Source organism: Phyllobates terribilis, unplaced genomic scaffold (assembly GCF_046119375.1).
Source record: "Phyllobates terribilis strain yellow unplaced genomic scaffold, ASM4611937v1 Scaffold_2__4_contigs__length_985480577, whole genome shotgun sequence".
NCBI classification, from domain to species: Eukaryota; Metazoa; Chordata; class Amphibia; order Anura; family Dendrobatidae; genus Phyllobates; species Phyllobates terribilis.
Genome location: NW_027362762.1, coordinates 431,427,121 through 431,499,209, shown reverse-complemented (window position 1 = coordinate 431,499,209; position 72,089 = coordinate 431,427,121). Strand labels below are relative to the sequence as shown.

Here is a 72,089-nt window from a genome sequence, read left to right as displayed (position 1 = left end):
GTATGCACAGCTGCAAACCTCTGAAGGACCCTGCATCTTGTTGTTCGGGGGACGTTGGAGGCACCAGCAGCTTCAAAAACTTGTCTGCTGCTATGACAAGGCTTTTTTGCCGCTGCTCTTTTAACCTGACGAAATTGCCTGTAGGAAAGAGTCCTCAATTTGCCCTTATCAGCACGCACACGTGTGTACTGTGAATCAGCTACATACTTCTTGATTGCCAAGACACTTCATCCTGATCATCGCACAATGTTGATTGTAGTCATGCCTTGACCTAAACACTCCACAATTTGTTGCTTCTCAGCAGCCGACACATCCTTTTTCTTTCCCATTTTGGCAGAAAATGTAGGCTGCTTAATAATGTGGGACAGCCTTTTTAAGTAGTCTTGCCTTTCATTGGACACACCTGCCAAACTAATTAGCACAGGTGTCTGCAATTGCTTACAGTGATATAAAGAGCCCTGACACACATCACCATCAATGAGTTTAACTGACAAACAAACAAATTCTTCCCTTATCACTCCTAAACACTTTTTGCATAATAATTTGGAACACAGTGTACATGTGCTTTTCCATAAAACACCAGTGGTTCACGTAGTGAATCTTACAGTTCTAACTTGCCAACCGTGGTCTGTATGGAGTTGTTCAATAAAGGGCCCAAAATTAAGATAACATAGATGGGAGAGGTCTCTATGAATAGGAATTCCTAAGTATTTGATACCCTGTGAGGGCCAGGCAAAGGGAAAGTTGGACTGGATGGAATCTTGTATGGATTTGGGGAGGGAGACATCGAGGGCTTCAGACTTCGCTGCATTGATTTTAAAATTTGACCATGTAACAAAGTGATCTATTTCAGCCATAACAGCAGGGATGGATATATGTGATTGAGTGATATATACTAGGACATCATCAGCAAATAGAGAGCACTTGTACTCGGTGCCTCCCACCTCAATACACCTAATATTGGGGTTATGGCGAATTGATGAGAGCAGGTGCTCTGTCACTAGGATGTATAAGAGAGGGGACAGAGGACATCCCTGCCTTGTCCCATTGGTGATTATGAAAGGCGATGAAAATGTTCTGACGCGCCCCCTGGGCCTTTGGACACCCGGAGCCGGACCCTTTTTGGTGGATGCTGGTGGTTGTAGTCTCCGTGGCGGCGACCCGGTTCCGTGGCTCAGGGCGGTCAAACCAGTGGCGGAACTATTTATGTGGTTTTGATGTTTAAATGTCCGACTACGCCACCCGTGGATTGTGGTCAGAGTGAACCGCCGCTGCAGGACAGACCGCTGAGGCTGGTGTTGTGGGTGCAGCAGAGCGTAGCATAACTCCCCACGGGAGGAGTATAGCCTCAGGGCAGTGTATGCGGAGGATGGGGGTGATGGTGCAGGGCAGCAGCAGTAACGACACGGAGTCAGTGATGCAGTCCAGGGCCTTTACTCACAGTTCTTATTATCCAGACCACGTCTGCAGGTAACGGCTGCCCACGTCGTACTGTGATCACCAGGTGAGGGGCTCAGACAACTCCCAGATAACTTTGGAGCGCTTCACAGGACCCCCTTTGTGTGTCCTTTGTCTGGCCTTTCTTACCAACCCTTCTGTCCGGCTGCCTCGGGCCTCCTCTTGGTAAACTTGGCGCCAGTTTCCCTGACCCTATGTGGTGCCTTCCTAGCGGGTGTAGTGAGGGGCTGCGCCACATAAAATGTCACAGCCTCCGGTTTCTAGCTGAGGGTCGTTTCCCGCCTCCAATAGTTTCGGGGACCGGTCTCCCCCTTTGGCCTGACCCCTACACGCAGGTGGATTCGGGCGTGCGGTGGCGACTCGCCCGTCCGCACCCCTGGGATCCCTTCGTTCCTCGTTCCTGGAGCCTTCTCCGCTCCTCTTCCTTCCTTCTCCCTCTTCCAGGCCTGGGCCTCTGTTACTAGGCCCGCCTCCGGAGCAGAGCTCATGCAGAGCCCCTGCTCCCTGTCACTTCTGCTCAGACTTCTCTGCACTGAACTAAGATGGTGCCCACCTTTTATACTCCCTTCTCAATGTACCCAGGAACTGCTTCCTCCCTGCTCCTGCACTACAGGGTTCCCCTTCCTCAGTGTTCCCTCCCCCCACTCCAGCCAGGGACAGGGACTGTCATGCCCATCTCAGGGGCATATTGGTCGCCCTGCCCCACGGCAATGTGGTGTAATGCATGCAGGTGTCGAGTCCTGATCCACACTCCATCCTTACCTGAGAGTGAGATATCACACCTCTGGGTGAGGTGCAATACCTCTGTAGCAACCGAGCCCTCAGAGTGCTACAGTTCCATTTATCTTCAGCTTAGGTGACGTATTGCGATACAGGGCCGTGATTTTGGCTATAAAAGGGTCCCCTAGACCCCTACCCCAAACTTTTTAAGAGAATAATATATGGCGTGCCAGGAGACTCTATGGAATGCTTTCTCAGCATCCAACGAGAGTATCTAATTACAAATTTTTAACTGCATCTAGCCCAGGAAATACTTTGTGCCTAGTAGCAGTGTCTGCTAGTCAGCGGATTATCCCGGCTGTTAAGCAAGCTACACCACCTGTAGTTTTGACACTTAATTTTATCAAAGGAAATGCTTCGGGACCACGGGATACTCAGTGAAGAGCATCAGGAGGCACCCCAAGGCATAGGGGCTGGGACTGGCAGTAGGATGCCTTGCGGTGGACAGCCGAGCTCGATCCTTATAAAAGCTTTTCAACTGCAGCAGCTTTAGTGGGCGCTACTGGAGCTGGAATTACGCGGCTGCTGGCATGAGACTTGCCCTCCAATAGATCCTTGTAAATGGATTTAAAGTGTATTCATTCAAATTAGAGAGACAATTTAAATTAAAAAGCTTAGAGCAGCCTCCACCACAGGGGGGCTCGCTCGACCCACCAGCGGACAGGCACCAGTATTGGGAGAGGGGGGCTGGCCGTCAGTGTTCACCGCGCCTCTGGCACAAACCCGGCGACACGGAGGTGGCACGGGCAGGAGCGGACTGGCCGTGTTGGCTTCTCACTTTTTGGATTTTAGAAGGGCATGACATGCCTATATCTGTGTCTCCCCCTCCTTTTACTCCTCCACCTCTTTTCTTTTCGCATGACTATATGTACTTGTCACTTTTCCATGTGTTAGTTATGTCTTCTGAGCAGTTTGTCAGCTTTTGGACACCTTTGAAGGTGTTTTCTATGTGTTTCTATGTGTTTTTGTTTGCCTGCCATTGGTTTTAACGGTGTTCGACGAACCGAACCGAACTCGAACACTGCGGGAGTGGCTCAACACTAGTTATTATACATTAGATGCAGTGTAGAACTAGTTACTTCACTCATATTTATTCGAAAGCTTCATGAAGGTATCATTATAAAAAAGCACTATAGCTAAAACCTTCATTAAGGCCCATGGGGCTACACCTGTATTTATGGAACTGAGGTGTTTAGATATTCTTTTCCTAAGCTCCTGAATGGTCTTTTCCACATACAATTTAGGACAGGGACATCTTGCCACATAAATTATTCCCTTGGATCTGCAATTAATCTGTTTTTTAACAAAATATTCCCGTCCGTCAAATGCATTGATGAAAATCGTAACCTGGGTCGTATGTTTGCAAAAGGAGCAGCCCCCACATGGGCCAGAACCACCAGTGTAGTCAATTTGTTGATCCATAGGTCGCGTCATACCATTCCCTCTAAACTAACTATCCCTCAAATTCTTCCCTCTACGAAAGGTAATCTCTGGATGTCCACCAACAATCTCTCTCAGATCAGGGTCGTCTAGAAGTATAGGCCAATATTTGCTCATGATATTAAATACTACACTAGTCTGATCATCGTAGGTTCCTATACATCAGACTCGATTGTTTGTAGGAGAGGGTCTCCTAGGACACAACAAAGAATCTCTGTCAGTTGTCTTAGCCCTATTAAAGGCTTTATGCAGGACCTGTTTGGGGTAACCCCTTGCTGTGAATCTTGAAAACAGGTTCCTGCTCTCTTGCACGCAAATACTGCCCCACCGGTATACCAGCTCATAGGGCCCTAGGATGCCAACTCTCCCAATGGAGGAGATGTAACATACCTGGCGGCGTCCTTGCATGGTGGTCCATCTCCCACTGTGCAAGAGGGCGCACTTGATCTCCTGTCCAGAATGTCTCTCTGGCTTCCCTCCATGCTGTCTGTTTGTGTCTGTTTCTGCTGCTTAAGGGCGGCGCCCGATCACTTCCTGCCTTTTGTACCTGCTGTGGGTCACACCCCTTGTGCGTCCTCAGCCTATTGCTGTCTGTCACTTGGTATATAGCTCAGCAGCTCCCTTCTATCCCTGCCTGTGCATAGTGTTTCCTTCAGTGTGTGCTTGCACTCTGAAGGTGCCAGGTCCCGTTCTTTGTTTCCTTGTCTGCCTTTCCTGGAGGCTGTATTTCCAGGCCTGTCTGAACTCGCTCTTAGCCTGTTTCTCCCGCCTTCTAGGGGCCGATTACCTAGACCCTCTCCTGTATCTTGTCTGTCCTGTCTGAACACGCTCCTAGCCTGTTCCTCCCGCCTTCTAGGGGCCGATTACCTAGACCCGCTCCTGTATCTTGTCTGTCCTGTCTGAACACGCTCCTTGCCTGTTCGTCCTGCCTCTCTGGGGGCAGTATTCCCAGACCCGCTCCTGTATCCCGCTGCAGTGTCGGTCTCCTCCGTACACTCAGTTCCAGTCTGAACTCTCTCCTATCCTTTACCTGTTTTGCCTCTATGTCCGTTCCCTTCCTTTTTCTGCAGAGTCTGAACTCGTACCTAACTCCTGCTTGTTGTCTCTGTACTCCCGTTTGTGAGTTTGTGGTCCCCTCGCTACTTCACTGCAAGTACCCTGTGGGTATCTGGCTCTGCCTTTCCCTTCCTGTCTGTTCCGTGTGAACAGAGTCCTGTCCGTTCTGCTCCGGCAGCCTTGCTCCGCTCCTGCCCTGCTTCTGCCCGCTGCTCCGGCAGTCCTGTCCTGCCCTGCTTCTGCCCGCTGCTCCGGCAGTCCTGTCCTGCCCTGCTTCTGCCCGCTGCTCCGGCAGTCCTGTCCTGCCCTGCTTCTGCCCGCTGCTCCGGCAGTCCTGTCCTGCCCTGCCTGTACCCCTCTGCCTGTAATGTTCCTGAGTCCCAGTGTGTACTGGGTCCTATCCCGCCTGTGTTCCTACCTGCTAGTGCCTCCCTGTCTGCACTCTAGCTGTGCTTGCCTGTACCCCCCTGCCTGCTTACCCGCCTGCCTACATACCAGTCGTGCCTGCCTATACCCACCAGTCTGTGTGCCAGCCTACCAGTCTGTTCCTGTATTCCCCTGTGTGGGTCAACAGCCGTGTCCGGGGTCTGTCCTGGAGTAGCACCTGGTCCCTCTGCTCGGTTCCTCCTTGGTGCACTGGCGTCGTATGCCGTCGTGCGACCCTGGTCGGATCGGGTGAATACCTAGTTACGCCCCTCCAGGCATTCACTCTCCGGCACGGTCCAGTGGAATCACTACCAATCACACGCACACGCCGCTTAGCCCGGGCGTGTGCATAACAGGAGATTGTTGGTGGAGGTGAGCTTCTGAAAAACCACCCAATGAATGTTACCTGTCCTATCAATCTGTATGGTTAGATCGAGAAAGTTAATTCTCTTGAAGCCAACCTCATCAGTGAAGAGCATGCCAACCTGGTTCTTATTCAATATGGACACAAAGTCCAAAAAAATATTGGTGTCACCGTCCCATAAAATTAGGACGTCGTCTATAAATCTCCCCCAGAAGAAAATATGACTAGTGAAAAATCTCAGATCCTCATTAAAAACATGTTGGTCCTCCCACCACCCCAAAAATAAGTTTGTGAAAGTGGGCGCACATGTAGTCCCCATTGCAGTCCCTTTCTTTTGATAATAAAATGTATCATCAAAAGTACAGAAATTATGCTTAAGTATGAACCTTAAGAGTGAAAAGACTAACAGATTGTGAGAGTCGAATTTCCTACTCTTTGTGTTCAAAAAATCCGCAATTGCCGCAATGCCCAGCTCATGATCTATATTGCTGTATAGGGCCTCCACGTCCAAACTCATCAGAATGGTTGTGTCCAAATAGTAATATCACTCAATTTAGAGACAAGATCTTTAGTGTCCCTTATAAATGAGGGCAATGCATAGACAAATGGTGCTAATATTTTATCAACATATTTACTCGCACCCTCTATTAAGTTGCTATTACCGGACACTATGGGGCGGCCTGGGATTGGAACAACTCTTTTGTGTACCTTGTTTTTTTTCTATGAGTCTCCACAGGTCTCGAACCCACAAGCTTAAAATTACCAGTTAGGCACTTATGCTACTGAGCCAAACACTTTGGTGATGTAATGGGGAGTATTTTGTATACTTCATCTGTATTGCAGGCTCTCAGATTATACTGATACATTGTACATGGCAGAGTATATATACAGTGCCTACAAGTAGTATTCAACCCCCTGCAGATTTAGCTGGTTTGATAAGATGCAAATAAGTTAGAGCCTTCAAACTGCAAACGAGAGTAGGTTTTATGAACAGAAGCATAAATCTTACAAACCAAAAAGTTATGTTGCTCAGTTAAATTTTATTAAATTTTAAACATAAAAGTGTGGGTCAATTATTATACAACCCCTATGTTTAATATTTTGTGGAATAACCCTTGTTTGCAATTACAGCTAATAATCGTCTTTTATAAGACCTGATCAGGCCGGCACAGGTCTGTGGAGTTATCTTGGCCCACTCCTCCATGCAGATCTTCTCCAAGTTATCTAGGTTCTTTGGGTGTCTCATGTGGACTTTATTCTTGAGCTCCTTCCACAAGTTTTCAATTGGGTTAAGGTCAGGAGACTGACTAGGCCACTCCAACACCTTGACTTTTTCCATATTGAACCAGGCCTTGGTTTTCTTGGCTGTGTGCTTTGGGTCGTTGTCTTGTTGGAAGATGAAATTACGACCCATCTTAAGATCCTTGATGGAGGAGCGGAGGTTCTTGGCCAAAATCTCCAGGTAGGCCGTGCTATCCATCTTCCCATGGATGCGGACCAGATGGCCAGGCCCCTTGGCAGAGAAACAGCCCCACAGCATGATGCTGCCACCACCATGCTTGACTGTAGGGATGGTATTCTTGGGGTCGTATGCAGTGCCATCCAGTCTCCAAACGTCACGTGTGTGGTTGGCACCAAAGATCTCGATCTTGGTCTCATCAGACCATAGAACCTTGAACCAGTCTGTCTCAGAGTCCTCCAAGTGATCATGAGCAAACTGTAGACGAGCCTTGACATGACGCTTTGAAAGTAAAGGTACCTTACGGGCTCGTCTGGAACGGAGACCATTGCGGTGGAGTACGTTACTTATGGTATTGACTGAAACCAATGTCCCCACTGCCATGAGATCTTCCCGGAGCTCCTTCCTTGTTGTCCTTGGGTTAGCCTTGACTCTTCGGACAAGCCTGGCCTCGGCACGGGAGGACACTTTCAAAGGCTGTCCTGGCCGTGGAAGGCTAACAGTAGTTCCATAAGCCTTCCACTTACGGATGATGCTCCCAACAGTGGAGACAGGTAGGCCCAACTCCTTGGAAAGGGTTTTGTACCCCTTGCCAGCCTTGTGACCCTCCACGATCTTGTCTCTGATGGCCTTGGAATGCTCCTTTGTCTTTCCCATGTTGACCATGTCTGAGTGCTGGTCACAAGTTTGGGGAGGGTCTTAAATAGTCAGAAAAGGCTGGCAAAAGAGATCTTTAATCCACACATGTGAAGCTCATTATTCTTGGTGCCTGAACTACTTCTTAATACTTTAGGGGGACCAAACAGAATTCTTGTGGTTTGAGGGGTTGAATAATAAATGACACTCTGAATTAACTTTTTACGTTTAAAAAAAAAAAAAAAAAAAAAAAATTTGCTGCAGTGCATTTCCCACTTCCAGGCTGATCTACAGTACAAATGTCACAATGCCAAGTTAATTCCGCATGTGTCAACCAGCTAAATCTGCAGGCGGTTGAATACTACTTGTAGGCACTGTATGTATTTTTATTCTAGAGGGAGAATAAGATTTTTTTCATGCTATAAAATTACTAAAAAATAATAATTAAAAACACTTGATAATGATAAAAATATTGAAATTTTTAATATGGTTTTTTTTTTAAATAATAAACATGACCAATCAGCAAATAACACGGACATATTTGGTGTCCCTGTAATCGTAACGACCCACACAGCACAGCGATCAGATTATTTATGGGGATCGGTAAATGATTTTAAAAAAATTGCATGATTGATATTTTTTCTCTATTAAGCCCATAAAAATGTAACAAAACTAATGCTGAGGTCGTGTTCACACGTAGCGTAAATACTGCATTCTTTCTGCTGATTTTTTTCTGCAGGTGTCCTCATCACACAACGCAATAACAATCTTCTCTGATTATTGCGTGTTTGCTGCATTTCTTTTATGCGTTTTTCCGCTTATTTGAAATGAATTTGGGGCAGATATGAAATATAGTTTTCAACGCTTTTTTAATAGTACAGAAAAGCTTTGATTCCGCTCTTAAAAATGCAACAGCGTTTGTTTTGGTTTTCATGCCTTTTTTCAGAAGAAGCTTATAGAGAAAAAATACACCAAAACGGCAGAGTTCAGCAGTGTCTTCAAACCACAGGTAGTGGAGGTTTCATGGCATCACATCCACTTTGCTTCGGACATCGATTACTCTCCAGGCTAAATGCGCTCCCAATAAATCGATAATACAAGTAAATATAGGCAAATATTATTTCCTGTACAATTTTTATTTCATCATACAATGCGTTTCGACATAAAATAGTCTTCATCAGGTATATTTATCTAAATAAACAAAAGCCATGACTGCTTTATATAGGAAGCAGAAACACATCAGTTAGGGCGGAGGCCGTGTTTAGCAAATCAAGGCACACCCAATTAAAATCCCTCTTACATAGGTAGTCTAGTTCTAAAAAACTCCATATCTTGATATAAACAAAAACAAAAACAAAAAAAAAAACACTTTTTAATATATATATATATATATATATGTATATATACGCATAGCTGCCTATGTTAATGTTCATATTAAAACGCCAACATCAACATGCAGATAAAAAATATTTTTCTTATACATAAAACACATAAATAAAATCTTAAAATTATATTTCTTTATATATGTCAGAAACATTTAAATCTGATAAACCCTGGAATTATTTATCGTACATTCTTCATATTCCTTCTACGATATCATTTAGCCCGTCAGGGTACAATGTCCCCAATCGGAAAATCCAAAACGATTCCTTGCGATTTAATTTTTCAACTCAATTTAAACAATTTGCAGGAATTTGTTCCACTGGGGTGACAGGTGACAGTTATATAAAATATTTTATTATGTTTTAAACATAAATGTCTTGACAAGCTATGTTTGAGAAATCCATTCTTTGCATTGTGCCTGTGGCCATTCATACGAGTTCTTAAGGTCTGCATTGTGCGACCCACGTATTGTAGACCACAGGCACAAGTTATAACATATATTACAAATTCACTATCACATGATAGTGTCTGTGTGATCGAAATTTTTTCTCCGTTGTTGTTTGATATAATGGAGTCCACATTATGGCCAATAATCGCAGAACAGCAGCCACTTTGCTTTGAAATTTAGACCTTGTTTACATGTAGCTTAAGGCTATGTGCCCACGTTGCATTTATGAAGCAGAAAATTTCTGCTGCATAAATGCAAGTCCTCTCCCGGAAAAACGCATGCGGAATTCCGCACGCGTTTATCGCGCATTTTTCGCGCGTTTATCACGCGTTTTCCACATGCGGAATTGCCTTGCGTTTTTTATGCATTGGACAAAGGCAATTCCGCTTGCGGAAACGCAAAATTAAATGACATGCTGCGGATTTTTGAACGCGGCATAAACGCTGCGGAAAAATCCGCAGCATGTGCATAGAACTTGCGGAATCCCATTGGGGACCATGGGGTGCGGATATACATGCGTTTTTCAAGCGTTTACGCTGCGGAAATTCCGCAGCATATACGCTTGAAAAATGCTACGTGGGCACACAGCCTAAATGTTGTGCATTTTCTGCTGCTTCTTTTGCACAAAAAATTCTGCTGTGTTTAACTGTCCAAGCAAAGTGGATGTGATTTCATGAAAACTACACCCACTATGTGCACAAGGACGCTGCTGAACTGTGAGGTTTTGGTGCTTTTTTGCTTTTTTTTCTCTCTTGTCTTCTATGTGGAGCCTAAAAAAATGCATTTAAAAACTGCAGTTACTTTTTTAAGTGCAGAATCAAAGCTTTTCTGTACTATTAAAACACATTAAAAACGCGGCTTCACATCTCCACCAAGAACGCATCAAATAAGGGGGAGAAGATTGTTATTGTGTAGTTTGGTGTGGACATCTGCAGAAAACAAAAAAACACAGTATTTCTGCAACATGTGATCATGGCCTTGCAGACACAAAAAAGCCAGATGTCATGTAGCGAAGCTACATAAAGATGAGAAACTTCTGGTGGCTCAGACTGTGAATGAATGAATGAATGAATGAAAGAACAGAAATTAAATCCATAGGTTCCAACTACAGATGAGCAGGATGCACAGATGACGTCCCGCCAGCCCTGGCTAATCAAAAGCTAACCAGAAGGTTAGAGATTCGCGGCCTGCCATCAAGCTGCCAGGTAGCACTGACCTGGACGCTGGACCAGAGACCCGTGAATCCATCTGCTCATCTCTAGTCCCAACTGTCCCAGATACAGCAGACAGTTCCGGATTTGGGTCTACAACCTGCAGTCTCAGGCGTCTGCTGAATTTCCCTCACTACCACTGCCCCTCTGACATCTCTTCCTGCCGTGGGAGAAAGAAATGGTAAATGGGCGTTAATTGGGGGTGTAGCCAGGGATGTGGACAAAACATAGTGCAAAACAAGATCTGTCCCTCCTTCTGTTCTTTAGAAGTTGAGAGGTATGCAATCAGGATGTTCAAAACACAAAGAAACCAAATAGCAGTGATAGGGTTCAGTTAGATTGTCTTCTCTGGTAACTACCTATGATGTCACAGTGACTTTTATGACTAAAGGCTCATTTACACTTGCTGAAGACAAACGTTTAGGCCATACATGTCAAATTCTGGTGGTTATATGTGGCCCGCGACACCAGAACAGCCACCCCTATGTGGGGCCATTATTCTGTATGGAGGACTATGTGGGGCACATTATTCTGTATGGAGGTCTATGTAGGGCCCATTATTCTGTATGGAGGACTATGTGGGGTCCATTATTCTGTATGGAGGACTATGTGGGGCCCATTATTCTGTATGGAGGACTATAAGGGGCCCATTATACTGTATAGTGGTTGGCCCACGACTTTTTCAAAGTTTTTCATTTTGGCCCTCTGTGTGTTTGCGTTTGACATCCCTGGTTTAGGCCGACTGTGCTTTAGATGCTCATAGAACAATAAGGCTGCGTGCCCACTATGCGTTTTTCAATCGTTTTTGCCGCGGAATTTCCGCAGCGAAAACGCTTAAAAACCGCTTGGTAATACATGTCCCATGGTCCCCAATGATAATTCGCATGTGCTGTGCACATGCTGCGAAAATTTCCGCTGCGGATTATCATTGCGGAAAAATACGCAGCATGTCCATTAATTTTGCGGACATGCAGTGTAATTGTGCACATGCGGACATTAAGCGATTCAATGTGCGGATGGTACCCCCGGGTCTGGAGAAGAGGAGACTCTACTCCAGACCCAGGTACCATAGTACCTGTTAAAAAAATAATTTAAAATAAAAATTAAAGATTATACTTACCTTCCGATGTCCCCCGGTCTCCTCAGCGATGCGTCCGGTCTCTTGTACGGCTCGCGGTCGCGTGACCTGTCACATGACTAAATGACGTCATGGAAGGTCCTTTTAGACCACCGCGAGACGTACAAGAGACCGGACGCAGCGGAGAAAAGACCGGGGGCCATCGGAAGGTAAGTATAATCTTTATTTTTTAAATGAATGAGCGTTGTGTGTTTGGCAGTCTGTTTACACTGGCCAATTATCAGGAACCAATGGTTCCTTGGAAAATTTAATTATGATATTCGGTTACTGTAAATGCACCCCAAAGCTGGCTATTCATATGAGATAACTTTCCGCTGTACTTGTGTTTGACTGATAGCTATGTTTCCCAACTCTCCCATACACATGAGCATTCAGCTTGGTCAAGTGTTTTCATGAAAACAAAAGGATCGACTTTTGAAATTCCAACAACCTCATGCTGCTCTTCCATGACATCATCTGTAAGAAGACAGTTGAAAGGCCCACATGCACAGATTTTCGTCCGGTCCCACTGAAATCAGTGGCTTTGGCCAACTTTCTTCTAATGTGTATGGGGGTCTTAAGACTCACTTGTGATCTTACAGTGACTTACCCTTCAGTAATCCATTTCTTACGTTACAGCAGATTCTTTGCCAAAAATGCAACTTTGATGTCACAATAACTTACCTGCAATGGCATACTGCTAATGGCTGCAGGCCACGCAGCTGCCATGCAGCCCGTGAGCCGGGGGAGTGGGGGCAGTGCCAGCACTGGCATTGGACCCCCTCCCGCTATCACACGTTCAACTGTATCAGCATCCTGGATGCCAATACAGTTGAATGCAATAATGAAAGAGGGAACGTCACCTGATGCTATGTCCTCCATCATTCTCCCTCGGCATCTGACGTCTCAGGGCAGTGGACGCTATGACATCACTACATGGAGTCCGCTCTGCTGAGATGTGCAGGTGCTTCAGAATGCTCACTGCAGAGACCAGAGCAGTGGGGAACAAGAAGGAGAGGTGAGTATTGTTATCTTTTTTTAATCAGTGAGTACATTGTGGTGGCCATAATACTGTACTGAGAACTATGGGAAGTGCATTATAATATATGGAGGACTATGAGGAGTGCCTTATGTTATATGGAGTACTATGGTGAGTGCATTATATTGTATGGAGGACTATGGGGAGTGCATTATACTGTATGGAGGACTATGGGGAGTGTATTATACTATATGTAGGACTATGGGGAGTGATACTACAGTATATGGAGGACTATGGGGTGCAGTATAATATTTGGAGGGCTATGTGGGGATCATTAGAATATTTGGGGGGCTATGTGGGAGCCTTTATACTTTATTGAGGGCTATGTGGGGGCCATTTTACTGTATGCAAGCAATTATGCAGTGTGAAGGTTTGTGTGGGGTCCATCATACTGTGTGGAGGGCTGTGTGGGGGCCATTATACTGTTTGGAGGGCTAGTGAGGGCCATTATATAGTGTGGTGAGGTGTGAGGCCATTATACTGTATATAGGCTCATTATTCTGCATGAAGGACTGTGTGGGGGTCACATTTGGGTGATCATACTGTGTTGGGGTCACCAGACTTTGCTGGGGGAGTTGAGGAGGGGTATAGTAGTGTCATCATACTGGGCATGTGGAGGGTACTGTGCAGGTATCATGCAGTGTTTGGGGGGCACTTCAGTTGGCTTCATATTTTATGGGTGCAATGAAAGGGAAATCTAGGGGCTTCGGTAGGAGGAAAATTACTTTGTAAAGGCTGCAAGGTTGTAAAATATGCTCTTCTGTGACCATACCAAATATCAATTATTTATTTATTTTGTTGGGGCCCAATTAGAACTTCTGCTATGGGTCCCCATGATTTCTATGTAGCCTCTGCTTATCTGTTAAAAACTTTGTGGTATCACCAGAGCTTCTCTAACTGAAACTCACCTGTGAAATCAGAATAGTTAACCCCTTATCAACATATGTTGAACTGATATGTCTTATGTCAGCTCACTGTCTTTGATGTGGGCTCAGGAGCAGGGCTTGTATACTTTCCTGGCAGACGATGGCTGTATTATTCAGCTGTCATCGTCCTCTAACAGCTGTGAGTGGAGCGGAGCTTTGCTCGTGGCTGTTAACCTGTTAAATGCTGCTGTCAACCTGTGACTGTGTCTTTTTATTTTTTTACCTCGCAGCCCAGGTGATGGGCTTTTCTGACTGCCCATCAGTGCCCCTGATGGGTTGCCATCATTGCCAGCTAGACGGTGATTTTTGCTATACACTGCAATAATGTGTTATTCGTATGCCACTTCATGAATCAAGAGCTTTGGATGAGTGGCGTGCACCTTAGTGTCTGCCTCGCCACAAATCTTATTCCAGTCACTGTTGGAGTAAAATTGTGACTGGTGGTGAATGCCACCGCTCATCATGAAGTTGATGAGTGGTGGTAGCCACACCCCCGCTTTGCCCCAGCTCTGCCCATGTTGTTGAAGCTGGGCGAAAAGTGTGAATACAAGTGAATAATATAGGACTAGAAGAAATAGTGTTTTCCTCTTAGAACCATTTGTCTCTACTTAGGTCAGAAATTAAATAAGATACTAAACAATAAAATGCACATTGAGTGGCAAGAGTTTTCAATGTAGCACAACCACTGGCTTCTATGTATTGCTTCTATAAACTACTGTTTTGATTTATTTTTCTCCAAACTTTATAATGGAAAATTCATTCTTACATTCTCGGCTGTGACGGTTATTCTGGCTGCATGCTTCAAATATGACATTAGATGAGAGGTTGTCATGGCAACTGATTCATGACTGAAGAGTAGAGATGCTTTTAATTGCTATGACGCCATTTATGTTTCCAGAGACAAAAATTGATAATAAAAGCATCGAGCGCACTGTCACATCGACATTGCTTGATTCTTCTTTAGGTCAAGATTATAGCTGATGAGAATGATATTTTAATTTGAAGTGTACCAGTAATAATCTTTATATCTCAAATGATGATCTGGCAAAATATACAGCATTCTGTATCTGGGAATCAGAGGGGCTGAATGGTCAAAACCACAAAATGTAGAGCTATAAGAGCTTTACTGCATAGATCTGGTTCCTAACCCCATAATGACCACAATATTGCATTACACCAAAAGCAGATACTCCAGGTGAACTTTATCTAGACTGGAGTTTTATATGCGAGTCTTACTCAAAAACCTGCTGGAGTAAGATGCACCAAATTCATGAAGAGGTGCACACCACCAAATGAATGTGGCACATCTGTCCCTGTAAATCATACATGAACTCCAGTCTTGACCTTGAGTACATTTCTGCTATAATTTACAACGTGTTATGGCATAAATTATAGTGCATGTGCTTGGCTTTTCTGAAAAGTGCTCTAGCTGTTGAATAAAACACTAAAATTCTGAACATTTTTGAGGAACTATGTGTTGCTCAAAAATTGTAGCTGAAATCTGTGGGCCCAATTCATCAAGACCGGCATTGGGGGGGGGGGGGGGAAGGGGTGAGGAGTGGGAGGCTCCTAATAAATTAAGAGACGCATGCCTCTTAATGAATCAGGCAAGGCACAAAGTGGTATGTGCTTCATCACAAATCTTACTCTAGTCCCTGCTTTAGGACTCATACTCATCTTCGAGAAAAATGGACAAGTGCAATCCGATAAAAAATCGGATTGCACTCTGACTAATGTTAATCTATGAATCTCTGCACATCTGCGATTTTTTTTCTCAGCTCAGATTGGACTGAGAATAAAATCGCAGCATGCTGCGTTGTGCCATGTATATTGGACTAGACTTGCCAGTTCAAGACTATGTGTGCGAGAGAAAAAAAAAAATCACACAGCACTCGGACCATTCGAGTGACGTCTTATTTTTACTCATTTATCTCATAGAAAACCCGACATTTCAACAGCCGCGTACAGTAAAATCACACTGTGACCCGTCAGAATAGAATAGATAGAATAGTTATTTATACATATAATAGATAGATATAAATGTATGAGTGACATAGACTTAGTATAGTGTGTGTGTGTAGCTTACTGTACATGTATTTTTATTAATAAATAAATAAATTGCAGAAAAAAATGGCATGGGTCCCCCGAATTTTTGTTAACCAGCTGAGGGAAAGCGGACAGCTGGGGGCTGATGTTTATAGCCTGGGAAGGAGGTAATACCCATGGAGCTTCCCAGGCTATTAACATCAGCTCACAGATGTATACTTAGCCTTTACTGGTTATTAAAATGGTGGATCCCCCCAAAACAAAACAAGGGTTCCCCCCTATTTTAACAACCAGCAAAGGGTAGGCAGACAGCTGTGGGCTGATATTAATAGCCTAGGAAGAGGCCATGAATATTGGCCCCCTACTAGACTAAAACATCAGCTCTCAGCCGCCTCAGAAATGGCGGATAGATGCCAATTCTGGTGCTTAACCTCCGCTCTTCCCACTTGCCCTGGTGCATTGGCAAGTGGGGTAATAGGATTGGGGTTGAAGTCAGCTTTGTATTGGCAGCTGACATCAAGCCCAGGGGTTAGTAATGGAGAGGTGTCTATAAGACGCCCCTGTTACTAACCCTATGGTCATATTGTGTAAATAAAAAAACACCCAGAATAAAGTCCTTTTTTAAAATAATGACACAGACTCCTTTATTGAAATAAAAAAACACACAGTTATACTCACCTTTAAGCCCAATCCACTGAAGCCCATGTCCCCTGTAAAAGAATAAAAATAATAAACCAACATAATTCTCACCTGTCCAACGAGCAGATAATCCACTGAAGCCAATGTCCCCTGTAAAAAAAAAAAAATAATAATAAACCACCATATTCCTCACCCATCCGATGAGAAGCTTTTCCATTTGTCCCTTGACGCATATAGTTCTGCTACATCTACATGGCAGGCTGAATGGTCGCATCATGCAACCATTCAGTCTGACATGCAGCAGAGTCACTGAGCTTGCGGTGACAAGAATAAGGTGAGCGGAGTTCAGAGCTGATGAACTCTGTTAATCTCAATGACATCAGCACGAGCACCGCATTAATTCTCATAACAATTTAGTTTTCTAGAGACCCTGAATATGAAATCATTTTTATTTTTTTTTATCCGTCTTTTTCTGGGCTCTCAGCTGATTTACAGACTACAGATGTTGTCCAGATTTGAAATGAAAGTCTGCAATTACTCTATGTTGAATCTGGACAACCCCTTTTTAGTTGAATGTGCCAGGAAACAAAGAGCCTGTAAAGACAAAACAGTGCAAAATTTGAAATGAAACATAATTGCAAAAATGATGTTTTAGTGCACAATACATGCATTGAAGCTAAAAAAAATAAAAATTTGGCCCCAAACGTGACCAACTCCTATGAAACATAAAGCATCACCAAGCAGTTTGTCTTCACCTTTATGGACAGAAGCAGCAGATAAAAAATACAGTAGAGAATATGAGGTCCATTGTTCTAGGTGTGATTGTGTCTGACTGTTGGTGAATGGAAGGTCACAGAACACTCCACAAGTGTACTGATCTAGCTGTGACTGTGGACCGCCAGCCATACCACTTACTCAATGGGCTGCCACCACACCCTGTCCTCTGGTTATCACTGGGGGAACAGTAGGCACTGTCAGCGCCCCTCCCTGTTACCTAGGAGACGCGTCCTACTACTCCACGTGCTCCACTTACTGCAGGGAACTGAGGAGTGATCACACAGCATGGAGAGGACCATCTCCAGCCACTGAGCCCCGGGGGCTGAACACCATGGAGGAACCGAGCCACACTCAGCGCACCAGAGCAAAGCAGAGGAGTCAGCTAGGAAGAGAGCCCTGCAGGCAGTCTGCTGAGAGGAGCAAGATCCCCAAGAAGAAGGACAAAGTCCACACTAAGCCCAGCAAGAAGAGAGGCCATGTCTCCAGCACTCCATCCACTGCAGACGAGGGGGGTGAGGAGCTGTTCCTTCTCAGCAGCTCTGCTGCTTCTCTGTAATGTCATTATCCTGGGATTATGCTATAGTCATACATAAGGACCAGACAGTATCAGCAGTGGTTTCTATTACATCAGTCATTGGTTTGAAAAGTGTATTACCAGCAGTTTCAACTACTTTCCTAACATTAATCCTATGTATACCTTATATAGCCCATACATAAGGTACTATATAAATTAGAAAACCACTTAGGCTGCATGCCCAGAAATAGCAGCGTTTTGCACTCAGATAACCTGCGCTGCGTCAAAAACGCTGCGTTCTACGATACAAGCACAGTAGATGGGAATTATAGAAATCCTATGCCCACTGTGCTTCTATTTGATGCTGCGTAAACTCAGCTTTACGAGCTGCAGCAAGTCAATTTCTGTAGCAGAAACGCTGGTTTCCACAACAGAAATTTCCACAATTTAACGTATATGGTGCAGTAACTCCGCATGTGTTCAATGAATACATGCGGATTTATCTGCGTGATCGGACGCAGCGAAAATAGGCTGCTTCCAAACAGCTATTATAGCCTGATCGTGGGCACATTGCCTTAAAATGGCCTGTCTGGAGCTGGACATGTTTGTTTAGGGTGAACTAATGTGTATGGCCGCTTTTATCAAGATTGCTTGGGTGGATAGCTGCCAGAATATATAGAATATATGCTGCCAATAGATCTAGAATATACACTGCAGATAGATTTAATTAAATCTAATTGAAAACTATAAAAATCTCCTATAGTACACAAATTTTCTGCACGGAAATCCATAGTGGAAAATATTCTGCATATTCGCCATTATGTAACGTAGCCTGAAACTGTTGTTATCTATTTAGTTACATTAAAACATCTTTATGCCATGTTAGCCAATATATAGAGAAAGTAAAAATAGAATGTGAGACCTCAGTGAATGATCCCTTTTAAGGTACTCTGTCTGCATAGAATGACTGTTCAAACCAAGTACAGGCGCTCTGTGCATCATGGCGTGGCCAAACATATAAATACCCTTCCCACCTAATTGCAGAAAAACAATCTCCTCCCTTCTCTGACTATAAAGCCAGAACTGTCAATCGCGTCTGGCTCCGCCATGATGCGCTAAGCGCCTGTGCTTGGTTTGAACAGTCAGTCTGTGCTGACAGATTCCCTTTAAATGACTGAAATAAAAGGTGAGGAAAAATAGCAAGCTTTCAAGACTTCTTAGATCTCTAAAAAAAAAATATGATGTAACATGTTAGGCAGTCGATGAAAGTGACTTTACCAGTCTCAGAAGTTTGATTTTTTTTTTTTTTTTGTCATGCTGTTTAAACAACCGATTGGTCCTATTTATCAAATAGGTCAATCGGGGGGATATACCATTGGTGCAACCTGGGCAGCCACATGGGCCCAAGAGGTAAGGGGTCCCGTTTCTACCTCCAAAGCAGGTGGAATTGTGCATCATGATTAGCTAATGGACTGCAAAGGGCCCATGTACAGTACTGTTCTTGTATTGGATCCCTTTTCTGTTTGCATCACTCTAGAGGTCTGTTTGTTTTGTGGAGCTCTAAAGTCGCCCATTTACTTTAGATAGCTGTCAGTCAAACGATCATTTTGCCGACAGTTCTCACCCGACTCTTCCATACCCAGATGCATTCACTCTGCCGAGCGCTCCTGTGTTCTCTATAAGAGAGGCGCTGTCAGACTCCTCTGGAGGCAGTTTACAAGAGCACAAATGGATGAGCAGTCCACAATCTGGCATGCTGTATCCCAATATCACACAACATCATTTGTCGGGGAAGAATCGGGGGTTCCTATATACATTAGACTGTCCGCCGACCCTATCAATATTGTTGAGTTCAGACACCACAAGTCTATGGGGCTTTAACCCTGGATTAGTAGATTGCTGTGCCCTTTCTTTGTCTACTCCTGCACAGCAGCATCTCAACAGAACAGATGTTCTATGTTTGGTACTGCACGTGTACCCCATTCTTCTGGATAATCTGACAGGTCCATGTATTGCATGATTGACCTATATATTTTTATTTGAGATTTATATAATGCCTAATTTCCCTATTTGGTGATGTAGGTAATAGCAAATTTAGACAAGAAAATCGTCAAACGAACGCTCGTTCCCAATTATCAGCCTATGTAAACTTGCCAGTGAGCAAAACATTTATTTGTCTAATGAATGCCAAAATTACGTTTTGTTTTTTTTTGCTCGCTGCAATACCAGAAAAACTGCTGTAAAAAACGATCAATATGTGATATCTATCCCAAAATGATATCAATAAAAATGTTGTGTCCCCCCTGCAAAAATTAAGCTCTATCAAGCGAAAAATTAAAATGTTACGGGTCTCAGAAAATAGCAACACAACCCAAATTTTTTTTTTGGAGGGAAGGGGGTGGGGTGGGAAAGTCAGACTTTTTTTTTTTTAATAAAAGAAACTGGACAAGTTTAGTATAATGTAAATGTACTGAGATCAGAATAATATTGCAAAGTCATTTTTTTTCCCCTTCATAATTTCTCCCAACTTGGAATTTTTCTTTCCTTTTTCCAGAACACTGTGGTAAAATGAATGGTGTCATTCAAAAGCACAACTTGTCCCGCAAAAAAACAAGCCCTCATATGTCTATGTGGACAGAAAAATAAGAGTTATGTCTCTGGGAAGAAAAAAGGAAAACTGATCTTGGCCACGTCATGAAGGGGTTATTGTGATGGGAAGGGGAAACCGAGTGCTTGCACTCCGATTGATCACACATTAGGTCATATCTAAAAGAAAATGCGTTAATTAATCACTTTGAAAATGTTGTGATTTTGTTTTCAGCCCTGAGCTGCTTTTCTCAATAGGATTATGGTTATTACATTCACAGCGCTAGTCATGGTTTCCAGTAAAGGCAGCATGGGATAAACAGTCGTGTGAGACGCTGTAATAATGCCTGTAATTAGCCTTTAGCACAATGTCAGTGAATTGAGTGGACAGCCACAGCTTGTGGTGTCACTCACCAGTGTCTGCCCACTCACTGAAGAGTAGCATCAGGGTAACAGAGAACACTATACATTTAGATAGAATTCATGATATCAATATATGTCATCTGAAGACTCTCAGAAGATCTGTAAAGTAGTTCACAGAGCATTCCACGTAATGAGCGGCTGGTCACATGAATGGCTAGTTCCTGGTACAGCTTTCTTTTTCCATACATGAGCAGATTAGTCTGCGTGATAAAAACCCTTTGATACCTTTTAAAGCCAGTAATAGAAATTGTTATATACACACAATTATCTAATGTTTATGGGCAGCAGAAATCTAACCTGAACATTAAGACCTTTTTGTTTGTTCTAGAAATATGAGAACATTAGGAGATCATTCTTCTATTTCTCTGTTTATATGAAAGAGAAAGCCATTAGAGATAGTTGGTTATTAAATTACAACTATTGAAATTGTGCACTGTATGTGTAAAGCTAATATGCAAAAAGATTATGACCCAGAGAGAATTTCCAAATGTAACATAAGCAATCTCTTAATAGCTGGCGGTGGTACAGTTTGGAATTTTACCTAGTTTATTAGGCTTTGTTAATTGTCTCTTCAGAGAGGAAGAGGACTTGAACCCTAGTGTCACCTATAGTTCAAGTCCTCTTCTCTGAAGAGATAATTTGCTTATTTAACTTCCTAGAGGAGCATTGCATGGCTTATAAGTCTCCTTAAGCCCCCGTCTCACATAGCGAGATCGCTAGCAAGATCGCTGCTGTGTCACGGTTTTGGTGATGCAACAGCGACCTCACCAGCGATGTCGCTATGTGTGACACTTTGCAGCGATCAGGCCCCTGCTGTGAGGTCGCTGATCGCTGCAAAGTGTCCTGGACCATTTTTTGGTCGTTGCCCTCCCGCTGGTCAGCACACATCGCTGTGTGTGACCAGCGGGAGCAGCGATCAGGCTGGTAACCATGATAAACATCGGGTTACTAGGGGCGCGTGTGCCCCTAGCAGCCCGATGTTTATCATGGTTACCAGCCTGCTCCTGCTTCAGCAGGCTGGTAACCGGAGCAGGACATCGTGGAAAGATTCCTTCCACGATGTCGCTGCTCCCCTGATCGATGTCGCTGCTCCCCTGATCGTTGGTGAGCCTGCCTGTTTGACAGCTCACCAGCGACCACATAGCGACGCAGCAACGATCCCTGACAGGTCGTATCGTTGTCGGGATCGTTGCAGCGTCGCTAAGTGTGACGGGGCCTTTACACCAGCTTAGCTCTCAACACAAGGAGAAATGCTACCCCTTAGGCTCTGTCAGAGGCTTCTCATCCAGACAAATCGGACCACTTGCTCTATTGTCTACGTTAGTTCTGATCTACCTGCCTAGCTATGTTTGAATATGGGAGCAAAGTGTCAGTCATTACATGTCTCACACTGGTAACGCCTACTTTTATTTAAAATAATGTCTGGAGGCAGATTCTCATGCAGATCTATGCCTGGTCCATAGATCTCAACAGCTCATTGAGGCTGCGTGCCCACTATGCGTTTTTCAAGCGTTTTTGCCTCGGAATTTCTGCAGCGAAAACGCTTAAAAACGCTTGGTAATACGTGCCCCATGGTCCCCAATGATAATCCGCATGTGCTGTGCACATTTTGCGGAAATTTCCGCTGTGGATTATCATTGCGGAAAAATCAGTTGCATGTCCATTATTTTTGCGGAAACGCCGCGTAATTGCCGCCATTGACTTGCATTGAGACCCTTAATATCTGCATGACTACATGTGCACATGCGGATATTAAGCGATTCAATGTGCGGATGGTACTTGGGTCTGTAGAAGGGTCTGGAGAAGAGGATACTCTTCTCCAGACCCGGGTACTATAGTACCTGTTAAAAAAAAGAATTTAAAATAAAAAATATACATTATACTCACCTTCTGATGTCCCCCGGTCTCCTGTACGGTGCATCCTGGCTCCCCGGCGGCTCGTGATTGTGTAAAAGGACCTGCCATGTCATCATTTAGTCATGCTGACGTAGATACAATGTTTTGATCGCCCGTTATTGCATTTTATTGTAATGTTGCGGTGACCAAAAAAAACGTAATTCTGGCGTTTAGAATTTTTTTCTCGTTACGCCGTTTACCAATCGGATTAATTCTTTTTTTTATATTGATAGATTGGGCAATTCTGAACGTGGCGATACCAGATATGTGTATGTTGTTTTTTTATTTTTTATTATGGTTTTATTTTGGGATGAAAGGGGGGGTGATTTAAACTTTTATATTTGTTGTTTTTAAAAATATTTTTTAAAAATTTTTTTTTACTTTTTGCTTGCTTCAATAGTCTCCATGGGAGACTAGAAGCAGCACTTGCCTGATCAGCTCTGCTACATACAGGCAATAAGCAAATCTCCTGTATGTAGCAAATTTGCTCACTTGCTATGATCGCCGACCACTGGAGGGCGCTCATAGTAATCTGGCGATGACAACCACAGGGGTCTCCTGCAGACCCCTGGTTGTCATGCCAACCCATTGGTGACCCACAATCATGTGACAGGGTCACCGATGGGCGGGGTAAGTGACGCGCTTCCGGTGCGGCGATGTTAACAGCCGTGGGTGGATCGCGATTCCACCCGCGGCTGTTGCGGGCACATGTCAGCTGTATAGATCAGCTGACATGTGCCCGGTTTAGGGTAGGCTCAGCACCGGAGCCTGCACTGTGCAGAGGGTGATGACGTGGTGCATACTATTACGTACCACATCATAAAGAAGTTAAAGAACTGATATTGACTTTTTGGATTGTTACTTCAAATTGCTGGTACTAGAGTTCAAGTCGTCTTCCTTTCTGGAGAGACAATTTGCATTTTTAATTTCCTAAATGAGCATTTCATGGCCCATAAGTTTCCTTACACCATCTTCACATATCTTTCAGTTGCATGGAATGATCAATTTTGGATTTTTTTTTTTATGACCGTTGTGTTGTAAATACTGTGGGTTACATGTTGCAACACAATCCCATTGACAATTATGTGATGCAATTCACAACCACAGTCTTTGTGTTATGTTAGACATGTCGCCATGGAGTCATGAAACCATGAATATCCCGGATGATAAAGAAAATCTCCTTTACTTTAAAAAAACAACACACAGGTCTGCGACTAAAAAGCTGTTTGATTATTTTGATATAATTTCCATGTATTTTGGTGTTTTGATAACGAAAAAATATCCTAAACGTCAGGACTTGCCACAAACCTATAGGTTCTTCTGCAAACTCTGGTGTGAATCATCGGCAGGCAGCTTATTTTCTTTTCCCATTAACATCAATAGGATCTGCGTGATTGACTGGTGGCAGTCAGGTGGTTAGTGACATAATGAAAGGTTCTTATGCTTTCAAGAAACTTGCATTGGAATTTCATTCATCAACCGTGTTTCCCCAAATTAGCGTTATGGCTTTGCAGAACTGTATTAATTCGCCTGACCGTTTCTGTTTAATTTTTGGTGAATATACAGTGTTGAATCAACCGCTGAATATTACAGACTTTGTGAAAAAAGTATACTTCGCATACTTCAGACTAAAACTTGGACATCAAGATAAAGTTTCGACGCCTTATAAAGTGTGCAAACGGTGTGTTGAGGACCTCCGAAATTGGTTCGAGGGTAAGAAAAAAGCTTTCTGTTATGGGATTCCTATGGTATGGTGAGAGCAAAAGAACCATAGTGACGACTGTTACTTTTGTTAATGCAATGTGAAAGGGTATAATTCCAAATGCAAGCATTCCATTTCATACCCCAATCTTCACTCAGCAATTCGTCCCATCCCCCATGGCACAGATATACCTGTACCCAAGGCCCCTGCTACTTTGGAAGAGATACCTAGCTCCGATGAAGGTGGAATCATACCTGAACCAGATGACGAATCAAGTTCTGACTTTGAAGATGATACAAGAGCAAAAAATTTTTCCCAGGAAGAGATGAAGGATTTAGTAAGAGACTCTTCCCAAAGATGCCACTGAGTTACTCGAATCAAGGCTCAAAAGCAGACAGGAATTTGTTACCAGGAGTGTCTTTTTCAAGTCTTTTTCAGACATTATGAAAAGGAGTTTGTTCCTTACTTTGCTCAGGAAGACAAGTTTATTGCATCGATGTCGAAGGTTTGATGGGTTAATTCAAAATCCAACATGATTCAGCGTAATGGCATCTTTTTATAGATTCTTCAAAAAGAAGTCACAAAGCAGTTTTACTCCACAACAGCAGTTTTTACGCTTCCATCCCTGTAGGTCATTCCGTACACTTGAAGGAAACCTATGAGATCTTGCCATTGGTTCTTCGTAAACTTAAATATGCAGACCACGGTTGGCAAGCGTGTGGGGATTTGAAGGTCTTGTGCATGCTGCTCGGGCAACAAGCTGGGTATACCAAATACACTTGTTTTCTGTGTCTGTGGGACAGTCGAGACCGACAAAATCACTGGACCAAGAGTTGGCAGCCGAAGGTGCTCAGTCGGTGAAAAAAATGTCCTCTCAGAAACTTTGGTACCTCTCTATAAAGTTCTTCTACCACCTCTCCACATAAAATTGGGCTTGATGAAGCAATTCGTAAAATCACTTCCAAGAGATGGGGAATGCTTCAAATACTTGGTCACCAAGTTTCCATGCCTCTCGGAGGCAAAATTGAAGGAAGGTGTGTTCGATGGACCAGACATTAGAAGGCTTATAGCAGATAATGAGTTTGTCAATACCATGACAGATCCTCAAAAAGAAGGGCGGATTGCATTTAAAGAGGTTGTAGAGAAATTTTTAGGCAATAAAAAAGATCCTGACTACAAAAAGATCGTCTGATGAACGCTGAAAGCATTTCAAGCTTTAGGTTGCTTGATGAGTTTGGAAGTGCATTTCCTCCATTCCCACCTTGACTATTTTCCTGAAAATTTGAGAGCTGTGAGTGAAGAGCAAGGTGAACGATTCCACCAGGACATTAAAGAGATGGAAAGAAAATACCAGGGAAAATGGAGCATAACAATGATGGCAGACTACTGTTAGATGCTTCAGAGAGATATTCCAGATGCTACTCACAAGCATAAATGTACCAAGAGGAGCCTCACAGGGAAAAAAATCGATTTTATAGAGTGTTAGTGAGCTCATTTCAGTTCAAAAATGATTTTCATGAAAAATTTGTAAGAAAAAAATAATTTTATAAGTCTATTTTCATTTATTTTGCGGTATTGCCTTATTTAGCATAGTTACCTAAATTTTCAGGAAACGTGATGTCCTATGACAAAACGGAGGTCATTTTCGATTCAGCGCGCCAAAAAAACAGATTACGTGGAATAACCAAAACAAATTGAAATTTTATTTTTTGCAGACCTGTGTAATAATAAACTTAGCTGAATAAGATTATATAGTAGCTATTTTATTCTGTCTCGGATATTCTTGTGTACATAGCTGGGACATTGCAACATCAACACAAGTTTCTTGGATTAAAAAGTATTCCTCTGAAGACGGGCTGATATTTACTTTGCCAATGAGTATCAGACGGATAAATCAATGGCTTGTTGGGACAATCGCTTAGCAGTGAATATCTTAGACAAGCTTAAGTAGATGGATCACCTTCAGCTATCGCATAGTCTCATGTACAAGATCTTTAATTCCTTTACAATTGCTATTCAGAATGGTCAGGTACAAAAAGGTGCAGCTCATAATTTGGCAGCCCTTTCCTTGCATACCATAAACAAAGTGCAACAGTCCGACTAGGAGGTTTATGTATGAATTTAACAATAAATCTCGTATCTGAAACAATCAGTAAATGGTGTAAATTGAAGTTTCTCATCTTGATACTAAAGCAACTTTAACTCATAGCTAGGATTGTCACAAACTGCTCTGCATTATGAAATCATGTTGTTTTGGGGGCTTTAAAATGAAACAAACTGAAGGATTAGTAAAACATAGCTGTATTCTTTCAAAAGCAGGTTGTGTGCAGGATTGCAGCTGTCCATTATTGAAATAAGTATGTCTGAGCTACAGTACTGCACACAACCTGTGGACAGAAGTGGTGCTGTCTTTCTAATCCTGTAAGACCACTTTAACCACTTAAGGGAATCTGTCATCAGGTTTTTGCCATATAATCTAAAAGTGGCATAATATAGGGGCAGTGAACCTGATTCCAATAATGTGTCACTTATTGGATTGCTTGTTATAGTGTTGATAATCTCTTGTTGATAAAGATGATTTTATCACTAGAGGACTAGTAAACCTGCTGCCATGTAGTCCTCCATATTAATGATCTCTATATAACCCACCACCACCACTGATTGGCAGCTTTCTGCCTATACACAATCGGTGGTGGGGGTGGGGTTATACAGAGCTCCGCATTCAGAGAACCGGTGCAGCAGATAAAACAGTGATTTTACTAAAACTACAGCAAGCAGCCTAGTAAGTGATACAAAGCTGCAATCAGGATTTCTGCCCCTATGCCATGCTGCTCTCAGATGGAATGTCAAAAACCCAGTGACAGATTCCCTTTAAACCCTTCACGACATATGACTTATAATTATGTCATATGTCATGTTTGAAGCCCTGTTATGTATAGCACAGGCGATCGGACAATCGCAGCTTCAAGTCTCCTAAGGAGACTATTCAGTATAGTAAAAAGTGAAAAAAAAGTTTTTAAAAATATGAAAAAAATAAAAAACACAAGTTCAAGTCACTCCCCTTTTGCCCCATTGAAAATAAAACAATTAAAAAAATATATACACTGTAGGGTTTCTACTCACTTGGGTGCGTCGGGAGGCAATCAGGAAGCGTTTTTCATACCTCTCATCAACTATATGTCCGTGAGCTATCTTGCATACCTCCCCCCTCTGCCTAAAGCGGTGGGGCTTGGCACCTTCTACTGCTAGACAGGGGATTCTCGAGAGGGCATTAGCATTCCCATGTAGCTTCCCGGCTCTATGTTCTACATGGAAGCTGAAATCCTGTAGGGCTAAGAACCAGCGGGTGACTCTAGCATTTTTCCCTTTTTTCTCCCTCATCCACCTGAGTGGGGCATGGTCCGATACCAATTTAAACTTCCGTCCCAACAGATGGACATGTTACGGTACTGCTGCCCACTTTATAACCAAGCATTCCTTTTCTATGACAAAATAATTTTTCTCACATGAGGATAGCTTCCTACTCAGGTAGAGAACAGGGTGCTCCTCCCCGTGTATCTCCTGGGAAAGGACTGCTCCTAAACTGACATCTGAGGCGTCTGTTTGGAGTATAAATTCCCTCTTGAAGTCGGAGGCAACCAGAACTGGTTGCTTACACAGAGCCCCTTTCATTTCTTGAAAGGCCATCTCCACCTCGGCAGACCAATTGGCCATTGCTGATTTCGTCCCCTTAAGGAGGTCAGTCAGGGGTGCGGACATCATGGCGAAGTATGGGATGAACCTCCTGTAGTATCCCACAATTCCTAGAAAGGCTCTAACTTGTTTCTTCAACAGTGGTCTCGGCCAGAATTGGATTGCCTCCACTTTACTGATTTGGGGTTTGATCTCGCCTCTACCCACTACATATCCCAGGTATTTGGCTTCATCCTTTCCTATGGCACATTTTTTTTTTATTTATTGAAAACCTCGCCTTTCTTAGAGCATCAAACACCGCCTGGACCTTTTCCAGATGACTTCCCCAGTCTGGGCTGAAGATTACAATATCGTCCAGGTATGCAGTGGCTTATTTCTTATGGGGTGCAAGGATTCGGTCCATGGCTCTCTGGAAGGTGGCCGAAGCCCCCTACAATCCAAATGGCATTCGGACATATTGGAAGTACCCGTCAGGCATAAAAAACGCAGTCTTCTCCTTGGCTCCCCATGACATGGGTATCTGCCAATATCCCTTTGTTAAATCTAAGGTGGTTATGTACCTTGATGGCCCAAGTCTTTTGATCAGCTCATCAACAAGCGGCATCGGATATGCGTCGAATTTGGAGATTTCATTCAACTTCCTATAGTCGTTGCAGAATCTCCATTCGCCTTCGGGTTTTGGGACCAGGACAATAGGACTCGACCACCCGCTCTTGGATTCTTCAACATACGATCCACTTCCTTGGAGATCAATTCTTGTTGGGCCTCAGGAATTCGATAGGGCTTCAAATTTACCCACACATGTGGCTCCGTCAGAACGTCGTGTTCTATGACCTTTGTGCACCCAGGCAATTCCGAGAACAGGTCCCTGTTCTTCTGCAGCAGTTCCCGACACTGCTGTTTTTGGGCGTGCCCGCTATTGTGACTCCTCCAACCTTGCCTTCTGGCTGGCCCAGCAAGCATAGAGTTTCAACAGGCTCTCTGTCTTGCCATGGTTTGATGAGATTAACGTGGTAGATCTGATATGGTGTACATCTTCCTGGTTGATGAATCTTATAGCTCACTTCACCAAGCTTCTCCACCACCTCATAACCGCCCCACGCCACTTGGTCAAGAATTTATTCTCCGCGGTAGGAATTAGCACAAGGACTCTGTCTCCAGGACTGAACTGCCTCACTCTGGCTGACCAATTGTAGACCCTGGCCTGAGCCTCTTGTACTTGGAGGACATGTCTTTTTACGATGAGCATTACCTTCGCAATCATCTCCTGCATCATTGCGACGTGCTCGATGACGCTTCTGTGGGGTGTGACTTCGGCCTCCCAGGTTTCCTTTGCTATATCTAGGAGACCCCTCGGATGTCGGCCATACAGGAGTTCAAATGGCGAGAACCCAGTAGAGGCCTGTGGAACCTCTCAGAGAACAACAGATACGACAGGAGACAGTCCCAGTCTGTACCATCCTTTTCTATGGCCTTCCTCAGCATATTCTTCAGAGTTTTGTTGAACCTTTCCACGAGGCCATCTGTCTGAGGATGGTATACTGATGTTCTCAGTTGGAAGATTTGCAGGGCTTTACACAATTCCCTCATCACTTTTACTCATAAATGGTGTTCCCTGGTTGGTCAGGATCTCCCTTGGTAACCCTGTCCGGGGGAAAAACGTGGACCAATTCGCAAGCTATACTCTTGGCACAGGAGTTTCTCAGGGAGATCGCTTCAGGATAGCGGGTGGCATAGTCCAAGATGACCAAAATATATTGATGCCCACGAGCAGATTTAACCAGGGGACCGACCAAGTCCATAGCAATTCTCTCGAACGGCACTTCAATGATTTGCAATGGCACGAGGTGACTTCAAAAGTGAGAGTTGGAGGCAGTTAACTGGCACTTAGGGCAGGACCTGCAATACTTTAAGATTTCCCGGTGACATCCGGACCAATTCCCACTCCCTGATGGCCACCCAAGACATGTGAATTGGCCATGTCCAACACCTTCCGTCTATACGGCCCCGGGACCAATAACTTCCACAAGCTCCTCCCTCACTTTCCTGACCCAGTACAACTCCCCACTCAACATAAAATAGGGAAATCTTGTGTCAGCCCCCAGCTCCTGTGCAACGACATTTATGACTGTGACATTGTTAAAGGCTTCTCTCAGAGTTAGGTCCTTATGTTGGGCGGACCTAAAATTCTCGCTGGTCACCGATAACTCAGGAATGTCAGTCCCAGGGGACACTACCTCCTCCCCTACAAGAACACAGAAGGGAAACCCGTCTGGGTGTGGTGATACCTCTTCAGGGTTAACCGGTTTCATATCCGAGCCACTGAACCCTGAACCTCACCCCCCTTACAGATCCCAAAATAAATAAAAGTCCCGGCCTATAATAATGGGGTGCAACAAGGCCTGGATTACGCTGACCTCGTGGGACTCAGTACTGTGGGCCATTTCAATGTTCACTCTGGCCACCGGAGTCTTTAGCATCACCATGAATGCAGCGGATGCCAACCTTCTTCCCTGGGATCAGTTGGAGAGGAAGTGTGGCCCTCACAAGGGTCACCAGACTCCCGGAGTCTAGCAGTCCAGTTATCTTTCAACCATTTACCCTCACGGGACACGCTTGTGGCCCCTCGCTGGGTGGACAGTTCACACTGCAGGCCGGATACGCATAGTATGAACAGCGGTTTCCCAGGCTGCAGTCGATTTGCTCGGGGGTCAGGGGACAACGAGCGGCTATATGGTCTGGGCCGTAGCATTTCCAGCATATATCGCCTGTAGGTACTTTTTGGCATTACCTCCCTCGCCCCTTTGGACCTTGGACGCCCCACCCCCTTTTGGACCTCCCCCTGCTGGGATCCCTAGTACGGAGTGGGCTGTCTTCCCAAGGAACGCTCAACCCCCTGATATCTCTCGATCAGTCCGATCAGTTCATCGGCATTCCGGGTATCATCCTGGGCAACCCAAGTCTCTATTGGCTTCGGCAGGGAATGCACAAACTGGTCCATCACCACTTGCTCTACCATCTGTGCAGGCGTGGAGGTCTCTGTCTGTAGCCATTTTTTGAACCAGATGCAAAAGGGCAAACATTTGGGAGTGAGGGGGGGGATTATCCCGGTAATACACCCAGCGGTAGACATGCTGCGCCCGGACAGTCATCGTCAACCCCAAGCGCGCCAGAATTTCTGTTTTCCACTTGCCATACTCTTTGGCGTCCTGCAAGGCGAAGTCATAATAAGCCTTCTGGGGCTCCCCTGTCAAGAATGGTGCCAGCACCTCTGCCCACTTCGCTGGCAGAAGTCTGTCCCTCTCGGCGACCCTTTCAAACAACGTCAAAAAGGCCTCTATATCATCCCCCAGGGTCATTTTCTGCAGGGCTCCCCTTACTGACTTCCAGATGGAAAAGTCACCCACTGACCTTGTCGGAGCTGTCGCCGTGCCACGAATCGCCTCTGCGAATAAATCAATTTTCTGCTGCTGTTGACGGTGGTGGTCCTGTTGGAGCTGCTGCTGAAGCCGGAGCTGCTGCATAGGCAGCTTACTTGTCTCCTGTTGCGCCATTTGTTGCTACTGCTGTTCCCTGTGCTGCTGTAACAATTGTTGGTGCTGCTGGTTTTGTGCCTGCTGTGCTTGCACCAGATGTTTAAGTAGGTCCTCCATCTTGAATGGCGTCGCTTGCTGGTTTGTGGCAGACTTCACCTAGGACATGCAGTATGTCTTGTAGCAGTCACACGTGTCTTCTGGTAACACTGCTCGCACTTCTAACACCAATTGTAGGGTTTCTACTGACTTAGGTGCGTCGGGTGGGAAAAAAGAAGCGTTTTTCATTCAAATATCCATGTCGGTTTATTATTTCATAAACCGTTCATAAGTAAAAAGGAAAACAAACAGCCTTTAGTGCAGGCAAAACAAAGTAAACAGTCCTTTAGGCAAAGTCTCTAGTTAGCCAGTCCTGTGGCCCACAGGCTAGATAGCGTCCAGTACCCTGGCTCTGTTTGGAGACAGCAACACACAGTAGGCCTTCTCACTCCAAACACAGACCATGTGCCAAACAATGGCCTCCATGTTAACTTGTTAACCACACCCAGAGATGAGGTATGTGGGTAGCCAGACCCGCCCATCTTTCTGGCTACCCGTAAAAGCTGGCCCAGAGCACCAAATAATCCTCTTGCTGCTTAGATGCACTAGAGCAACATTCCAGGATTATATCACAGATGACAACCATCACTGTGATACATACCTCCCATCAACTATGTGTCCGTGAGCTATTTTACAACACATATTCACTTATTTGGTATTACTGTGTCCATAAATGTCCGATCTATCAGAATACACTGCTCAAAAAATAAAGGGAACACTCCAATAACACATCCTAGATCTGAATGAATGAAATATTCTCATTGAATACTTTGTTCTGTCAAAGTTGAATGTGCTGAAAACAAAATCACACAAAAATCATCAATGGAAATAAAATTTATTAACCAATGGAGGCCTGGATTTGGAGTCACCCGCAAAATTAAAGTGGAAAAACACACTACAGGCTGATCCAACTTTGATGTAATGTCCTTAAAACAAGTCAAAATGAGGTTCAGTATTGTGTGTGGCCTCCACGTGCCTGTATGACCTCCCTACAATGCCTGGGCATGCACCTGATGAGGTTGCGGATGGTCTCCTGTGGGATCTCCTCCCAGACCTGGACTAAAGCATCCGCCAACTCCTGGACAGTCTGTGGTACAACGTGACGTTTGTGGATGGAGCGAGACATAATGTCCCAAATGTGCTCAATCGGATTCAGGTCTGGGGAATGGGCGGGCCAGTCCATAGCTTTAATGCCTTCATCTTGCAGGCACTGCTGACACACTCCAGCCACATGAGGTCTGGCATTGTCCTGCATTAGGAGAAACCCAGGGCCAACCGCACCAGCATATGGTCTCACAAGGGGTCTGAGGATCTCATCTTGGTACCTAATGGCAGTCAGGCTACCTCTGGCGAGCACATGGAGGGCTGTGTGGCCCTCCAAAGAAATGCCACCCAACACCATTACTGACCCACTGCTAAACCGGCCATGCCGAAGGATGTTGCAGGCAGCAGATCGCTCTCCACGGCCTCTCCAGACTCTGTCACGTCTGTCACATGTGCTCAGTGTGAACTGCTTTCATCTGTGAAGAGAACAGGGCGCCAGTGGCGACTTTGCCAATCCTGGTGTCCTGTGGCAAATGCCAAGAGTCCTGCACGGTGTTGGGCTGTGAGCACAACCCCCATCTGTGGATGTCGGGCCCTCATACCACCCTCATGCAGTCGGTTTCTAACCGTTTGTGCAGACACATGCACATTCGTGGCCTTCTGGAGGTAATTTTGCAGGGCTCTGGCAGTGCTCCTCCTGGTCCTCCTTGCACAAAGGCAGAGGTAGCGGGCCTGCTGCTGGGTTGTTGCCCTCCTGCGGCCCCCTCCACGTCTCCTGGTGTACTGGCCTGTCTCCTGGTAGCTCCTCCAGCCTCTGGACACTACGCTGACAGACACAGCAAACCTTCTTGCCACAGCTCGCATTGATGTGCCATCCTGGATGAGCTGCACTACCTGAGCAACTTCTGTGGGTTGTAGAGTCCGTCTCATGCTACCACGAGTGTGAAAGCACAACCAACATTCAAAAGTGACCAAAACATCAGCCAGAAAGCATTGGTACTGAGATGTGGTCTGTGGTCCCCACCTGCAGAACCACTCCTTTATTGAGTGTGTCTTGATAATTACCAATCATTTCCATCTATTGTCTATTCCATTTGCACAACAGCAGGTGAAATTGATTGTCAATCAGTGTTGCTTCCTAAGTGGACAGTTTTATTTCACAGAAGTTTGATTTACTTGGAGTTCTAATCTGTTGTTTAAGTGTTCCCTTTATTTTTTTGAGCAGTGTATAAAATAAATGAATCAGATCGGTAAACAGCGTACTGAGAAAAAATTGTACAAACTCCAGATTTAGGTTTTGCCAACAGCAACATTGCAATAAGAGGCGATCAAAACATCGTATCTACCCCAAAATGGTATCAATAAAAATGTCAGCTCAGGGCGCGAAAAAAGAAACTATCACCCAGCCCAAGGTCCCAAAAAATTAAAATGCTACGGGTCTCGCAAAATGCTAATTGTCTCTTCAGAGAGGAAGAGGACCAGAACTCTAGTGCCACCTACAGGAAGTAGCAATCCTAAAAGTCAATGGTGACCCTTTATCGAGTCTTATCACATTAGTTGGGATATAAGCCACTCAATTTGCAGACACTGTGTTTCGGGGTACTGCCCCTCGTCAGTGCAAAGTGTGAGTTCTGGTTTGGCTGGTTGAGAGGCGTCAGACCAGTATCTAAGGGGTAACATTTCTCCCTGCGGAGAGTGACATGTTAAGCACGTCAGGTGAGGAGACTTTTAAAGCCGCAATGCTTCTCTGGGAAATATGGGAAAATGCTAACAAATGCAAAAACTTCTTATTATATAAATGTCATATTTTTCACCAAATAAATAAATAATAATGATGTTTGGAATCTGCGTGCTCTTACTGACCTGGAGAATCATATTGCCAAGTCAATTTTACCATATACTGTAGTGAGCATGGTAAATAAAATAAACAATTGCGGAATTGCATTTTTTTTGCAATTTCTCCACACTTGGAATTTTTTCCCCGTTTTCCACTACACTGTATGGTGCCATTCAAAAGTACAACTCGTCCTGTAAAAAAAAAAAAAGCCCTGAAATGGCTATATTGACGGAAAAATAAAGTTATGACTTCTTGGAAGAAGGGAACGGGAAATTGCAGTGGCGTGAAGGGGTTAAGGAATGCTTGTCATTGTATCCAGTGGGCAGTCCTGATGGCTAAAACCCATGACATTGCATATTTTATGGTGGGGGTTTCAAGGGGTGGTTCGAAGGCAAAGCGTTTTTCTCATAACTCACTATTTAGTCTCATAATCAAAGCTATTTTCTAATATACCTGCTTTAAAATTTCCCTACCGTTCCATAACGACTTAAGGCTGTGTGCCCACGATGCGTTTTTTAAGTGTTTCCGCAGCGGCAATTCCGCTGCAGAAACGCTTAAAAAACGCTTGGTAGAAGGCCTGCCATGTTCCCCAATGATAATCCGCATGTGCTGTGCACATGCTGCGGAAATTTCCACTGCGGATTATCATTGCGGAAAAAAAAGCAGCACTACCAATTATTTTGCGGAAGCGCTGCGTTTTCGCCGCCATTGACTTGCATTGGAACGCATGGAATCCGCATCACTGGATCTGTACATGCGCATTCCATGCGTTTCAATGTGCGGATGGTACCCGGGTCTGGAGAAAGGGAGACTCTCCTCCGGACCCGGGTACCATAGAACCTGTAAAAATAAGAATAAAATAACAAATAAACATTATACTTACCTTCTGATGGCCCCCGGTGTGCTTGTCTTGGCTTGCCGGCAGATCGCGGTGGACTCAAGGACCTGCGCTGACGTCATTTAGTCATGTGATGGCAGGTCCTTCAGTGTACCGCGAGCTGCTGGCAAGCCGAGACGCATCGATTAAAGACTCCGGGGGCCATCAGAAGGTAAGTATGATATTTATTTTTTACCATTCTTTTACGGTCACAGTATATAAATCCATGCGTTTGCATGGAATTATATAGTGTGACCAAGTTGTCAAGCACTTTCCAAGTGATGCTAAAATCGCTTGGAAAGCGCTTGTCAACCCGCATGCAGAAATGCATGTGAAGAACTCTTCACATCCGCTTGTCCCTGGCAGGAAAAACGCATGGGAGATGCAGAAAAATCTGGAGCATTTCTGCATCGTGGGCACATAGCCTAACAGCTATTGTATTTTTTTTCTATTTCCGGTCTGATGACGATTCGTTTGAGTATCACCAGTGCATGCTGGAAGACTCAAAACAAAGCGTCATCAGGAGGCTGAGACAACAGTCACTCGGCACCAACTGCCCCCTCCCTGAAATGACACATCATCAGTGACGCTCGTTTCAGGGGCTATGCTGTCCCTGCGCTGTCTCCACTGTGCACAGTGCTGTCCCAGCTTTGTCCCTGCGCTGTCTCCCCTGTGCACAGCGCTGTCTCTATTCTGTCCCTGCGCTGTCTCCCCTGTGCACAACTCTGTCTCTACTCTGTCCCTGCGCTGTCTCCCCTGTGCACAGCGCTGTCTCTACTCTGTCCCTGCGCTGTCTCCCCTGTGCACAGCGCTGTCTCTACTCTGTCCCTGCGCTGTCTCCCCTGTGCACAGCGCTGTTTCTACTCTGTCCCTGCGCTGTCTCCCCTGTGCACAGCGCTGTCTCTACTCTGTCCCTGCGCTGTCTCCCCTGTGCACAGCGCTGTCTTTACTCTGTCCCTGCGCTGTCTCCCCTGTGCACAGTGCTGTCTCTACTCTGTCCCTGCGCTGTCTCCCCTGTGCACAGTGCTGTCTCTACTCTGTCCCTGCTCTGTCTTCCCTGTGCACAGCGCTGTCCCTACGCTGTCTCCCCTGTGCACAGTGCTGTCTCTACTCTGTCCCTGCGCTGTCTCTACTCTGTGCACAGCACTGTCTCTACTCTCTCCCTGCGCGGTCTCCCCTGTGCACAGCGCTGTCTCTACCCTGTCCCTGTGCTGTCTCTATTTTGTCCCTGCGCTGTCTCTACTCTTTCCCTGTGCACAGCGCTGTCTCTACTCTGTTCCTGCGCTGTCTCCCCTGTGCACAGCGCTGTCTCTACTCTGTCCCTGCGCTGTCTCCCCTGTGCACAGCGCTGTCTCTACTCTGTTCCTGCGCTGTCTCCCCTGTGCACAGCGCTGTCTCTACTCTGTCCCTGCGCTGTCTCCCCTGTGCACAGCGCTGTCTCTACTCTGTCCCTGCGCTGTCTCCCCTGTGCACAGCGCTGTCTCTACTCTGTCCCTGCACTGTCTCCCCTGTGCACAGTGCTGTCTCTACTCTGTCCCTGCTCTGTCTTCCCTGTGCACAGCGCTGTCCCTACTCTGTCCCTACGCTGTCTCCCCTGTGCACAGTGCTGTCTGTACTCTGTCCCTGCGCTGTCTCTACTCTCTCCCTGCGCTGTCTCCCCTGTGCACAGCGCTGTCTCTACCCTGTCCCTGCGCTGTCTCTATTTTGTCCCTGCGCTGTCTCTACTCTTTCCTTGTGCACAGCGCTGTCCCTACTCTGTCCCTGCTCGGTCTCCCCTGTGCATAGTGCTGTCTCTACTCTGTCCCTGCGCTGTCTCCCCTGTGCACAGCGCTGTCTCTACTCTGTCCCTGCTCTGTCTCCCCTGTGCACAGCGGTGTCTCTACTCTGTTCCTGCGCTGTCTGCCCTGTGCACAGCACTGTCTCTACTCTGTCCCTGCTCTGTCTCCCCTGTGCACAGCGGTGTCTCTACTCTGTTCCTGCGCTGTCTGCCCTGTGCACATCGCTGTCTCTACTCTGTCTCTCCTGTCCACAGCGCTGTCTCTACTCTGTCCTTGCGCTGTCTCCCCCTGTGCACAGCGCTGTCTCTATTCTGTCCCTGCGCTGTCTCCCCTGTGCACAGCGCTGTCTCCCCTGTGCACAGCGCTGTCTCTACTCTTTCCCTGTGCTGTCTCCCCTGTGCCCAGCTTTCTCTACTCTTTCCCTGTGCTGTCTCCCCTGTGCACAGCGCTGTCACTACTCTGTTCCTGCACTGTCTGCCCTGTGCACAGTGCTGTCTCTACTCTGTCCCTGCGCTGTCTCTACTCTGTCCCTGCTCTGTGTCTACTCTGTCCCTGCGCTGTCTCTACTCTGTCCCTGCGCTGTCTCTACTCTGTCCCTGCGCTGCCCCCATCCTGCTTCCCAATCCCGTTATGTGTGCCCCCCATCCTGCTTCCCGATCCTGTTATGTGCTGCCCCGATCCTGTTATGTGCTGCCCCCATCCTGTGCCCCCATTTCGTTATGTGCTGCCCCCATCCTGTGCCCTCATCCTGTCATGTTCTCCACCATCCTATTATGTGCTGCCCTCATCCATACAAAAATAATAAATCCTACTCACCTTTTCCCCTCTCCCTTGCAGAGCATCCTCAATCTCCGGTGAGTCTGGAGGAGGAGTGTGGCTCCGGAGTTCGCGCCTGCGCATTGTGCGTTCTCCGGCGACATTTTGTTGAAGACAAATTTGCACACTGCAAATATGTCTTCAAAAAAATGGCGCCGGAAACTGGGCGCGAGCTCTGGCGCCACACTCCTCCTCCAGACTCGCTGGAGAGCGAGGTATGTAGCCTAATGGCGCTGGAGATAGCAGTATACGGTGAGTGCTTCCGCTTACCGCGATCTGCGGCACCACAGTCCTTCACCCCGACCTTGTCCTCCTTCCTCTCACCTGTAACGGCAGATGTTTTCTTCTGTCTGGAACCAGACTGCACAGTCGCGTCACGCTTGCGCAGTCTATAGAGGCGTAAGACAGAGGGACACATCTAGCATTATAGATACAGTGTTTATATATCTCGGGACACTATCCTGATTTGTTCAGAATCATTTAGGGTCATGGACATTTGATTCCTTGCCACAGGGCACTATATTTATTGAAGAATCTTATTTCTAGCTGGTGTGCTTCACCCAGGACCGTTTGTCTCGTGCATATGGGATATTTTCCAGCTTTACCCATATCAGTTTTTAGCTGTACTTCTCCCTCTACCTATTATTCCTTTTGTATTTATATGATGTATTTTTGAATAATAACATTTGATATACTTCTTTATTTTCTTTGTTTATGTTTTTTTTTCCTAATCCTGATACAGTGGGGAAAAAAAAGTATTTAGTATTCAGGTGTATTTTATACTGATAACAAGTTCAAACAGGTGCCAGTACTACAGGTAATGAGTGGAGGACAGAGGAGCCTCGTAAAGAAGAAGTTACAGGTCTGTGAGAAATCTTGCTTGTTTGTAATTGACCAAATACTTATTTTCCACCAAAATGTGAAAAAAAATTTCTTTCCAAATCAGACAATGTGATTTTCAGGATTTGTTTTCTCATTTTGTCTCTCATAGTTGAGGTCTACCTATGATGTCAATTACAGGCCTCTCTCATCTTTTTAAGTGGGAGAACTTGCACAATTGGTGGCTGACTAAATACTTTTTTTCCCCACTGTATATACTCTATATTGGGGATATTCATCGTAGATTGTGGATTATACCCTGCAATTGGTTAACTTTGTAATATATATTATCAGAGAGATTTGCTTCTTTCTCTGCCAGAACTGATCAGTCATTATCAAAATTCTCATTTCTGAGGTAAAATCTGTAGTCAGTGAAGACAGACTTTCCCATTACTGAGATAGGAGATGGCAGGTGCTAGTGATGAGATTCTATGTAGCTAGGAGGAGCTCTGTCTCTTGTTCCTCCCTCCTTCTACCTACATAGAATTGTATCCGGCCACTACTGCCCGACGCCACTCTACACATGCACACATCATATATACTAGTGTGTGTGTGTATGTATAATATATTGTATATAACTAAATTCTAACCCATTCCACCAACATGATCTTCAAGGTCCTCTTCAAATCCTGTTTATGATGGCACACAAACATGAACATAGAGTAGATTTTAATGAGGTCAATCTGGGGACTTGGTAGGATCTAAAAGCCCCCGAACACATTAGATAAAAGTTGGCTGAGCCTGCCAATACTGGCCAAATAAATATTAGGGAAGATAGGCGTCGGCAGTTTGAATTCAAATGCCCTTTCCTATTTTTTAATAGGCGTTGAGTTGCTGCTAGAAGTGTCTGCAAGTGGCTTCCTTTCCACATTGAAAATACATGAATACTTGCTAAGGGTATGTTCAAATATCAAGTTTTTGCCGCTTTTTCCATTTGGTTTTTGTCATGAAAAAATGCAGCATTTACTGTGATGTTTATTACTGTTGACAAGGGTCTCCATGACTGTGTCGGCACAAATGGACTACAAAAAATGCTGCTTTTTATATCACACTCTCCCCTAACTTACCTACACTGTGCCAGCCTGTCACTACCTCGTACTCTCTTTTATGTAAACTACCATGCTGGGCCGGTTTTAGGCAACGTGGGGCCCTTGGCAAAAGTTTAATCTGTGGCCCTAAATGCTGACATAGTGCACCATCACACAGAAACATTGCGGTTGCAGTTATATGCGCTGAGATCAGACCATTAAATGAGTGTGATTGACAATATTGAAGTCTTTCCGTGCTTGTTTCCCGGCCTCTTTACACAGGCTGACTAACAATGATGGGGACAGAACGATCACTAGTAGATCAATCTGTCTCCATACATATGTTATCAGCAGCACATCTGCAGCTTTCTTCGGGTGACATTCTGCTGAGAACAATGTCTATGGCAGAACAAAATCATTCTAATCACCCGATGAATGAGCAGCATTTTGCTCGTTCGTTGGATTATTGCTGACGTGTTTACACCTACGAGCTCTCGTCTGTGCAACCAGGATTTATAAATGTGGATCACACACACAGTGTGTCACATACTGCCACTGTGTGTCTATCATAGGTTGTAAGCTTGCGAGCAGGGTCCTCACTCCTCTTGGTATCTGTTGATATATGTAATTATTGTTATTCTGTAATGTATTATCTGTACAATTACCCTCTAAAATGGAAAAGTGCTGCGGTATATGTTGGCACTATAGAAATACAAATTATTATTATTAGACCCGACCATCTACATATACTATTAAATAGGTACAAGTTAGAATAATGCAATAAAATACAGGGTGGTCCAAAATTAGGTGGCCAGAGAATAATAACATTTATTTTGAGATCTATCTGTGAAAACTAGGTCTGTGAAACTGGCTCAGTTGCCCTTCGCAACCAATCAGATTCCACCTTTCATTTTCCAAAGAGTCTGTGAGGAATGAAAAGTGGAATCTGATTGGTTGCTAAGGGCAACTGAGCCAGTTTCAGTTTACACCATGTTTGATAAATCTCCCACTTCATAACCTTATTACACTTTCTGTCCACCTACTTTTGGACCACCCTGTATATAAACATACACACTTTATATACACCCATGTACAAGGCACACAATTATACACACATGTACAAGGCACACACATGTACACGGCACACACATGTACACGGCACACACATGCTGTACAACAAATGCTCAGTAGATACACACTGCACATGTAAGCGGGACAACAAACATTCATATAAACACATACAGCTATCTCACAGACAGCACACACTACTCACACCTCACATACACACTATTCATATACACACACTGCTTTATGCTGAAGAGAATTAAGATGTCCTCACTATGAGCTGCAGCTTCTGCTCACAGCAGCACTGTCCTAGCAGACACCTCCCTGCCTCTCCTCTGCTGGGACTGCTGGTGGGGGCAGGAGGAGCACAGCACACACAGGTGGACACAGGGGAACTCATCTGGCAGCTCAGCTCAGTAGGTGCTGGTCTCTGGCTCCTCCTCCCCTTCAGGCTCTGTGCAGGAGGACAGGAGCACTGGCCAATGAGCGCTTCTATCCCTCTGATGGGGGAGGTTCAGTGGCCGGTGCTCCTGTCTCAGCAAAGGTCCTGAAGCTCCTCAGACTGAAAGGCCTGTAGTGACATCATGGTCACATGATCGTGATGTCACTACAGGTCCTCAACCAATCTCTACATCGGAAGCTTGACTGATAATGCTATTATCAGTGAAGCTCTTGAGTGGGGGCCCTAGGCAGATGTCTAGTCTGCCCTGCCTGAACGCCGGCCCTGCTACCATGTTGCATTGAAAATGGGACTTGGCAAACTCCAAAAGTTCTTCATTCTTGATATGCAAAAACTTGTAAGCAGGCATGCTGGGCTGGCGTCAGCACTCTGTATGTATACAAGAGGACCACTGCCGCCCGACCCCCACATTTTTTGCATTCTGCCTTAATGTCCACACACTGGTTTTTTTTTTCTAATTGTTTCATTCCAAGAGCCATCATTTTTATTTTTTATTGATGCAGCTATATAAGGGCTTTTTTTCAGGGATGAGTTTTCTATTTGTCAGTGGGACTATTTTGGGGCACGTAAAACCTAATGCCTAACTTTTATTAACACTCTTTATGGGAATAAAAAATAGGGAAAAAACAGCAATTCTGTTGTTGTTTTCTTTTTACATTTTAACCCCTTAATGACCTTGGGATTTTCCATTTTTGCTTCTCATTTTTTGCTCCCCTTCTTCCCAGAGCCATAGCCTTTTTATTTTTCTGTCAATATGGCCGTGTGAGGGCTTATTTTTTGCGGTACAAGTTGTACTTTTAAACACCATCACTGGTTTAACCATATCGTCTACTGGAAAACAGGAAAAAATTCCAAGTGCGATGAAATTGCAAAAAAAATGCTATTCCACAGTTGTTTTTTTTTGTTGTTTTTTTACCACGTTCACTGAATGAAATTTTTGTCTGTTTTAGAAAAAAAAGGGGGTATAATATTCACTCTTATCCCCTGAATAAATGGTTCAATAGGAGTGTTTGATGATTTATAATGCAAAAAGGCCCCCCTATTCAAAAGAGCTCGAACTGAGGCATAATGATTGAACAATTATCAGTAAGCCTTTTCTGAGCCTCCGGTAGGAAACAGAGTATATGAATTGTAATTGCGCATTCAAATTTAAAAACTTGATTTCATAATGGTATAAATCCAGGAATTTGTCTGTTCTCTTTTTCAGAGTGCATATATGTGACTCGCCCCCTGGGCCTTGGGGCACCTGGAACCGGGCTTCTGTGCGATGCTGGAAGTAGTAGTGGCAACCCGATCCCGTGGCTCAGGGTGGTCAGACCAATTGCTGTGGCAGTCTATTTATCAGTGTTTGTTTTGGAATGTCCAACTACGCCACCAGGGATGACCGCCGCTGCAAGACAGACCGCTGAGGCTGGTGTTGGTGTGCAGCAAAGGGATAGGATAACTCCCCACGGGAAGAGTGTAGCCTCAGGGCAATGTAGGTGGATGCTGGGGGTGATGGTGCAGGCGCAGCATAAATCACACAGAGTCCAATGGTGCAGTTCAGGACTTTTATTCACAGTTGATATCCAAGTCACCTCTGTCAGCAATGACTGCCCAAGCCGTGCTGCGTCCACCAGGTGAGGGGCTCGGTCAACCCCCAGGCAACTCAGGAGTGTGGCACAGGACCCCCTTCTATCCTTTCTCTGGCCTCTCGTGCCCCACCAGTGACCACGCTTCTGTCCGGCTGCCTCGGGCCTTCTCTGGTAAAACTTGGCGCCAGTTTCCCTGACCCTATGTGGTGCCTTCCTAGCGGGTGTAGCAAGGGGTCGCACCAATAAATGATCACGACGTCCTGTTCTTGGCTGAGGGATGATTTACCTCCACCAACTTGGGAATCCGGTAACCTTCCACGGCCTGACCCTTCACCCGATATAACGCGGGCTTGCAACGGTTGCTGTCCGTTCTGCTCTCTTAGGGTCCCTTCTGCCTTCTTGTTTCTGGAGCCTTTCCACTCCTCTGTCTCTCCTCTTTCCTTCCTTCTCCTCTTCTCCTCTCTGGCCCCGGCCTTCTCTCCAGGCCTGCCTCGTGGAGCTGAGCTCAGGCTGAGCCACAGCTCCCTGTCAGCTCTCTTTCTCTGAACTGGACTGAACTTCTCTCTGACTAAAGATGGCTCCCACCTTTTATCTGCTTCTCTGTGTCTGAGCTCAGGAGACCTGCACCCAATGAGCTCCTTCCTATGCTCCAGAATCCATCCCCTACTGCTACTACATCACTGGGTTCTCTCCCACCTCCCCACTCCAGCCAGGGACATGGTCAGTTGTGCCCGCACAAATGGGAGCACCGTCAAGCTGTCCCCCGGAAATGGGGTGAGTGTGTGTATGCAGCTAACTGAGCCCTGGTCCACACTCCATCCTTACCTGGAAGTGGAATATCACACCTCTGGTTGAGGTGCAATACCCCTGTGGCAACCGAACCCTCGGGGCGCCACATATGCATATCTGATTTTTATGTATGCACAGTGCACTTTTTTCTGGGTGATAATTCTATATGTTTTTTTTTTTATTAGAATTAAATAAAACATTGATATTTTTAACCTCTTGCTACTATTTCCGGTTAAATTTTATGCTTTGCATGTGTTGCACAAATAAAATGTTGACTTTATTCTGCTGGTCAGCACCATTATTGCAATAGCAAGTTTTATGTAGTAGTTTTTTTTTATCATGGTTTGCCGATGGGTGGCTATGACTGCCGGGGTCTGTTGAAGACCTCCGTGTTTATAATTATGGAGCTGCCTTGAAAACCATCCTGTGGCATTGCTTAAAGGGAGACCTTGATTTTCACTATATGTAGTGGTGGTATTGCTGTATATAGCATAAGCAATCAGATGATCGCAGGTCAAAGCCCCCTAAGGGGACTAACAAGTAAAGTGAAAAGTAAAAAAAAAAAATGTTTTAATAAATATGAAAAAATAAAAAAACAAGTTCAAATCAACTTTTTCCCTCATTAAAGATATTAAAAAAATACATACAGTACAGACCAAAAGTTTGGACACACCTTCTCATTTAAAGATTTTTCTGTATTTTCATGACTTTGAAAATTGTACATTCACACTGAAGGCATCAAAACTATGAATTAACACATGTGGAATTATATACTTAACAAAAAAGTGTGAAACAACTGAAAATATGTCTTATATTCTAGGTTCTTCAAAGTAGCCACCTTTTGCTTTGATGACTGCTTTGCACACTCTTGGCATTCTCTTGATGAGCTTCAAGAGGTAGTCACTAGAAATGGTCTTCCAACAATCTTGAAGGAGTTCCCAGAGATGCTTAGCACTTGTTGGCCCTTTTGCCTTCACTCTGCGGTCCGGCTCACCCCAAACCATCTCGATTGGGTTCAGGTCTGGTGACTGTGGAGGCCAGGTCATCTGGCGTAGCCCCCATCACTCTCCTTCCTGGTCAAATAGCCCTTACACAGCCTGGAGGTGTGTTTGGGGTCATTGTCCTGTTGAAAAATAAATGATGGTCCAACTAAACGCAAACCGGATGGAATAGCATGCCGCTGCAAGATGCTGTGGTAGCCATGCTGGTTCAGTATGCCTTCACTTTTGAATAAATCCCCAACAGTGTCACCAGCAAAGCACCCCCACACCATTACACCTCCTCCTCCATGCTTCACGGTAGGAACCAGGCATGTAGAGTCCATGCGTTCACCTTTTCTGCATCGCACAAAGACACGGTGGTTGGAACCAAAGATCTCAAATTTGGACTCGTCAGACCAAAGCACAGATTTCCACTGGTCTAATGTCCATTCCTTGTGTTTTTTAGCCCAAACTCGTCTCTTCTGCTTGTTGCCTGTCCTTAGCAGTGGTTTCCTAGCAGCTATTTTACCATGAAGGCCTGCTGCACAAAGTCTCCTTTTAACAGTTGTTGTAGAGGTGTGTCTGCTGATAGAACTCTGTGTGGCATGGACCTGGTCTTTAATCTGAGCTGCTGTTAACCTGCGATTTCTGAGGCTGGTGACTCGGATAAACTTATCTTCAGAAGCAGAGGTGACTCTTGGTCTTCCTTTCCTGGGGCGGTCCTCATATGAGCCAGTTTCTTTGTAGCGCTTGATGGTTTTTGCAACTGCACGTGGGGAGACTTTCAAAGTTTGCCCAATTTTTCGGACTGACTGACCTTCATTTCTTAAAGTAATGATGGCCACTCGTTTTTCTTTACTTAGCTGCTTTTTTCTTGCCATAATACAAATTCTAACAGTCTATTCAGTAGGACGATCAGCTTTGTATCCACCTGACTTCTGCACAACACAACTGATGTTCCCAACCCCATTTATAAGGCAAGAAATCCCACTTATTATACCTGACAGGGCACACCTGTGAAGTGAAAACCATTTCCGGTGACTACCTCTTGAAGCTCATCAAGAGAATGCCAAGAGTGTGCAAAGCAGTCATCAAAGCAAAAGGTGGCTACTTTGAAGAACCTAGAATATAAGACATATTTTCAGTTGTTTCACACTTTTTTGTTAAGTATATAATTCCACATGTGTTAATTCATAGTCTTGATGCCTTCAGTGTGAATGTACAATTTTCATAGTCATGAAAATACAGAAAAATCTTTAAATGAGAAGGTGGGTCCAAACTTTTGGTCTGTACTGTATGTGGTATCACCGAGTTCAAAAAAGTCCAGTCTATCAAAATATAAAAACAATTAACCCAATTGGTAAGCACTGTAAACGGAAAAAATTCAAGAATGCCAAAATTTTATGTTTTTTTTGGTCGCTGCAATACAACAAAAAATGCTGTAACAAGCAATCAAAATGTCATATCCATCCCAAAATAGTATCAATAAAAACGTTATCTCACCCTACAAAAAAATAAGCCATCACACAGCTTCATTGACTGAAAAATGAAAACGCTATAAGCATATGTGGCACCCTGCTGTTCACAGCTACAACAGGACCCAAAGGGTGCATGGACGGACTTCTCCACAAGAGGCCCTCATTACATACAAACACCTCCACCCTTCCACTTCATACCACCAGAGAGAGCCCGTTAGGGATATATATATATGGAGGGTGGAGCCAGGCAGTGCAGTCAGACTGAGTGAGAGAGTCAGAAGTTAGTCTGAGGAGAGCGTGCTGACGCTGAGAGCAGCGAAGACGCAGCACGTCTGCTGCTGTATTGAGGGCCCCGAGTGTGGCTGAAGGAAAAGAGGAGAGAGGAGTTGAGGGGGCAGAGGAGCATCATAGGCTCACCCCGAGTATACAAACCGGACACCGGGTCCGCGCCTACAGTGTCCCTTTATACCCAGTAGGGATCACCGGCATACCAGGAGGACTACAAGTCCCTGGCCGACCTGAAGCTAAACCCAATACAGGACCAGGAACCACGAAGGCCCTGGCGCCCAGGGATAGTGGTTGCCAGGAAAAGGTCCTACTACCAAGCGACAGGTGAAGGAACAGCACGACACAGAAGCTAGGCCCAGTTGCAGGCTGGCCAGGAGCTTAGAGAGAGAGACACGGACCAGGAGGCCTTATACTCGCTCACTGGGGAGAAGTACTTCCTACCGAGTACCCTGGTTCATACCTGACATCCGCACCAGTAAAGGTATTGAAGCGAAACCCCTGTCTCTGTCAGTTACTCCTGCTGCACCATCCCGACTGCACTACAAGCCCCAGCATCACCACCCACCGTCAAACTCTACACTGCCCTGAGGCCCGCTCCACCTGTGGGGAGCTTTTCCATCCTAGCTGCCTATCAACTGCCTCAGAGGTCTGCAGCAGCGCTGGTACAAATTACCAGAAACCACAGGTGGCGTCACGATCAAACTACAAATCCCATATAAACTATCCCCTTTTTGTTGACCGCCCTGGGCCACGGACCAGGCCAACCACTGTGACATATTCCCCCCAGCATCCATAGGCCCAGATACCGAGTACTCCACTGCCCTGGGGGCGCGTCACACAGGCAGATTATAATAAGGACAATCTAGGCTACCGCCCGGGGCCCGACGCTCTGGGGGGCCCATGGCTAGATTGGCCTCATTATAATGTTGTATGTGGCACACATATGCCGGCAGGCAGGGACTGGCTGGACCAGGGTGCGCCGGGCCTCTCACCCAGCAGCTGTGCAGGGCTTCTGCTTCTTCTTCGGCCGGGCCAGCACTGCACCTTTAGCCGCGTCACAGCTAGCAGACATGGCCCTGTGCGCGGCCGTGTCTGCTAAAGTGACATCATGCGGTGTGTCCTGCACTGCTGCTTACCACTGGAGAGGAGCTGGACCGGAGTCAAGCCAGGGGAAGGTGAGTGACGTGTGCGTGTGTGAACAGTGTGTCTGTGTGTGCATATGTGATTGTGTTTATGTATGTGTGATATGTCTGTTTTATATGTATTTTTGTGTATGTCTTCAAATGTACCTATGCCTGTATGTGTCTTTGTATATGTTTGTGTGTGCACATTTCAGAGACCCGTATATGTGCAAGTCTGCTTGTGTATACGTGACTGCGTATGTGTGTGATTGCATGTGTATGACTGACTGACTGTCTGTCTGTGTGCACTTGCCTGCTGGTGTCTGACTGCGAGTGATGTACGTACAGCCTCATACTGGATCTAGGGAGCTACGTGCGGCCTCATACTGGATCTAGGGAGCTACGTGCGGCCTCATACTGGATCTAGGGAGCTACGTGCGGCCTCATACTGGACCTAGGGAGCTAGGTGCGGCCTTATACTGGATCTAGGGAGCTAGGTGCGGCCTTATACTGGATCTAGAGAGCTAGGTGCGGCCTCATACTGGATCTTGGGAGCTAGGTGCAGCCTCATACTGGATCTTGGGAGTTATATAGGGGCTCATACTGTATATAGGGAGCTATGTGGGGCTTTTATTGTATATAGGGGCATTATGTGGGGGCTCATACTGTAAACAGGGGGATGTCAGCATACTTAATTGTGCTCAATATTAAGTCATGCAATTAATGTAAAACAATAATTATAATTAATATATTAATATTAATAATGAGCAGAATTAATTTCAGCCAGTTTAGTCTCCACAACAGTCAGGGTCTCTCATGTGGCCCCTCGGGAAAATTAATCTCCCACACCTGATCCATTATGCATAGCGCTATGTTGTGCATAGTGTTGTACACAAGGGAAAAATTTGCACGGTACGCTATGCCCGCCACTATCTGTCTTTCTCCATCTACAGATGAGCACCAGACTCACATGACATATCAAATGATTTATCAAAGGGATCATGTGACATGTCACGTCATACATTGGGTACCTGGGGAGGCCCTACGCCTTTTGAACTGCCCAAGGCCCTGGCTACTCTTAATCCACTCCTGGTCTTGAAAAATGGTGACTCAACCCCCCAAAAAAATTAAGATTTTTTTTTTCACTAAAATAACAAAACAACTTGACATGTTTGGTATCGTCATAACCGTAATGATGAGCAAAATCATACTGCAAGGTCATTTTTACCATAAAATGTACACCGTAAAAAACAATTCCCAACAAACAATGTCAGAATTGAGGTTTTTTTTCACAATCTCACTGCACTTGGAATGGTGAAGAAAAACGAAAACAGAAATTTGCCACGTGAGGAAGGGGTTAATAACCTTCATAACTGTAGGAGTAAGCCATGTGTTGTTTACATTTTTGTCTTCTATACTTGTCATCCATAGAAATATATATCTTGCAGTCTGACTGAACAATATAGACTTCAAGTGCTTCCATTTCTATAACTGTTGCTATCTGACAGTAGCTGCTCGCAGTCAATTTCCTGAAGTACAGCATTTAAGCTGGGGAAATTGGTCTTTTTAAAATGAAGGCCTCAATTCATCAACAGTTGTTGGTCTTAATGGATGGAGAGTGCTAGAGTCAGTTATGCGTTGGATTCATTATAGGCGCCTTTTAATAAATCGTTCATGTCTGAAAAGTGGTGTGCACTTTTTTACTGGCGCAAGATTTCTGTCTTAAAGTATGCCACAACTCATCACAGACTAGACATAGCACTTCCCATTTTGGCAGAGCAGGGTGAAACTGGCGTGAAAATGCCAAAAGTCGCAATTTTTGCTCAGCCTCAACTTATCAAAGTATTTTACTCCAGGTTTCTGGAGATAAACACTTAGATTAAGTTTTTATAGTATAAGCAAAATTAAATTATATTGTGGTCGCTGGCACCAAAGATTTTGCAGTGACATTTCCAGACAGTTCTGCTTTGTTAGAAAGACCAGAATAAATAGAGCAATGACTCTTGTCGAGTCCTTAACGACCAAGCCCTTAAAATTATCCTGAAACAAGCTGAGGAATTGTGTTCCATTTGCAGCTGAAGCAGAACCATGACTCGAGTCAATACCTGGAAAGTTAAAATCTCCTATAATCACTACTGTCAAATTTTGTGCAGCTCCCGCCATCAAATTGTGTAGCAGTCCTTCCAACTCCTCTTTGGGGGTCTATAGATTAAACCAAAAATTATTTTGTGTTTACCTTCCTATGCAATTCCACTCACAAGGTTTCAAATTGCTCACTACCTATCTCCCCTATTCAACTCTTTTTTTTTTTTTTTTTTTTAAATCAAATGTTTTTTATTAATTTTTACAACAACCAGACATACATTGGAGAAACACAGTTCTTCACCCCCCAACCTTACGAAGCATTAAACATTAGTTATTTATACTTCTTGGCTCTGCAAAACCAGCATAATTAGATGAACAAATATTTGAACATAGTAACAATAGTCAATCCAATTGCATATAACTTGTGGAAGTACTAATAACATTTTTATTCATTTTCCAAGAAGTTTAATTTGAGGCATCATATAAACATAACTCAAGCCAAGGCGAAATCTCCTCAGTTCTCTAGATGTCAAACCAGAGCCATCAATCTATAGACCCCATATCTTGTCAAATTTAGAGATAGCATCTCTTTTTAGGTATATGCCTTTTCCAAATTTACTAGCCAGTTAACTTTATCAATAAATTCTGATATCATAGGCTCCTGATCGGCTATCAATTTTTTTGCCATATATAGCATACGTGCCGCCGCAATTTTGCCGTACTCATCAATAGTCAGATCTTCAACATATCCCTATTCAACTCTGCACCATTATTTAGACACCTTTCTAGTATTTTACAGTGCTGTTCAGCACCATTGTTTCACCATAGATAATTAAGTGATTTATGATGTAATTCATTATTTTTTAACTGAAAGGTGTACAGGATTTTATTTATCAATTTCGAACAACAGGGGCTGAATACAAATGCAAGTCACAATTTTTAGATTTGTATTTTGAAAATAATTAGCAAACCATGTATCATTTCCTTAACACTTCATAAATACGTTCTGCTTTTTGTGGTATATCACATAAAATCCCAATAAAATACATTTAAGTTTTATAGGTATAACATGAAAAACTGTGGAAAAGTTCACAGGGTATTAATACTTTTTCAAGGCACTGTATCTAAACATTGTTTTATGTTGTATTCCTAAATGGCATGGGGCTCTTTCAGTAGGATAATGTGTCCTGCTTGCTTTGAGGAGCACAATAGAGTTTAAAGCCCCACTGCAGCATTTTTATTTATTTCAACAATGGAGTGGTGTCACTAACGCAAGTTCTATGACCCTAGTATTATACTTAACAGCCACTGTCTTCTCGTCTTCCCCGCCATGCTCTGGTCCCACTCCGCCATCTTGTGATTGCAACCTCTGATTGACTGGAAGTCAGAGGTAGTGGTCACAAGCTCTTGATGTAAGTCTACGAGAGCCTCTTTCTGGATCTCATAGACTTGCATTGAGCTGTGACTTCCAGTTCGCCAATGAAACACTGGAACAATCCGGCAGGTCACAATCTGCAGAAGACCGATCGGAACAGCGCCAATAACAGATGGAGGCTGCATCTGCTAAGTATGATACTAGGTGCAGGGATCTTAGATTAGTGGCACCACTCTGTCAGTAAAAAAAAATGCTGGATTGGTGCTGTAAGGTATTAACCTGGCCTCCAAATTCTCCAGATCTCAGCCTGATCAAGCATGTATAAGCATGTGCAGGTAAAGCATAGAGGCATGTAGCAATCCCATGCAGGCTACAGTTAAATCCTAGCTCTGCAGGCTTTGGCTCTGCATATAAACAGGCTAGGTGTTCTTTTGCTGGGGTGGCTGAGCAGACTGGATGTGTCTTGAAGTTGAAGAGAGAAACAAGCCAGAATTTCCTTAAGAAGGGTCTGCACCAAACTGTAAGTATCAGTGGTTGCTATGGACGATGGCAGTTTTATTCGACTGAACTGGGGCTAGCTCAGCGGTGTCTTAAGTAGTCAGGGTCTATACTGTTTAGTTAATGCCTGGACTAGGCTGGGGATTTACATTATGTTTAAGATTTTGCTGTTTTGGTGCTGTGCAGTCTATGGAAAGGAATAAAAACTGAACATGTTTGAACTAAAAGTGCATTGCCTGTGTGAACGCTACCTAAAGCCTAATGTCTACCAGAGCAAGTGCATCCCTACAATTGGTTTTGAGAGTGCGGGCATGAAGTCCCAGAGAGCACAGGCAATTGCAGTGTAAAGATTGAATGTCCTGGGTAAAAGGCAATTACAGCATTACAAACACAGTCTGAAAGCATGGAGAAGCTTGTTAAGCAATTAATCCAGGTGACTGTGAATGTTGTCCAAGTCACGCGACTACTGGACTCGGGGAGTTTGGTGACCCTGGCAAAGGCCACACTTCTGCATGCGCTAGTCCCTGGGAAGGGGGTGGGGGTAAGGTGTACCCATAGAGACGCCAAGAACTATCCCATGGCCCAGATGAACATACACACAGACTGTGGTTCCATGTCCCAACAAGTGGAAGTGATCAAGGACTTTTTGCATGCTATTGTTATCAGTCGAGATTTTCCTTTGTTCTGAGACTTATGGGCTAAAGCTGTAGCACCCAGGAGTCAGCTATGGTAACAAAGGAACATGATGATGTAAACGGAGAATTTCCATTCACTGTACTGGCTATGAAGGAGGATAAGGAAGTATCCCCTGAATCTAATATCTCTGACCTGGAGGAGTCCCAGGACAACTTTGGGACGGCCCAGCTCAGAGACTTAACAGTAAAAGGTACCGAGGAAAATATAAATGGGGTTTCCCAAGAGACCGGTGCCAATAGACTGTTTCCACAAGGGGCCAGGCATAATGATATATTGTGTTGTGGGGACAAAGTGAAGGGACAGGGAAAAGAGCACCTCCTTAAGGCACAAGATCTAAATTCAGGGGGTATAATTTGTCTGCTTGAGTGAAACAATTTAAGCCTGGGGATCAAGTACTTGTGTTAGTGCTCAGAGGAGAGAACAAGTTCCTTACCCAGTGGCAGAGGTCCTATATGGTGGTGGAACAAGTGGGAGAAGTCAACCTATAGGTACACCAACCAGAGAAAAGGAAGGCCTTTCTCATATATTATGGCAACCTATTAAAACCCTGGAAGGTAGGGTTCTGCTCGAAACCCTTGTTGGTTGGCTTGGTCAGAAGCCAAACTTGCGGGTGTCAAAGTGGCAGGAACTTTGCCGCTGTCCAAAAATCAGCACGGCTAAAAATAGGGGCAGATTCTTGGATTTACTAGGACACTCTTTTGTCATCAAGCATGGGCCCCATGTTCGAGTCAATTTAAAGTTCTGTAGGCTCTGTGTGTTGACAGAGGGGGGGGGGGGTATGTAGCAATGCCACGTAGGCTAAGGTTAAATCCTAGTTCCACAGGCTTTGATTAGTACACCTGGCTAGCTCATATAAACAGGCTAGGTGCTCTTTTAAGTCAGTCTGCTGGGGAGGCTGATCAAACTGGATGTGTCTTGACGTTGAAGCTTAAAACGGATGAACCAACCCACCTCCCCCCCCCACAAACTTTCTCCTACACTGCCTCCTTTACCCTTCACCTGTACTCCCTTTACCTATCCTGGTATCTTCGATTAATACACTCCTATTATGACAATGTTTATAACTACCTTGTTTACTCCTGCTTTTTACCCTTCAGGTTATGACTGAGTGATATTCAGTGCTTAGCTAAACTAACAGATTTGGCTGTCACTATCCAATTTTTTAAGATCGAAAGTTTGTTAAAATGTTGATGTTGACATTGTAGAACCTGAGTCATATACCTGTAATTTCTATGTTTGTTCTATATAACAAATTTCAATAAAAAGTTTAAAAGAAAAGAAGAATCTGGACAGGCTGTGTGCACTAAACCGCAAGTATCAGTGGTTGCTGTGGATGATAGCAGTTTTGTTTGACCGAACTGGGGCTAGCTCAGCTGTCTGACGTAGGGTCAATACTGTTTAGTTAGCGCCTGTACAAGGCTAGGGGTTTATGTTTGTGATTTTGTTGCTGGGTGCTGGGCAACCTGTGGAAAGCAATAAAAACTGCACGTGTTTGGACCAAAACTGCATTCCCTGTGTGAACACAACCTAATGTCTACCAACCTAATGCCTACCAGAGTGAGTGAATGTCTACAGACCCCAATTCACAAAAACCCCAGCTAGCAATGTTCAAGGCTTTAAGGACCTGCTAATGTCACTGAAATATACCACTGGAAATCTTAAGAAGTATTGCTGTGTGCATGCTTCTATGATTTACAAATGTTTGGCTGCCATAAGGTGGTTTTAGATAATATTTGGCTGGTTGAGTTGACTGATTGGGGTAGGAGAGATGGTCTGACTTTCAATTCACTTTTTACTGTTGAGTTGTAACAAAAGGTAAAAAGTGTTTGCTTTGGACAGTATCTGAGCTAAATACCAAAAGTCCTAAATATTTCTGCATACGTGAGACACCCAGCTGTTGCCATGGAATATTTCAAAATGCTTTAAAGTGTTTGTGCACTATTTTACAGGTTGCATGTTAAAATAATCTAAGTTAAAAGCTGAGCAACTTTACCAATACATTGCAAATCAGAGCTGACTTCTCACAGCAGTCCTTGCTTTTTAGTATCTGCACAGAGCTTTAATTCTAGGAAGTGTGTGCTTTATACCAGGCACTGTACTGTGCTCTTGTTTTATGTTCTTTAAAGTAAAGCACACTAAGCACATTCTGACTTTGCAACATTGCGTAATAAATTACAGGAAACCATAACTAAATGTGAGCAGTATATTATAAATATTAAAAAGGTTAATTTGATATCCAATTGATTATCAGAAGAACTGATGTATGCCTGGTAGAAAGCTAGACACATTACTCTTCATAGCTCTAAATCTATCTTGAAGTCTAGTAGCAAGAGGAGATGGAGTAGGGATAAAAATGTTATATTCAACTGGTGTGGAAAGTTCTGATCCGGATAAAGACTGTGTGGATGCTCTATACTGATGATCAAGAGACTATGAAAACAAGGATAGGGGTGACTTACCAGCTCACCACCCATCAAAATATACTACTGCACTAAACTAGATGTAGCAGAAATCAGAATAAAAATAGAAATAATCTGTCTTCAGAAAACGAAGAATGGGTATGAAGCACCCAGTAAGGAGAAACTCCCTGTCTCAAACAGATTTAGACAATGCTGTACCACTGCCCATCAGCGTGGTTAATCTGTCAACAAATATACTTAAAGGGATTGTTCCACGAACAAAATACATTTTAATCTAATAAATTAAATAAAAATAAATTCTACAATTGGATGTGTTAAAAAATATTCCTGTGCTAAGATAATCTTATAAATGTGCCCTGTTATATACTGTGTGTGTCTGACCGTACAGGAACATAGTCTGATCATACCACATCTCCTGGCCAGGGAAGTAAGCTAAAGAGAGTATACAGACATTATAGCATCGAGTCACAAAGGCTGCTTCTGTGAGGTAAAATATTCCTGCCTTTTTAAAAACAGGCAGGGAAATGTTTTAAGTAACAGAAAGAATCATGTTCGATTCCATGCTGGCCTGTCTGTATACTCTTTTTCTTCTTCCACTGCTGTGGTATGAACCGACCATGTTCCTGCACGGTCAGACACAGCCATTACATAGTACAAAACGGGTACTGTCGCATCTCCACCATAACCTCCTCCTGCGACTTCTGCTTCTGTCACCAGACTCCGCTGTATTCACTCTGTGGGTGGTGCTGGTGTTAGAAATGTCAGAACCAGAAGCTCTGCATGGCATGCTCTATCCAGCCACGAAGGTTAGAGTGGCTGGGACCTATAGTGCCTTCCAGTCTGGCAGTATGCGTGTGTGTGATTCCAGGTGAAGTTATCAGCTCCCTGCCTCAGCCAATTGGAGAACACCACACCCTACTAAAGCTTCTAGCTTGCTGCTGGAAGCTCTCAGATGTAGATTAGTGTTTCCTGGTTAGGTGTGCATCCTCTCCTCCTGGTTTACTATATTGCTTGACGTGACCTCTCGACTCTGACCCTGCTTGGTGACCATTCCTACCTCTGGACGGCAGCCCTTACATGGTAGCATTCCACAGAGTCCTGTTGTAAAACCAGATCCCTATACTGGGGTTAAAGGGTATTGGAATTTCTCCGGAGCCTGTAAGACAGAGTGGCTTGTGCTAAGTATGTCTGAGGCAGTCTTTTAAGCCTGTGGACTCAGGCAGACATTACAGGCACATTTTGTAACATTATCTCAGCACAGGAACTTTTTTTTTTTTTTTTAAAGATCCAATTGTGGAACTTATTTTTATTCCAAAATCTATTAATTAAAATGTACTTTGTTTGTGGGACAACCCCTTTAAAAATCAACATCTTGTGATGCTCTATTGGGCTCTAAATCTTACTCCTACTTACAGTTTTGATCTATTCCAAACCCTTACAGTAATCAAAAGGTTTGTCCAAGAGTTGATTAGCAATAAATACTTTTTAAATGTAGACATGGTCTCAACCATCATGAAAATGTCACCTGACGCAACAGTGAGCATTGACCCATTGTCTGATTTAAACGTGTTGTCAAGACTTTGGGTACAAGTCTGCAGTCACTCTAAGCGCACTGTCAGTATTCTCCGGTGCCAGTGCTGGAATCGGCCGGTCATGTGACCCCCAAGTATGCTATTTGCAAACTTCCGCCCACATTCTGACTAGACGTGTCTGACCTCGCTTAATGACCTTTTATTGCGTGAGGCTGCGTACGTCTAGTCGGCACGTGACCACATGTATGCAAATCACATACTTTCGGTCACACGTCTGCCTGCCCTCAGTGCCGGGATTGGAGAATCCTGACAGTCCACAGTGTGCGCGCTGTGAGGATTTACAAGTCTGCAGTCACATAGAGTGACTACAGACTTGTACCCTCATAGCACATTGAGGTGTTGTCTGCCAACTTACACACTTGCTCACCCCTGCAGGTGGCTGCAGCTTTGAATGCAGCCACCTGATTCCTCCACCCAATACCATCAGATGCTGAAATTTCTACTATCAGTCTCCCACGTATGAGTCTACCTACAATGTCCATATATTCAGTACGAAGTAAGTTTAATACAGAATTGTTGTTCATAAATTCAAGCCCAAAAAAAACCCTAAAAAAAATATGGTAATATCTTCTCCAATGTACTTTTTTTTTCTAGTATACTATTGCATTTCCTTCAAAACACTGTAATATGTAAAACTAGTACCAAGAAATTGTCAGGGATGTTCTTTATAAGACCAGCAGGTGGCACTCGCATCATTTCTTTCATTCTAAGTGATTTTTCTTTTCTGTGAATTTACTTTAATGGATTGTACGTCATTAATAATGTCAGCAGTTCAAGCTAAAAATCTCACTTAAGCATTTTTCAAAATTACTTAATATTGTACTTCATAAAAAGGTTGCAATGATTCAACCTTCATTTTTTTTGCTTCTCTTTTTTACTTTGGAATTAATTCTCTAGCTACAGTTCTACACAGGCGCAAAGGAAAGCACGGGCTCAAAAAATAAGGAAAATACAAATTTATAAATATAATCGCAAGAATCTGCTGTACTTACCCCATGAGGTACAGAGATGCCTCTATGCTACTCCCCAAAAGTCATTGTGGACCACACAGTGGTGACATCACGACTACAACTCGTTACTTCAGCAACCAACCTCTAGGTTCCTAGGCTCAGCGGTCATGATGACTGCTGAGCCAAGTGATTGGTTGCTGAAGTAATGAGTTGTAGTCGTGATGTCACCACTGTCATGACATCACTGCTGCCATGTCAGCAAAGACAGCAACTGAGAAGCAGCCCTGCAACCACTGAGGGTGGATTATGATTTTGCTATATTTATACATAGGATGCCTACGCCAGAAGTAAAAAAAATGAACATAGAAAACCCCTTAAACCTATTGTCGTCAGAGCTAATTTTATTTTTTGCGCTTTTGTTTTTTTCTTTCTCTTCTTCTAAAAGCCATAACTTTTGTATTTTTTCATATAAATTGCCATATGAGGGCATGACAAGTTTTAGTTGTGCATGACATTTTACCATGTAAATATATAGTGAATAAAAAGTCAAGAGATTCCACATTGGGTGAAAGAAATGGTGAAAAGAAAAAAAAAAAAACACAAACAAAATTTCGCCATTATTTTCTGTGTTTTGTTTTGTTTTACGGTGCTAATTATGCTGTAACAAATGACATGGCAGTATGATTCTCAGATCACTACAATTCCAGTGGTACCAAACTTGCACAGTTTTTTTTTTTTAAAGGGAATGTGTCACCCCCCCTGGGAGATATCAGACCTCTACTATGGGCATACAGGTGACCGAAAAGTAAATCTATACTTACCTGTATGGCCCATAACAGAGGTCTGATTGCAGAGAAATCTTCTTTTATAAAGTTTGTTTTCCAGAGGCTTGAAGTTGAAGTGCTTTGGAGACACAGAAGCACTTTCCAAGTCTTTGTCACTATGGACTGATGGCTTCTTTGCTTGAAGTCACACAGCAAAGCAGCTCTTCTAGGAAGGGGAGAAAGATATGAATGTATTCATATTTTAGAGGGATATATACAGTATATTAGTGATGAGCAAATATGAATTGTTAATCCTTTCGGTGCTCGGCATCGATGTAAGTGTCGTTGCGGCTGCATGTGTCTGTTTGTTAGGCAATATATATTTATATTATAGTAGTCATAATATATATATGTGTATATATATGTGTATATATATATATATACTTATAGTATTATATACGCGGGCAGGGTCCTTGCTCCTCCTGTACCAATCGCAATGAACCAAGATCATTGTAATTGTTTTTGTATGTATACCCCTTTTTCACATGTAAAGCGCCATGGAAAAAATGGCGCTATAATATACACAGATACAAGGGAGTGCTGTGTTTGCAGGGAGAACTGTGTCTGCAGCAGCATGCACAGGAGCAAAGTGGGCTCTGCTGAATTGCAGGGCGAACTGTGTCTGCAGCAGCATGCACATGAGCAAAGTGAGCTCTGCTGAATGGAGCCCTACCCACCTACACAGCAAGCTATGCCCACCAATCAGTTTCCAGAGGCTGGAACTCTGGGAGAATCTGACGTGACCTCACAGGAAGTCAGATTATTTTCAGCTAGAGATCATGTGACCAGGAGAGCACCTCAGGTTACAGAAGGATTTGGGAAAGCAAGCTATTTAGTAAAGTGCTTATCTATGGCAATTAATTCACTTGAAAGGGACTTGTAAAGTAGTGGCCAAGATGCAATATATTATATTCTCCAGAAGATTACACTTAGTGTGTAAATTGTGTTTAACCACTTCATCAATTTGATCTTTGATATCCGAATATTACTTTTCCAGAAAATGCTAAGAATCTCCCAGTCATTCCTGCATCATCAGAGCTGCAAACTACTACCAAAAGTGACTCAAAGGACAAATCTGATGAATCAAAAACCAAGGAAGAGCTTGAATCTGCATGTTTATCTACAGTGGCGCAGGAAGACCTAGTAAATGAGAGTTTGAGATGGGAAGGAGTTCTTGAAGATCCTGTAGCAGAAAAAGAGAGGATCCACCAATATAAAATCAACAGGCGGAAACGATATTTGTTAGCTGCCCAGAAGTCCTCCTCTGTACTTTCAGCAGATCTTGAAGAACCAGTCCATGTAAATCGAAAGCAAGTTCCTTGCATAAAGGCGAATGGTAGAAATGAATGCACTTCAAAGAATGATGCAGAATACACAAATGCCCTAAAGCCGAGCTCTCATATGACACAGCTGCCACTGCTTAAAAACATATTGAAAAATGGTATTTAAATGTATGAAGACGCTGTCTTGACATAGGGTTAAATAACACAGAAAGAAAAAAAGGAAACCTGGATGTAGGGGGCTGAAAAATATATAACTAGAATACTAAAGAGGACAAACCAAAACTTTTGGTGCATATAAACGGAGGTAACTGAGATTTACCATACTATTAATAGTTTAAAGGGCATCTGAGATAGAACCCTATTCTCTTTCACCTTTGAAATTACTGTGTGACTATTACCTAGTTTATATACTGGCATTTATACTGTGTCTTATCAAATCAACAGTGTTGAAAATGTTTTTTAATAAATTGTAAAACAATATACTCTTAGGACAAAGTTTAGAGCAAAAAGGACATACACAACACAAACTAAAGCAATAATATAACGAATAATGGATATAGCATTTAATTAAATACTATAGTTGCTATATCTTTAAAGTATCTTTAAAGAGTTTGTCCGGTCCATAATGATAAGTCTGCAGTCGCTCTGTGTGACTGCAGACTAAATCCCCCTAGCGCACGCATTGTGCTTTGCGGGGATTCGCCGGTTTCTGAGTCGGGAACGGCGGTGATGTATGTGTTATGCATACTTCCAGCCAGAAACCGACTAGTGTGCACGGCCTTGGCCAATACAAGTCTATGGAGCGTGGCCGCACCCATTAGTCGGGCTCTGGCCAGGAGTATGCATAACACATACATCACCGCCGTTCCCTGCTCAGAAACCGGTGAATCTCCGCAGAGCACAATGCGTGCGCTGTGGGGATTCATAAGTCTGCAGTCACACAGAGTGTCCATTTCCTTTAACATACAGTTATTAAAGGAGTGTCTTATGGTGGACCTTGGGGCCCCATTGATCTTGACACAGCTGCAGTGCTTACGGCTACCTGCTGGTCAGAAAACTGCAACACCCATCCATTAACCCTCCGTCAGGGGCAATATGTTTCATAACGAGTTTAGGGGCATTGCGCCTGTCCGGCACAGGCTAGAAAATTGGCTATATTTTCCTTTTTTTAAAATTTCAATGCTCTAAAAGTGATCAATTACCTTAATAGGAATGTAATAAATGAGAATACACATAATCAGGTGGACAAAAAAATGTTTACTAACCAGAAAAGTAACACTAACCAGACAAACCACTGAAAATAGAGAAATGAAGCTGCACTAAGTGAGCTGCACTTGTCAGATCAGTTGCCCCTGACAGAGGGTTTGAATGAATTCCTTGAATAACAATTGATAGAGAGTGCTGCTGCACAGTAAAATAAACTTTGAAGATACCACAGTGCTGCACCAACAATAAGGTCTTCATTTTCATCAGAGAAATCATACTCCCACTGACCAGAAACTGATTACATATCCTAGCAATATACCACCAGTACTGATGGAAAACTCACTTTAAAGTAAGTGAACCCCATCGATCCTGCAAATTGTCACCAGTCCTGTAAACAGGGTGCGCAGTTTCTAGCACAGAAGTCACATGTTCTTTGTGCTGTTTCCAGATATCCAAATAACTGTATGCAGTCAGGAGCACAATGGTTGCCCAAGACTTTACTGGTATGATTATTGGATATGAGATCAGTCTGTAGAGGAAAACTCCTCTTTAAACAAAGATTATGAACGTGTTTGACATGAAAAAGATAAATTTCATCATACAATCTAATTTTAGGCACCCAGTTCTAAATTATATGATACAACTTAGTAAGTAAATACAGGTGAAGAAAAGACATTGCATATTTTATTGCATGTGACTAAAAAATAAACCCTGTAAATAATGAATATATAACTGAAGTGCTCAGCATAAATGAGTACATCCCCTTTGAAAAGTAAGATTTTTATCAATATCCCACTAAATACAAGAACAATTTCCAAACTTTTCACAAGACTGAGTTTTATAGAACATTTTTTAACCCATACTATGAAAGTAAAGTTAATAATATAACTTTCATTACAAAATCTTCAGTTTGCGGCAAATGAGTTGATGCAAAAATGAATACACCCCACATCAAAAACTACTACATTTAGTATTTTGTACTTGTCCAGCACCAAGTATTCTAGACATGGAATTAACAAGTTGATGATATATTGCAACATCTATCTGTTTTCAGTCTTCAAGAACAAGAACTTTTGTTTATTTATTATGCTTGATCCTATGGCGCCATCATATTCCACAACACTTTACAGACATAGTCATTAGTGTCCTCATCGGAGCTCACAATCTAAATTCCCTGTCTGTATGTCTTTGGAGAGTGGGAGGAAACTGGAGAACCCAGAGGAAGCCCACACAAACACAGGGAAATATATATAAACTCCTTGCAGATTATGTCCTTTTGTGGGATTTGAACCCAGGACCCCAGCACTGCAAGGCTAACCACTGAGCCACTGTGCTGCCTTAAATTTAGAAGCTGGATTGAGAATGATGCTCAACTAGCCTCTTCAAAATTCCATATAGGTGTTTTAGTTGGTTCAGATCAGGAGACGTACTTGACCACTGAATCACTTTCACCCTGTTCTTCTTCAGAAATGCAACAGATGTGTGTTTTGGATGATTGAAATGTTGGAAAAGTGAATGCCTACCAAAGGCACGGAGTGATGGTAGCATCTTCTCTTTCAATAAAGAACAGTATATCTGTGAATTCATGATACCCTTTTCCCAGAGGAGCATGCAAGGCTTTTAATTCTCCTCATACTGGCGTGGCAGAGCTGACATGTCACTCTCCACAAGTAGAAACCTTACCCCTTAGATCCCAGTCTTAGCTTCTCACCCAGCCAAATCAGATCTCATACTTTGTACTGATGAGGGGCAATACCCCGAAACACAGTTTCTACAAATTGAAATTCTGATTTGGCTTTTAACCTAAGTCATATTTTAAGGCTCATTAAAGGGTCTATAATGACTTGTAGGATTGCTGCTTCCAATAGGTGGCACTAGAGTTCAAGTCCTCTTTCTCTCTGAAGAGACAATTTGCATATTTGATACTATCAATGAAATGTAGCTCCACGACACCAGCAGCACTCATGTCTCCCCACATTAGTACACTGCCACCACGTTTCACTGTAGATACCATGCATTTTTTGAAATTCATTTTTTTAAATGCATAGTGCCTACAGTGAAACATGGTAGTGGAAATGTCCTTATGTGGAGCTACATGAGTGCTACTGGTGTTGGGGAGCTACCTTTCATTGATGGTATCATGAATTCACAGATATACTGCTCTATATTGAAAGAGAAGATGCTACCATCCCTCCATACCCTTAGTAGACATCCACTTTTCCAAGGAGCCAAAACACACCTTTTGCATTTCTGAAGAACAGAATGAAAGTGATTCGGTGGCCAAGTATGTCTCCTGATCTGAACCCAGTTGAACACCTATGGGGAATTCTGAAGAGACAAGCTGAGCATTACTCTCCATCCTGCATCCAGGCTCTAAAAGAGGTCATTCTTGAAGAATGAAAAAAGATAGCTATTGCAATATGTCGTTAACTTGTTCATTCCATGCCTAAAAGACTTGGTGCTGTCCTTAAAAATCATGGAGGTTGTACAAAATACAAGATGTTTTAGTTTTTAATGTTTGGTGTATTCATTTTTGTATCGACTAATTTGAGTAAAACTAAGAATTTTGTAATGAACGTTATATTATTAACTTTACCTTCATGTTGTAGGTTAAAAAATGTTCTATGAAACTCTGTCTTATCAAAATTTTCCAAATTGTTCTTGGGTTCAATGAGATAGCTAAAAATCTTACGTTTTAAAGTGGGTGTACTCATTTAGTCTGAGCACTATATACAGTTGTGCTCAAAATTTACATACCCCAGCAGAATTTTTCCTTTCTTGGCCTTGTTTCAGAGAATATGAATGATAACAAAAAAAACTTTTTCTCCACTCATGGTTATTGGTTGGGTGAAGCCATTTATTGTCAAACTACTGTGTTTTCTCTTTTTAAATCTTAATGACAACCAAAAACATCCAAATGACCCTGATCAAAAGTACACATACCCCAGTTCTTAATGCAGTGTATATCCCCCTCTAACATAAATGACAGCTTGAAGTCTTTTGTGGTAGTTGTGGATGAGGTTCTTTATTTTCTCAGATGGGAAAGCTGCCCGTTCTTCTTAGCAAAAAGCCTCCAGTTCCTGTAAATTCCTGGGCTGTCCAGCATGAACTGCGCGCTTGAGATCTCCCCAGAGTGGTTTAATGATATTGAGGTCAGGAGACTGAGATGGCCACTCCAGAACCTCCACTTTGTTCTGCTGTAGCCAATGACAGGTCGACTTGACCTTGTGTTTTGGATCGTTGTCATGTGGAACGTCCAAGTACGTCCCATGTGCAGCTTCTGGGCTGATAAGTGCAAATTTACCTACAGTATTCGCTGATAACGTGCTGCATTCATCGTTCCTTCAACTTTTACCAAGTTTCCAGTGCCTTTGTAGCTCACACATCCCCAAAACATCAGCAATCCACCTCTGTGCTTTATAGTAGGAATGGTGTTCCTTTCATCATAGGCCTTGTTGACCTCTCTCCAAATGTAACGTTTATGGTTGTGGCCAAAAAATTCAATTTTGGTCTCATCACTCCAAATTACCTTGTTCCAGAAGTTTTGAGGCTTGTCTCTGTGCTGTTTGGCGTATTATAGGCAAGATACTTTGTGGCATTTGCGCAGCAATGGCTTTCTTCTGGTGTATTGTGTATCTTGAAACAGCCACACCGCTAGTTTTCAGAGAGTCCTGAATTTCAGCTGATGTTATTTGTTTGTTTTTCTTTGCATCCTGAACAATCTTCCTGGCAGTCGTGAACGAAATTTTTGTTGGTCTACCTGACCGTGGTTTGGTTTTTACAGAGCCCCTGATTTTCCATTTGTTAATCACAGTTTGACTGATGCTGACTGTCATTATCAATTCCTTGGATATTTTTTTGTATCCCTTTCCTGTGTTATACAGTTCCACTACCTTTTCCCATAGATCTGTTGACAATTCTTTTGCTTTCCCCTTGACTCACAATCCAGAAGTGACTGTCAGTGGCTGGATGAAAGATGAAAGAGTCTATCTGGATCTCAGAAACTCACTCAGCTTTTATGCACACACACTGATTACAAGCAAACAGGTCCCAGGTGAGGATGTTACCTTTAGTAGCCATTCAAACCCATTTGTGTCAAATTCTGTGCATGTTATCAGGCCAAAATCACCAGGGTATGTGAACTTTGATCAGGGTCATTTGGATGTTTTTGGTTGCCATTAAGATTTAAAAAGTGAAAACACAGTAGTTTGACAATAAATGGCTTCATCCAACCAATAACCATGAGTGGAGAAAAAGTTTTTTGTTATCATTCATATTCTCTGAAACAAGGCCAAGAAAGGAAAAATTCTGCCGGGGTATGTAAACTTTTGAGCACAACTGTATATTGTTTGTATGTGGGATACTAGTTTATTAATGTTGTTTAATGTATTTTGGAATAAAAGATGGATTTCTGCCAGAACCCTCAAGCCTACTTATTTTAGATCCTACCATCAATACTTGTGTCCAAAACGATTTCCTAAGAGCCTGAACATTACCAATACACGGTTTGCTAGATTGGAAGAATGATAAATTGCTCTTGTAATTTAATATTTTTTTCCAACCAATGTTTTATTCAGATAAGGTGCCAGATTTATTTATAGTTTAGTTTATGTAGAGCTCAGCCAGATAGTACATCTTATACTGTGGTCTTCCTCAAGATCCCAATCGTTTCTCTCCTGTTTGTTCCTCCGTAAACCTTGACAGGCATGCTGCTAAAACAGTTAGGCAACTTCTACAGTATCTCACTGTTCATGTGTCCTCAGGGCCTTCTTGAGTAAATACTGTATCAGACCTGAACGTGCTCATTGGGAAAGGAAGGGAAAAAAAGACACCAAGAAAATGCAAAAATCTGTTTAAAATATAATTCTGGATTTCTCATCAGATTGCCTACTACTGAGACACAAATGGCATTATTCTTTGTTAGACATTTTTACACATGTACACAGGAAATAAAATGTGGGCCTACACTTCCAGATATCACTGATGGAATGTCTATTTGTCCAGTTCACAACAGTGCTGAAGATGGAATTCACTCACTAACTGCCTTCTTGTCAGCATCTTACTGGTGTTCGGGGAGGCTTGAGTACGAGATCACTGCACTAATGAGAGGTGTAATGCACTTTAGAAGAGACATGATGGGGCTTGTAAGTGGACACTTTCTTTCAAGTTCACAACATTGTAAGCTGAGTATATAATATGCTCTTGGCTGGCAGCAATGCGTTTAGCTTACATACCTACAATGGTGATAGAAGTTCCATATGCGTCTTTTAAGTTATGCAATACTGAAAATATATATTTATATAAAAAGTAGGAAAAAAGACCATGTACAGGGAATGTTTTGCCTTTTTTACCAATTAAAACACAAACTGAAAGATCCATTTCTCTAATCCTTTTGTCACGCCTGCAGCTGGCGCACGTGGTTCGTGGACACACTGGGCTACGGAGCCAGGCCTACCTAGCTTACCTAGGACGAGCGTAGCTAAGCGGCTACCTGGTTTTCACTTCATGGTGGAGTCTGGCTTGAGGTGCAGGTAGCTGCCGCATACCACTCCTAGGCAGTCCCCGGTACTGCAGCTGCTGACCCCAAGGGTCAGGTATGCTGATACGGGCTGGGCTTGGAGTTACTGGCAGGACAGGATTCGGGCTCCGTTCAGACTACACAGATACTAGATCCTTGAGCAGAACAGATAATGACACAGAGTCACAGATAGGGCTGGATTCAGATACTGGAACTCAAGAATGCCTAGTATATGGCACTACAACATCAAGTAGTATATTACAATATGTTCCATGGTCATAATAAACCCCTGTATATGCTGATGGATCAGGTCAACCCCCACAAATCAGAAAGAGACTGAATTGTTCAGTCCCCCAGAATAACTCAGTTATAATTCCGTCTCTTTCTGATTTATGGGGGTTGACCTGATCCTTTAGCATATACAGGGGTTTATTATGACCATGGGACATATTGTAATATAATACTTCATGTTGTAGTGCCATATACTAGGCATTTTGAGTAACTGCATCTACTATTGTTATTACCTGATTATTTTAGCATAAATATATGTTACATGTGTCTTTACTATGTTTGGATGGACTAGTATATGCCTATTGTCCATAGATAAGTATTAGCCCAGCTGGGCTTGTTGCATTTTCATCTTATGTTTGATCATGGGAGCTCAGCCACATATCCAATTATAGGTTCATGCATTATTGGGTGTTGTGCAATATATTTGATCACCTGTACGGTATAACTGAGCATTAGCCATTGTGCACATTATTTAGTGTGGACAACGTCTGCTGTTGTGTTTATGATGGTTTTATCATATCACTTATAGTTTTTGTTTAATAAAATGATTCTGTATTATTCACGTGTGCGCATTATTAGTGTATTTCCGTTCTCATTTGGTTCTCTCTTATATATAGCGTCTTCTCTTATTACACAGTATACTCTATTATGTATAGCGCTTTTGTATAATAATTAGTGATGAGCGAGCATGCTTGCTACTGCTCTGTGCTCGCCCGAGCATCTCACTGCTTGAGATGCTCGGTGCTCACCGAGTATTTCCAGGGTTGCTCGGCGGGAGCTCGGGTCCCCTCCCTGCATGTTTGGCACTCTTTAGAGCGCCAATGAACATGCATGGATTGTCTGCCACACACTGTAATGCTGCAGCCATGTTGGTTGTGGCATTACAGTGATTGGCTGGCCGCACAGCGTCATCAGGTCTATAATCAGACCTGGCGCTGCCATGCTCGTCACAGTCTACTCCGGAATCAGACAGTGTAGGGAGAGGTGCTGCTGAGTTAGGGAGAGATTCGCTTGTTTCTTAGTTAGTATAGGTGTACCAAACTATATTAGAGACACATATCCATCTCAACAAACAGTCCTTCTGAGGACTAATCCAACTGGATAGATATCAGTGCTAGGCAGGCAGGCAGGCAGTGTATTTGGCAGACTGCAGTGCAAATAGCAAGAGGGTCCATTCCAGTTTTTTTTTGGATCTTAATCCTGATTATTTGCTTAAAAAGCAATCCAGAGAACACTGTTTTTCTGCTCCATTTGCTGGTTGGCACTGCAGAATACAGCCAGATCCTTTCCATATTACAGCGCTAAAAATCCATCTATTTAAAACTGTGGTTTATCCGTCACATGGATCACATATAATTGCGCTGAAAATTCTGCCATTTCTGGCCTCCATTGAAATTTTTTTGCAGTGTGTCAGCGAAGTTATTGACACAAGGTCACTGTTAGAAATAGTTACCTACAGGCCTGCTCTTTAAAACTGTGGTTTTCCGTCACACGTATCACATATCACTGCGGTTCAAATCCAACCATTTGTACTGAACGTGGATAATATTGTCCTCCATTTAAAATGGGCAAGGCGCGTGGCAAGGGACAGGGAAGTGGACGTGATGGTGATGATGGTGCATACAGAGGCCGAGGCCGTGGGCTAGCTGAAATTGTGCCACAACAAACACCCACATCTTCTCGCTCGACCTTCCTGTCCCAATTAATAGGGGACCGCAGAACACCACTATTGAACACAGAGCAGTGTGAAAAGGTTATTGGTTGGATAGCAGATAATGCTTCCAGTCACTTAGCCACCACCACCACCCTGTCTTCCACACGGTCAAGTCTCAGTAGCCGTGAGTCTGGACCACATATTCCTCACCCTGATCCTCCTTCCTCCCACCAGGCCGAGTGCCTGGAGACAACTGATCCCACACTTGGACACTCCGAAGAGCTGTTCACTTTTCCATTTATAGATTCAGGCCTCTTGCCCGGTCCACTTGAAGCGGGGCAAGAGGAGATCTCTTGTAGCGATGCCCAAATATTTGAGCAGCCACAGTCACACGAAGGCAACGGTGGGAAAGTGTCACAAGAGGTGAACGATGGTGAGACACAATTGCCAGAAAGTCAGGAGGAGGACCAGGGTGTGGAAGTGGAAGATGAGGTGGTAGATGATATAGTAACTGACCCAACCTGGCAGGGGGACATACAGAGCGAGGACAGCAGCACACAGGGGGGGGGGGGGAGCGTAGCACCACAACAGGCAGGAAGAAGCAGTGTGGTGGCTGCAGACAGAAGGCGGGCAACTGTTCCCCGTAACATCAACACAACAGAAGTTGCCAGTACAACTGTTAGGTCTTCCCGAGTCTGGTTGTTTTTTAAAGACTCTGCCGATAACCCAAAAAGGCCATTTGCACCACCTGCCAGGCAAGCATCAGCAGGGGTAGCAAAACTACCAGCCTGACCACCACCAGCATGATCAGGCACATGGCAGCAAAGCAACCGACTAAGTGGGCCGAACCCCAGGGTCCAGGAACAGTGTCTGCGAGTGGCACCACTGCTTCATCTGCTTTTGTGCATGCAAGCCAATCCTCTGTCCATGGCGCATGTGAAGATGACTCCTGCCCTGCACCTGTTGTTTCACACTCTCAAGTAGCACCATCAGCAAGCACGTCCACGTCCTTGTCCCAGCGCAGCGTTCAGTTGTCCTTACCCTAGTCCTTGGAATGCAAGCGCAAATACGCAGCCAAAACCCCAGAGGCCTCACTACTAAATTCACACATTTCGCGACTGCTTGCGCTCGAAATGTTGCCTTTTTGGCTTGTGGAGACAGAAGCTTTCCGCAACCTGATGGCAGCGGCCGTCCCTCGGTACTCAGTCCCCAGCCGCCACTATTTCTCCCGGTGTGCCATCCCCGCATTCCACGAGCATGTGTCCCACAATATTAGCCGTGCCCTCAACAACACAGTTACTGGGAAAGTCCACCTAACCACGGACACGTGGACAAGTGCTTGTGGGCAGGAACGGTACATATCGCTGACGGCACACTGGTTTAACATAGTGGAAGCCAGGACCCAGTCGGACCTTGGGACGGAACACGTCCTCCCGATGCCGAGGATTGTGGGCCCTGGGTCAATCAGGGTTGCCCCCATATTCTACAGCTCCTGCACCTCCTCCTCCTCTTCAGCCTCCATCTCCAAAATGAGCACATCAGTCAGAAGCTGGAAGCACTGCAGCACTGCTTCGGCTAAGAATTGTGGACAGCTCTGAAAGAGCAGGCAGATCTGTGGCTCACACCACTGAACCTACAGCCAGGCATGGTCGTGTGTGACAATGGCCGGAACCTGGTGGCGGCTCTGAGACGAGGCGAGCTTACATGCTTACCATGCCTGGCCCATGTGCTTAACCTCGTGGTTCAGCGGTTTTTCAAAACCTACCCGGAGATGCTGGATCTGCTTGTCAAAGTACACCGCCAGTGTGCCCATTTTAGAAAGTCACCTACAGCTTCCGCCGCCCTTACCGTGTTTCAGCAGCGTTTGCAGCTTCCGGCTCACCGACTGGTATGTGATGTCCCCACGCGTTGGAACTCTTCGTTGCAGATGTTGGGAAGGATTTGTGAGTAGAAGAGGGCAGTTCTTGACTACCAGCATCAACAAGGTCGTCGATATTCTGTTCAGACTCCACACATAAGACCTCAGGAGTGGACATGGATGTCAGACATCTGTACCATCCTCCAAAACAATGAGGACTCCACCTAGATGGTGAGCGGTGATGACGCCATAATTAGCGTCACCATCCCGCTTCTCTGTCTTCTGAAACTCTCTCTGCTCACAATCAAAGAGGATGCATTGCAGGCGGAGCACGATGAGATGGAGCAAGGAACCAGAGTGATTACAAACAGCCCAGCCTCATCTCATCCCAACGTGGATTGGGTGACAATGAGGAAGAGGAGGAGGAGCTAGTTGCATGCGCTATTGACTGAACTACCTGCACAACTGTTATACCGTGTGTTCAGCATGGATGGCCTGAGGACAGGGAGGAGGAGGAGAGCATGGTCAGTCGTCCTTTTGGTGAGGACACAGAAGTCTTGCCTGTTAGCAGTCTGGCATACATGACTGAGTTTATGTTACGCTGCCTTTCCCGTGACCCTTGCGTTCTCCAAATTTTGGGTGACAGTCATTACTGGTTGGTGACACTTCTAGACCCATGCTGCAAGGAGAACTTTCTATCTCTTATTCCCGAGGCGGACAGGACAATTAAAATGGCGCAGTACCAGAAGGCCCTTGTTGCGGAATTATTAAAAAAATTCCCATCTGAAAACGCTGGCGGCAGAGGTCACAGTTCGTTGGACAACCAAGGAGTACAGGCGAGAGAGACACCAGTCCAATCCAGCAGAGGCAGGGGAACACTGTCAAAGTTCTGGGAGAGTTTTCTCAGACCCTCCCATCTTACAGGCCATGAGGTGCGGGGTACTCTCACAAGGAGTGCAAAGTTTGGGAGGATGGTGAGGGAGTACCTTTCCGACCGTACCAACGTACTCCGTGATTCCTCTGTGCCTTATAATTACTCGGTATCCAAGCTGGACACATGGAATGAACTGGCTCTCTACGCCTTGGAGGTCCTGGCCTGCCCTGCCGCTAGCGTTTTATCAGAGCGGGTTTTTAGTGCCGCCGGTGGAATTATAACTGATAGGCGCATCCGCCTGTCAACTGAAAATGCTGATAGGCTGACTCTTATAAAAATGAACAAGGGCTGGATTGGGCCAGACTTCTCAACACCACTGAATGATAGCAGCGTAACATAAACTCAAATCCAGTGTCTTTTTTTGCGAGGTCTATTCCCATGCACCTCTTCATACATACACATGGGTATACGCTTCCTTATTTTGTCTATTTGCTCTTGTCCTCCTCCTTCTCCTCATCCTCCATCACCATATCATTCACCACCATATCTACCATATCACCTCCTCTACATGTCTTGCAAGGGGCATTGGAGTTCCTCCAAATTTTTGGCAGCCATTGCTTCACTGCATAGGCAAACACTATGGGAGACCCACTTCCTAATAATGGGAACATTGTTTTTAGTAGGCTCTCCGACCTCTATGTCTCTTGCAAGGGGCATTGGAGTGCCAGAGTGCCAGAGCGTTTGTGTCCTCTACTTAATGGAACTGTCAGATGTATGTTTTTTATATACCTCCCTCTTTGGTTTTCAGAATCCATTTTCATTCTCCTTATCACCTAATATTTGCATTTACATAAAGAAGTTTTTAGCATGTTAAACTAGTCACATCATAGAATAAGTGGCTGCAGAGCAGAATAAAATGTAGTTTTTTTTTTTTATTTCTCCTCTCCATTGCAGAGATACAGTGGGGGAAATAATTATTTGATCCCTTGCTGTTTTTGTAAGTTTGTCAACTGACAAAGACATGAACAGTCTATAATTTTAAGGGTAGGTTAATTTTAACATTGAGAAATAGAATATCCCCCCAAAAAATCAAGAAAATCACATTGTATAAATTAGATAAATTTATTTGCATTTTGCAGTGAGAAATAAGTTTTTGATCCCCTACAAACCATTATGAGTTCTGACTCCTACAGACCAGTTAGACGCTCCTAATCAACTCGTTATCTGCATTAAAGACAGCTGTCTTACATAGTCACCTGTATAAAAGACTCCTGTCCACAGACTCAATTAATCAGTCAGA

General features: G+C 44.0%; 1 protein-coding gene across 1 annotated transcript; it reads left to right on the top strand.

Moving 5' to 3' along the window:
- The first annotated feature begins 17,423 nt into the window (after window positions 1-17,423).
- On the top strand, window positions 17,424-60,123 carry LIAT1 (ligand of ATE1). The gene is made up of 2 exons (XM_073670547.1): window positions 17,424-17,717; window positions 59,103-60,123. Exons 1-2 carry the CDS (start codon window positions 17,537-17,539, stop codon window positions 59,552-59,554), a joined length of 633 nt encoding a protein of 210 aa, XP_073526648.1. The 5' UTR covers window positions 17,424-17,536; the 3' UTR covers window positions 59,555-60,123.
- The last annotated feature ends 11,966 nt before the right edge of the window (window positions 60,124-72,089 follow it).

Excerpts from the sequence above, each read along its gene's own strand:
- LIAT1 (XM_073670547.1), top strand. The coding sequence starts at position 17,537 with ATGGAGGAACCGAGCCACACTCAGCGCACCAGAGCAAAGCAGAGGAGT. Across the intron at positions 17,718-59,102 it reads ATCCACTGCAGACGAGGGGG|AAAATGCTAAGAATCTCCCA; the intron begins GTGAGGAGCTGT and ends TTACTTTTCCAG.